The 72089-nt window shown below is 37.7% G+C and overlaps 2 long non-coding RNA genes across 2 annotated transcripts; both read left to right on the top strand.

Moving 5' to 3' along the window:
* The first annotated feature begins 15950 nt into the window (after nucleotides 1-15950).
* On the top strand, nucleotides 15951-23704 carry LOC121975079. The gene is made up of 3 exons (XR_006110231.1): nucleotides 15951-16317; nucleotides 21454-21533; nucleotides 23382-23704. It is a non-coding gene; the product is annotated as an uncharacterized LOC121975079 (long non-coding RNA).
* Nucleotides 23705-70884: 47180 nt separating this feature from the next.
* Nucleotides 70885-71285, top strand: LOC121977555. The gene is made up of 3 exons (XR_006110924.1): nucleotides 70885-70984; nucleotides 71077-71148; nucleotides 71222-71285. It is a non-coding gene; the product is annotated as an uncharacterized LOC121977555 (long non-coding RNA).
* The last annotated feature ends 804 nt before the right edge of the window (nucleotides 71286-72089 follow it).

Here is a 72089-nt window from a genome sequence, read left to right as displayed (position 1 = left end):
CAAGGTGGTTGTAGCTAAGACTGAGATATTTCTAGAAAGAGATTTTGTTTCTAGAAAGACTAGTGGGAGTACGTTTGATCTTGAAGAAGTTCAAGATGCGAACAATAGCACTGAAGCCTTGATGGTAGTTGAACTGGAACCACAAAGTGTTGTGGATGATGTTGTTCCACAAGGAGTTGAGGAACAACAACCAGTTCAAGTAGACATACCTCTTCGCAGGTCTGATAGGGTATGTCGTCAGCCTGAGAGATACTCATTTCTCTTGTCTGACCATGATGACATTGTGCTCATAGAGGATGAGCCCACCTCCTATCAGGAAGCTGTGATGAGACCAGATTCCGAGAAATGGCTAGAGGCCATGAGATCCGAGATGGAATCCATGTACACTAACCAAATATGGACTTTGGTTGATCCACCTGTTGGAGTGTATACTGAAAGCCTAAGCTTTGTAAACATTCATTATGAATAAAGAATCACATTTGGTCTAATTATCTACATTTGTTTGTAGTTGTTCATTTAATTTATATTGTAGATAACATAGTATGTGGTGTCACATACAGAAGATGATGTTATCAGTACCTTATAAATTATAAACAGTAGCTCACAACCAGAATGGAAAGGAACAAACCATTAGAATGTCGTAGTGTAATTAAGTATTAGTTTATCTTGACTATATAATTACACTAGTACACTCAGAGTGTATTGAGTAGGACCATTTGAGGTCGTTCCTTTTATACTGACTTTATAAAGGAACAAAGACCTCAGTTATTATGGAAGTGTGTGCTCTTAATCCTAATATAATAACAAGCACATATGTTTGATATTTATTTCTTTAATTTATCAATGGGTGAGATTTAGTTCGATGAATCAATAAACCCGATAAATTGGGAAATGGTATCACTCATAGTGTGTGTTGTTGATTATAGAAGGAAACTGTGTCCTAGTGATACTAGGTTGATAATGTCCTCAAGAGGAGCTCATAAAGATTGTCATGTTAAACCCTGCAGGTGGACTTAGTCCGACATGATAATAAGGTTGAGTGGTACTACTCTTGGACTTAGATATTAATTAAATGAGTTGTCAGTAACTCACTTAATTAGTGGACATTCGATATCTTAAACATAGGGAGACTAACACACTCATAATAAGAAGGAGCCCAAAAATGTAATTTGGGATTGGTGCGATAGTTCAATGATAGTTCTCTAGTGGAATGAATTATCATTGATAAAATTAAGTTGTGTGTTCGGGGCGAACATGGGATGCTTAATTTTATCGGGAGACCAAAACCAATTCCTCCTCTCGGTCCCTATCGTAGCCTCTTATTTATAGAGTACTATACCCACATATACCCACCTTCTATACCCACCTAAAGGGGGCCAGCCAAGCTAGCTTGGGAACCAAGCTAGGGCCGGCCTAAGCTTGGGTTTAAGGAGGTCGGCCCTAGCTTGAACCCAAGCTAGTAGGGCCGGCCATAATTAATTAAAAAGAAAATTTAATTTTAATGTTTATTATTATGTGGAAGATTTAATTTAAAAGAGAATTAAAATTAAAATATCTCTCTTGTAAAAGATTTACAAAAGATTAAAGAAAGAGATTAGATCTCTTTCCTTATTTGTAGATTGGAGAGATGTTTTATTTTCTCTTTAAAATTATTCACATGTTAATAAAATTAAAATTATAGATATTTCCTTTTATTAACCATGAAGAGATTTTAAAGAGAAATTTTATTTTTTAAAATTTCCGGAAACAAATAAGGAAAGTTTTAATTGTTGATTGAAACTTGTCCAATTTGCTTCCTATTGATTTGGCCGGCCATCATTGTTTAATTGGGGAAATATTATTTTATTTTTCTCAATTAAATCATGTCAAGGAAATTAAGGAAAATTTATTGTAATTAAATTTCCTAATTTACCTAGGCCAAGGAATATAAAAGAAGGGGTGAGGGTGCCTTCACAAGACACAACATCTATTATTCCTCTCCTTCTTTTGTTCCTTGGTGTGGCTGGCCATCATCTCCTTCTCTTCCTCTTGTGGTGGCCGAACCTCTCCCTCTCCCTTGGAGTTCTTGTGGTGGCCGGATACTACTCGGAGAAGAAGAAGAAGAAGGAGAGAAAGCTAGCATCTCTTGGAGCTTGGTTAGTATTTTGGTTTTTCTCCTTGGTGAAGCTTTTCTTTTGTGGCCGAACCTTGCTTGGAGGAGAAGAAGGTGGTTTGTGGTTTCTCATCTTGGAAGATCGTTGCCCACACAACGTCCGAGGTTAGAAGAGGAATACGGTAGAAGATCAAGAGGTTTTTTCTACAAGGTATAACTAGTAATTTCTATTTCCGCATCATGCTAGTTATTTATGGAAATAATACCAAATACAAGAGGCTTACGTTCTAGTATTTCGAATATGTTTTTCGAAGTTGTGTTCTTTGTTTCTTTCTTTTCCTTGTGATTTGATTGTTCTCTTTGGTTAACCTAAAGTTATTTTAGGAAATTAAATATTAGCTTTCTATTAAAGGTTTTGTCTAGTCGGTGGTGGTTGCTCCCATATCCAAGAAGGTCATGTGCCTCGCCACGCCGATTGGGAACCTTTTATGGAAATTAATATTTAATGGAATTAATAACTTAAGGAGACTTGGGTCGAACGTGTTAAGTTCCGCAGAGATCCAAGTCAAAACCTAAAAGAACAAATAGATTAAGTTTTGGATCAAACGTGTTAAGTTCCGCAGAGATCCAAAATTTAATTTAAAAGAACACATGGTAGCTAGGAAAAGGTTCAGATCTTTGTACAAAATTTTTGTGCAGTGGAACCTATAGGCTTTCCGAGTAGCAACCAACAATTGGTATCGAGCTAGGGTTTTGCCTTTGGTATTTAGTTTAATTATGCACATGTCATACATAATTTAGGCAGGTTAATAGTAGGATGTGCTAACTCTATGGATGCAGGATCCAACTATTATGGCTTTTAGTTATTATGTGTGTGATTGGACCCTTGGACATGTCAAGGGCAATTTATATGTGTGTTCATGATTGTATTAAAATACAGCAGGAGCTGTATTTAGTTTTATTAGGATTTTATTTTTGATCTAGATACATGTACATTCCTTTTATGGAATATAGGATCAAAAATGTAAAATTCTATTTATGTCGCGGATCGAATCTTGCAAAGCGTGGAACCTTCTAAGGACCAGAGGCGCAGCGGAACTAGAAGCAAGATGGATGCGACAGTTAGACCCGGTGGCGGTGGCCAAATATGGAAGCAGCTTCGGATGACAACAAACGGAGGACAATTAAAGATAAAAGCCATAATAGTTGAAAATTAGATTTTCTATTTATTGCTTTTATATTGTGCTGTGTGTGCATGTTAGTTTACAAGTTTAGTAGGCTAGCATAGTTAAAATTCCTCATTTATAAATAACTATGGGAGAGGGATTTTAAGTAAATCCCATGGTCTCCATTACTGGTTTGTAAGTGATGCAAACAAGCTTGCGTTGGCTCGAGTGCCTTCCTCCATAACGGATGAGCTTGTTAGCGGATCACTAGAACAGACTTCCATTTTGGATGACTATAGGAAGTTAATTAAGAGCGTGTGATCTTCCCCAACAAAGGGCATAATCTTATTAATGGACTTAGTGTCAAGTAATGGTGTACACTTAGACACATCTAATAGTATCCTCCCCAACGGAGTCACTGCTATTATTTGTGTGACCAAATAATACCAACTATTAATTTTATTTGTCAAAAAGTTAGGTTGACAAGATAATAAAATTAATGGGTTAAAATCCTCCTTTTACAAATGTTGAATTTGTATACGTCCACACTAACGTGGCATACAAAATTCACGGTGTTTTAAGGTGTTGGTTAATTTAAAATAGTATTGTTTGAGGAATCAATATTATTCTAAATTTAGAGTTCTGACCAAAAGTTATTTGTGATTCTTAGGATGTCTTTCAACCCACTGTCCATCATACTTCAACAAAATAGACTTACTGGACCTAACTACATAGATTGGAAAAGAAACCTGGACATTGTTCTTACTGCTGAAAGCTATAAATTTGTACTGACTGAGCATTGCCCTGATGCACCTACTGGTGAATCTACCCAAGAGGAGATTGAATATCATAGGAAATGGGTAAAAGCAGATGAGATGGCGCGGTGTTACATTTTGGCTTCAATGTCAAATGTATTGCAACATCAAGATCAAGATTTACCAATGACTATGATATAATCTCAAGGAACTCTTTGGTCATCAGGATAGGGCTTCTAGGCAAGAAGCCATGAGAAAGATAATGACAGCCACCATGCAAGAGGGTACTCCTGTAAGGGATCATATTCTAAAGATGATGGCTTATCTGAACGAGATACAGATCCTTGGAGGAGAAATTGATGGGGAAACCCAGATCGATATGATCCTCCAAACGCTACCTAGAAGTTTTGAGCATTCCTGAACTATAATATGAATAAAAGGATTTATTCATTAGGGGAACTACTGACTTAAGCAGCAGAAGGGTTATTTCGTCACAATGCTCAAATTCACTATCTGAAAGTTCTACTTCTAAACCGAAAGGAAAGAAGAAGAAGAAACAAGTCGGTTCAAGAAAGAAAGTGAATAAATCTCAGAGTACGGATTTAAAGCTAGAATGAAGAAGCCAAGGGCAAGTGCTTCATCTGCAAGCAGGCAGGACATTGGAAGGCGGACTGTCCTCGTAAGAACCAAAACAAAGGTATATCTCATACTCTAGTTGTTGAAACATGTTTAGCGGTGTTATCTACCAACACCTGGTGTGTAGATACGGAGCCACTGATCATGTCTGCAATTCCTTTCCAGGAAACCCAACGACTATCTGAAGGGAGATTACCGTCTACATGGGCAATGCTACTAAGGTGGCAGTTGTTGCAGTGGGAGACGTCTACTTATCTTTTAGTAGAAATAGAAATTTGGTTTTAAGAAATTATCTTTATGTACCCGTTTTAGAAAGAATTTAATTTTAGTTTCTAAACTGCTTTTAGATGGATATTCAGTTTCTTTCAGTAACGATGTAGTTATTAAAAGAAATAAAGTGATTATCTGTTCTGGTGCATTAGTTGGCAATTTGTATATTTTAAATCCAAATTCTTCCACAAAGCAAAACATGGAAATTTATAATTCATCTTCTAATTCTAATAAGAGAAAAGAACCTTCGAAATGAACCAAGCATATCTTTGGCATCTAAGGCTTGGTCATATTAACTTAAGTAGGATTCAGAGGCTTATAGCCGATGGACTTTTAAGTTCATTAGAGTTGGAAAATTTTCCAACTTGTGAATCTTGCTTAGAAGGTAAAATGACCAAGAGGCCGTTCAAGGCCAAGGGGTATAGAGCCAAAGAAGTGTTAGAGTTGGTTCACTCTGATTTGTGTGGTCCTATGTCTGTCCAGGCAAGAGGAGGTTTTGAATATTTTGTCTCTTTCATAGACGATTATTCAAGATATGGATACATTTACCTAATGCGCCACAAGTCCGAATGCTTTGATAAGTTCAAAGAATACAAGGCTGATGTGGAGAAACGACTAGGTAAAAGTATCAAGACACTACGGTCAGATCGTGGTGGCGAATACCTCTTAGGAGAGTTTAGGAATTACTTATCAGAGGCCGGGATTTAATCCCAATTGTCTGCACCTGGAACACCCCAACAGAATGGTGTAGCAGAACGAAGGAATAGGACTCTTATGGAGATGGTTAGATCGATGATGAGTTATTCAGAATTACCAAATTCGTTTTGGGGATATGCTCTGGAAACAACAATATACGTTCTGAACTTAGTACCTTCTAAATCAGTTTCTTCTACTCCCACAGAATTGTGGAATGGGCGAAAACCCAGTCTAAGACATATTCGGATTTGCGGTAGTCCAGCACATGTGCTGAAACCAAATGCTGATAAGTTAGAATCTCGTACAGAAGTTCGAGTGTTTGTGGGATATCCCAAAGGAACGAAAGGAGGTTTATTTTATAGTCCTAAAGACCAGAAGGTCATTGTTAGCACCAATGCCCAGTTTTTAGAAGAAGACTATATAATGGATCACAAGCCCAGTAGTAAAGTCGTTTTAGAAGAACTTAGAGAGGACATGTCTACTTCAGTACCAACAAGACAAGATGAAGTACCACAAGAGACCCAACACGTGTCACACATGATACACAACCACGGAGTGCCTCGTCGTAGTGGGAGGGTTGTGAGGCACAGAAGATTCATGTTTTGGGAGAGTCTTGGACTTGATCCTGTAAACATGAACCCGATCCCGGTCATATGACTAAGCACTCCAAGATATAGATGCAAGATCTTGGCAAAAGGCAATGAATTCGAAATAGAGTCCATGTACTCTAATAAGGTCCGGAGCTTGTAGAACCACCGATGGTGTAAAAGCCGTTGGATGCAAGTGGATCTACAAAAGGAAAAGAGGGATGACGGAAGGTAGAGACTTTCAAAGCTAGGCTTGTTGCGAAAGGGTACACTCAGAAAGAGGGAATCGATTATGAGGAAACCTTTTCACCGGTAGTCATGCTTAAGTCTATCCGGATACTCTTATCCATTGCTGCTCATATGGATTATGAGATTTGGCAAATGGATGTCAAGACAGCTTTCCTTAATGGAAGTCTTGAAGAGAACATCCATATGAAGCAACCGAAGGATTTATTGAAAAAGGCAAAGAGCATCTAGTTTGCAAGCTCAATCGGTCCATTTATGGACTGAAGCAAGCTTCAAGGTCTTGGAACATCCGGTTTAATGAAGTAATCCAGTCGTATGGATTTATTCAGTGTCCGGATGAGTCTTGTGTATACAAGAAGTGTAACGGAAACGTGGTGGTATTTCTTGTACTATACGTAGATGATATTTTGTTAATTGGCAACAATGTCAAGGTATTATCAGACGTAAGGGTATGGTTGTCCAAACAATTTGATATGAAGGACTTAGGAGAATGTGCACACATTCTTGGGATCAAAGTTATAAGGGATCGCAAGAAAAGAATGTTGTGTCTATCCCAAGCTTCATATATAGATACAATCCTTGCTCGTTTTAGCATGCAAGACTCCAAGAAAGGTTTCTTACCTTTTAGACATGGAGTAGCTCTATCTAAAGAGATATCTCCAAAGACATCAAAAGAAATAGAGGACATGAAAGCAGTTCCTTATGCTTCGGCTGTAGGAAGCCTAATGTATGCAATGCTATGTACGAGACCTGATATTTGTTTTGCCGTAGGCATGGTCAGCAGATATCAGAGTAACCCTGGACAAGGACAATGGACTGCGGTAAAGCATATATTAAAGTACCTGAGAAGGACTAGGGATTATATGCTAGTTTACCAAGCAGATGATTTGCTCCCTGTGGGTTACACGGATTCAGATTTTCAATCAGATAGGAACAATAATAAGTCTACATCAGGCTATGTGTTTACTTTAGGAGGTGGAGTCATTTCATGGAGGAGTGTTAAGCAGAAATGCGTTTTGGACTCAACCATGGAAGCTGAGTATGTAGCAGCCTCTGAGGCAGCTAAAGAAGCAGTATGGCTCAGGAACTTTCTAATGGACTTAGATGTGATTCCTGGTTTGCCCAAGATCATCACAATTTATTGTGATAATAGCGGTGCAGTTGCAAACTCGAAGGAACCACGAGCTCATAAGGCGAGTAAACATATAGAGCGCAAGTACCACCTGATACGAGATATCGTGAAGCGAGGAGAAGTTGTCATCGCCAAGATTGCATCAGCGGATAACCTGGCAGATCCTTTCACTAAGGCCCTTCCGACAAAATTTGATCGGCATGTGGAGGAATGGGAATCAGATGTATGGTAGAAGATATGGCGACTTAGTCATTAGTATAAGTGGGAGATTGTTGGAGTGTATACGAAAGCCTAAGCTTTGTAAACATTCATTATGAATAAAGAATCACATTTGGTCTAATTATCTACATTTGTTTGTAGTTGTTCATTTAATTTATATTGTAGATAACATAGTATGTGGTGTCACATACGTAAGATGATGTTATCAGTACCTTATAAATTATAAATGGTAGCTCACGACCGGAATGGAAAGGAACAAACCATTAGAATGTCGAGTGTAATTAGGTACTAGTTTATCTTGACTATATAATTACACTAGTACACTCGAGAGTGTATCGAGTAGGACCATTTGAGGTCGCCTTTTATACCGACTTTATAAAGGAATAAAGACCTCCGTTATTATGGAAGTGTGTGCTCTTAATCCTAATATAATAACAAGCACATATGTTTGATATTTATTTCTTTAATTTATCAATGGGTGAGATTTAGTTCGATGAATCAATAAACCCGATAAATTGGGAAATGGTATCACCCATAGTGTGTGTTGTTGATTATAGAAGGAAACCGTGTCCTAGTGATACTAGGTTGATAATGTCCTCAAGAGGAGCTCATAAAGATTGTCATGTTAAACCCTGCGCAGTGGACTTAGTCCGACATGATAATAAGGTTGAGTGGTACTACTCTTGGACTTAGATATTAATTAAATGAGTTGTCAAGAACTCACTTAATTAGTGGACATTCGATATCTTAAACATAGGAGACTAACACACTCATAATAAGAAGGAGCCCAAAATGTAATTTGGGATTGGTGCGGTAGTTCAATGATAGTTCTCTAGTGGAATGAATTATCATTGATAAAATTAAGTTGTGTGTTCGGGCAACATGGGATGCTTAATTTTATCGGAGACCAAAACCAATTCCTCCTCTCGGTCCCTATCGTAGCCTCTTATTTATAGAGTACTATACCCACATATACCCACCTTCTATACCCACCTAAAGGGGGCCAGCCAAGCTAGCTTGGGAACCAAGCTAGGGCCGACCTTGGTTTAGGAGGTCGGCCCTAGCTTGAACCCAAGCTAGTAGGGCCGGCCATAATTAATTAAAAAGAAAATTTAATTTTAATGTTTATTATTATGTGAAAGATTTAATTTAAAAGAGAATTAAAATTAAAATATCTCTCTTGTAAAAGATTTACAAAGATTAAAGAAAGAGATTAGATCTCTTTCCTTATTTGTAGATTGAGAGATGTTTTATTTTCTCTTTAAAATTATTCACATGTTAATAAAATTAAAATTATAGATATTTCCTTTTATTAACCATGAAGAGATTTTAAAGAGAAATTTTATTTTTAAAATTTCCGAAACAAATAAGGAAAGTTTTAATTGTTGATTGAAACTTGTCCAATTTGCTTCCTATTGATTTGGCCGGCCATCATTGTTTAATTGGGAAATATTATTTTATTTTTCTCAATTAAATCATGTCAAGGAAATTAAGGAAAATTTATTGTAATTAAATTTCCTAATTTACCTAGGCCAAGGAATATAAAAGAAGGGGTGAGGGTGCCTTCACAAGACACAACATCTATTATTCCTCTCCTTCTTTTGTTCCTTGGTGTGGCCGGTCATCATCTCCTTCTCTTCCTCTTGTGGTGGCCGAACCTCTCTCTCCCTTGGAGTTCTTGTGGTGGCCGGATACTACTCGGAGAAGAAGAAGAAGAAGGAGAGAAAGCTAGCATCTCTTGGAGCTTGGTTAGTATTTTGGTTTTTCTCCTTGGTGAAGCTTTTCTTTGTGGCCGAACCTTGCTTGGAGGAGAAGAAGGTGGTTTGTGGTTTCTCATCTTGGAAGATCGTTGCCCACACAACGTCCGAGGTTAGAAGAGGAATACGGTAGAAGATCAAGAGGTTTTTCTACAAGGTATAACTAGTAATTTCTATTTCCGCATCATGCTAGTTATTTATGGAAATAATACCAAATACAAGAGGCTTACGCTCTAGTATTTCGAATATGTTTTTCGAAGTTGTGTTCTTTGTTTCTTTCTTTTCCTTGTGATTTGATTGTTCTCTTTGGTTAACCTAAAGTTATTTTAGGAAATTAAATATTAGCTTTCTATTAAAGGTTTTGTCTAGTCGGTGGTGGTTGCTCCCATATCCAAGAAGGCCATGTGCCTCGCCACGTCAGTACTGGGAACCTTTTATGGAAATTAATATTTAATGGAATTAATAACTTAAGGAGACTTGGGTCGAACGTGTTAAGTTCCGCATGAGATCCAAGTCAAAACCTAAAAGAACAAATAGATTAAGTTTTGGATCAAACGTGTTAAGTTCCGCAGGAGATCCAAAATTTAATTTAAAAGAACACATGGTAGCTAGGAAAAGGTTCAGATCTTTGTACAAAATTTTTGTACAGTGGAACCTATAGGCTTTCCGAGTAGCAACCAACACCACCTGAGGGCGTAAAACCCATAGGGTGTAAGTGAGTCTTTAAGAGAAAGACTGACATAGATGGACTTATCTATAAGGGTCACTTGGTAGCTAAAGGTTTCAAGCAAATTCATGGTATTGACTATGATGAAACCTTTTCTCCAGTAGCGATGTTTAAGTCCATTCGGATCATGCTTGCCATTGCAACATACCATGACTATGAGATAAGACAGATGGATGTCAAAACTGCGGTTCTGAATGGAAACCTGCTCGAGGATGTGTACATGACACAACCTGAGGGTTTTGTAGATCCACAATATACTAGTAGAGTATGCAAGCTACATAGGTCCATTTATGGACTAAAGCAAGCTTCTCGGAACTGGAATATTTGATTCGATGATGCAATCAAACATTTTGGTTTCATCAAGAATGAAGATAAACCTTGTGTCTACAAGAAGGTTGTTGAGAGTACAATTGTCTTCCTTATATTGTATGTGGATGACATACTACTCATTGGGAAAGACATCCCTTTGCTACAATCTGTTAAGACTTGGCTAGGGACTTGTTTCTCAATGAAGGACTTAGGTGAAGCATCCCGCATTCTAGGCATACAGATCTATAGAGATAGATCTAAGAGATTGCTTGGCCTAAGTCAGAGTACATATATTGACAAGGTACTCCTACGGTTTGCCATGCAGAACTCCAAGAAGGGATTTCTGCCGATGTCACATGGCGTGAGTCTTTCGAAGACTCAAGGTCCCTCTTCTAGAGAGGAGGGAGACCGCATGGATCAGATCCCTTATGCCTCAGTCATAGGATCTATCATGTACGCCATGTTATGTACTCGTCCTAATGTCTCGTATGCTTTGAGCATGACGAGCAGATACCAGTCAGATCCAGGTGAAAGTCACTGGATAGCGGTCAAGAATATTCTTAAGTACTTAAGAAGGACTAAAGAATATTTCTTGATATATGGAGGCGATGACGAGCTAGCTGTAAAGGGTTACAGTAATGCCAGCTTCCAGACCGACCAGGATGATTATCGATCACAGTCAGGGTTCGTGTTTTGCATAAATGGTGGTGCTGTGAGCTGGAAGAGTTCGAAGCAGGACACAGTTTCTGATTCTACAACAGAGGCCGAGTATATTGCTGCATCAGAAGCAGCAAAGGAGGCAGTTTGGATCCGCAAGTTCATTACTGAGCTTGGGGTGGTTCCTAGCATAGCTGATCCCATAGAGCTCTATTGTGACAACAATGGAGCAATAGCACAAGTTAAGGAACCTCGCTCACACCAGCTGACCAAACACATACTACGGCGCTTCCATCTCATTCGAGAGATCATCGATAGAGAAGATGTGAAGATTTGCAGAGTACCGACAAAGGCTAACATCGCAGATCCCTTGACCAAGGCTTTGGCAGAGAGAAAGCATGATGGTCAAACTAGGTCATTAGGCCTTTGAGCCTACACTGATTGGCACTAGTGCTGGTGGGAGATTGTTAGTTAGAACCCTAGAGCCAATCATTTGATGATTGTTGTATGAACTCATTGTATCATATTCTTGTATATAAATAAAGACATTTGTTTTGGTTACTATACTTACTTGTATTGGTGCCAAATAACTAAGTATAATAGCGTCCTTGAGTAGAGGGTTCTTACCTATATCAATCGGTTAGTTGAACCGATAGTGAGATGATATAGGGAACACTACTTTTAATCATTCCTAGTCGAGTATTAACATTCAGGGACAATGTTAATGCGACGAGACTAGCATATAGGTCAACTAGATGACTTGATCTCGCAAGTCATGGGTATAGAGATATCAAGTTGACACATGGGTATGCATTGGAGAATGTATACTGAATGACCCACCATGAGAAAGTATCATGGATCGTTATATGAGTGTCATATACTTTCTCATGTGGTTATTAGTATGACTACTAGTCCTTGGACCTGAAGTCACCATGGTTCCCTACATAAGGAGTTACATACTTTGGCTTCGTCAAACGTCACCTGTAACTAGGTGGACTATAAAGGCGATTACTGGGTATGTAACAAATTATACGGAGGGATGTGAGTGATGTAGATGGGATCTATCCCTCCTATATGACGGGAGAGACATCGATATTCTTGATAGAGTGAGACCACTAAGTGCATGGCCATGCCCAAATAAGTCAATATAAGATATTGAGCTCATTTGATCGAGTGAGTCTACTTGGAGTTCAAGATTTAGATTGATTAGAGGATGACACGGTCTATGCCTCATATTGATCAATCTAGATGTCTAGGATAGAAGGACAATGCCATATATTGTGAAGAGTCACAATTAGTAGCCACAAGGTAATGTTGGATCTCAACATTCTTGTAACTTGGGTTGTAATGATGTGTTGCTAGATACCGCTCATTACTTATGCTCCTAAATGAGTTTAGGAGCATTGCCAACATTACAAGAACCTATATGGTCACACACAAAGAACAATTAGATGGAAATTAGGTTCATTTGATGAACCTAAAGGATTAGGTTCATATGATGAACCTAATTGAGTTAAGAGTAATCCAAATTAGGCTAATTGAGTTGGACTCAATTTGGTTCATGTATTAAATGAGTCTAATTTGGACTTAGACTCATTGAATCAATTTAATTCAATGAATAGGGATTCAGTAAATTAAAATTGACTTGAACCAATGGTTAGATTTGATCAACCATGGGAGAGAAGTGGTCAAGTTTGACTTGACTTGAGTGGAAGATGAAGAGTCAAGTTTGACTTGACCATTTGTCACCTCATTGGTGAGTTGGAAAGAAGTGGACCAATGATGATGCTCCACATCATCATGGTTGCTTAAGTGAGATGCCACCTCATGGGAGTTACCAAGAGTTGTGACTCTTGGCATCCCATGGAGGTTACAATCTCTCTTAAAGTGGCCGACCACTTTAGATGAGTGAGTTAGTGCATTTGTGTGCTTGGTGAGTAACTCCTTCTTCTTCCTCAAGCTCTCATCTTCTTCTCCCTCTCCTCCACCTCCTTGGCCGAAACTTCTAAGGGTGCTAGCACACCTTTTAGTTGTTTTCTCCATCATTTGTTCATGTGGATACACATAGAAAAGTATCTACTTTGATACTTTCGAGATCCGGCGAACCTTGGACGAGCAGGATTATGCGAAGGGCTTCGCATCAAGGGTAAACTCTTCTCCTTGTAGATCTATTGCAGATCTAGGTTAGAAAACTCATATTCGAAGTTTTATGAAATTTTATTCTTCGCACGGATCCGGTGGCGAGGGTTTCGGGATTTCCACAACGCAAAAAGCGGTTTTTGCGGTCCGAAAAACCCAACAAACTAATTGTTTTTAATTAAAAGTAATTATTTAATTAGCTGGGTATAATTAGAATGGAGTTTAACTTAAGTGACCAATTTTAATTATGTTAATCAAATAGAATATAGTATATTCGAACTTAAATAAATTGCATGACCTAAATATGCATAAAAGTTATAAAAAAAAAGGGTACTTGGTGATGTAAATTATAAATTTTGTACGACTTGGATGAGTATAAAATAAATACATAAGGTTATTAGATATCGAAAATATGGATAAAGGTGTAAATAATTAAAATCTAATCTAATTAGATTATTTTTTGGAAAAATAAATATGTTTTCATGGATGATTTATCAGGAATTAAGTTGATATGAATTTATGGAGTTTATTAAAAATTTTATAAATTTTTAGTGAATTATTTTAAGTTTTAAGGGCTAGAATTGGATAGGAGAAAGTCTGTTTAAAAATACCCAGGAGTTGATTTAGCTTAATTACCTAAGACTAGGATTTAATTGACCTAGCTTTATATACCTAGACTTGCCCGATTCTCACACACTCTCTCTCAAATTCGCCGACTCCACCTGCTTCGCACGGCGATTTGCGATGAAACTCTCCACCGAGTTCTGGGGTTTGGCCGATCAACGTCCCCACGCCGGCAAGCTACAGAAGACATGGCAACTGGGCACAGAGACCTTCGCATGCTCCTTGTTGGCGTGATCTCATGGGCTAGGGATTCCGGCAGCGACAAAAGATGGGAAAGGCAAGTTCACATCCCCGTGTTTTCGTGAAATCCATGAGGTAAGGGAGCGTAACTTAGAAGGTGTGAAAGGTTCATCGAAATGGTTTGCAAATGGGATCTATCCCATAGAGTTCATTTTGATTGAGGTTTCGTTGAAGTATTTTCTTGATTCACATGGTTTATGGACTTTGGGTCATTGCATTCTATCGTTGATGGAGACTGATTTCCGGTGGACTGTTCTTCTTGTGAATCTCGGGATTTTCACTTGACTGTGAATGGTTTGGACTTGGTTTTCCATAAAGGTGTTGATGATTCGAGTTGCTGGATGATCTCTGTTTGTTATAATGCCAGATTGGAATGTGATTGTCGGATTGAAACGTGAATTGAGTTTTCCACGGTAATCTTGTTCGACTAAATGTCTATATGGGATGCCGAATGGAAATCAGTTTGTGATTTGATTCTAGAAGGATTTAGCTTTACTCTGAAGACTTTCCGGAGTTCCGTTGAGGATTTGTGGCTTTGGGGAAAATCTTTGAGATCATTTATTGTTTTGGTATTGCTCAAATGTAGGTTACGGATTTGTTTTGTTGTCTGGATTACATTTTTGTTGTGATGTTGTGGTTGTTCTGCTTCCTTGCTTAACGGTGGATTTTGTGAGTATTCGAGTTTGATGGTCAATGTGTTGCTTAAATACATTTCTGCCTATGAAGGACTCACTCATATTTCGTTGGTTTAATTTGGTCTGATTGCCGATGTTTCTCTTTGCTCCATATACGTTTTGAAAGTGGATATAAGTGAATGTTTTTTTAGCACTCGGTTCTTCCATTCTACTATAATCAGTTTTCTCTGAATCTATGGTTACATGATTTCAAGTTAGGGCAAGTTTTGTGAATTGCCAATATGATGTTATGCATGATCCTGATTTAGGTTCTTTAGCTTGGTTCTTAAGTAAAAGCATGCTTTAGTTGTACACATCCAAAATAGGAACGTTTACCAAATATATGGTCTGCTATTGAATTGTGTACAGAATATAGATATGGATTGGTTTATTGAATTGTGTACGGAATATAGTCATGGACTGTTTTATTGAATTGTGTATAGAATATAGTCATGGACTGGTTACAGGACAGAACTGAAGAATGATAATTAATTGGAATGCTAGTTATTTACCTATAGATTGAAGAACGGTTAGTTTGTTGTTGTTAGTAAATCCAATATGCATCTCTAAATTTGTAGCTCTATCTATATACTGTATTGTGCAGCATGTTATAAATAAAGTATGTATTTCTTATATGGCTAGTTGGGATGAATATGAGCATATGTGGTGACAGTACGGGGTGGGTGACCCAGGATAAGCTCCAGGGAGGGCCCATCCAAACTTGACTGATAATTTATTGTTAGCTTCGGCTATATGACTGACTACATGTTCTCTAGGAGGTACCTCTAGGTTCATGGGACTGTTGACTGGCTCTAATTGTGGTTACTGGATATGTGACATATTCACTCTATTAGTCATGTAGAATAACTTGTACATGTTTTATCTTTTACTTATATAGAAATTAGGATGCATTCTGCTTCTCTATTTGACTTCTAGTTGCTATTCCTTCTACTTTATGGAAGTATTGTTATACATATTAGATTGCACTTGCTGGGCCGTAGACTCATGATGTTTACATTATAGGTGAGGAAGGTTCTCGAGATATAGAAGGCCCTCAGACGGAGTAGACGAGGAAGCGGGATGGACGCACGGTACTGTCCGGTGTCCGGGAGTACAGAGCATACTAGATTTATCGCGAGATATTTTTGTTTCTTTATCATTCGGGTGGGGAATGTTGAGGAGTTATTGTTCTTATTGGAAAGCATTTGTTGATACAGTCTTGTCTATTGGTTATGATAGTTTCTATGATGGTACTACAGTATGCCCATTCAAATAGTAGTTGATGAAAAAAAAAACTTGGAATGTTTCAGTTGGTATCAGAGCCACACTCCTAAGGGACAGCATGCGCCAACCATCTCGTCAGGAACTCGGCTACTTCTGCCTTCAAGTCTGTAAGAATTAAATTTATAGTCATAAATGTAGCCATGTTTATGTATATACTTGAGATAATAGAGTAGATTAAAGTTATATGGATGCAATTATAGTAAGAGGACCACTGTATTAAAATTAAAGATATACACAAACTAATTTAAAATTATATACAAACTAGTTTTTAGGATATACTGAGTTGGGCAAGTAATCTTTCCTTTTGTAGGAACAGGTAGGGCTCTTAGGTGGATGATTGTTGGATTTGAGAACATTGAGTGTGTTCTTGTTTTGCTCAGTGTGTTTTTCTTGGATTTAGGATTTGTGATGCATTCTTGTGAGTTTTTTGTTTTTGTGGTCAACGGTGATCACCTTCCTTCTTGAGCTTGGTTAATTGGTTCAATTGCCTCGGATTTAAACGAAAGTAAGCGGTTCTGCGATTTGATGTGTTTTCTTGTGATTTCTGCAGTTGCGAGCAACGGATTTCCTTTAGGGTTCAGTCAAAGTTGCCCTATTTTCCTTAGATTCAACTATGGTATGTGGATCTAGTGATTTGGGGATTTTCCGGTGTGTTCTTGGACAGTTTTTTTTGAGGAAAATGAGGTTGGATCGATAAACAATGGGATTCCTACCTCTCTTGTTAGCCCTATTTCAGTTGTTCAACTCTTTCAATTTTGATGACGGATTTCATTCGATTATGTGGAAGCTGCAGATTTAACCATGTTTTGGTTGTCGCTTAATTGCTTCGATTCAATGATAGAAGTAGTTTGTGCGATTTGGGTGCATACCATTGTGGTTTGTGTTTGCCGAGTTCGTCATGGCTATTCTGATTTATACTTCACGGGAGTCCACAAGTTTAAGATTTGACTCTAATTCTTATGGTTATTGAATCCTTCAAGGTGGTAGTTCTTTAATGTCAGGGTGTGATTGGTTGCAAAATGACTTGTGAATCTGCGGCATTTCTGAACATTATAAGATCAAAATTTATGTGTTATTTCACCTTAGCTATGTTTTCTTGCTAGATTGGAGTATTGGGTGCTGGTGTTATCTTTAAGTTTATAAGTTAGAGGTTGCGACCATGTCATTATGAATTCTTTGTTCTAGGTATGCATAGCTTAAGTTCTTGAATGCTCCTTTACATATTTCACCTCAAGCTCTAAATGACTCTATACAAGTTTAGTTTTAATTCATATGGTTTATGCATTCGCTTTATACTTACCTGCACAACTACTGGATTTAAATTATTACTACCCATGCTTGTTTGCTGATTTTAAAAGTGGCTGGACAAGTTATGTTTTATGTGAGGATGCTTTGGTCATAGTAAAGCTTAGTGGGTCTCTGTACACCTGGTAACCGAATCACCATGCTTAGACACCTATTTGGTTAGAGGTTAACTCTGCATATACCTAGTTGTGGGAAATAGTTGATACCATGTTTAAGGTAACGTTTCAATCATTTGGTGCTTAAGGGTTTGATGAAAATTAAATTATGCCTCTTCGTAACTTCCTGTACAGATTATCATGCTTGAGCTGTGCTAAATTGTAATTGTTCTAAATGCTATGATGAAAATCTTGTTACTATACCTCAATGTATATAAGGCTAAAAGTGATAGGATTGAATGGTGGAAAAAAAATGTAATAGATTTATAAAAGCAGTAACACTATGTACAGATTTTGTATGTTGAAAGTGTAAGAACAACTTGTGTGTGCGCTGAAATTTCTAGTCTATTGGTAGTGTTATGGAATTTCAGTTGGGGATTAATATAGGTTGTGTTTTAAATTTGTTGTGCTCGTGATTAGAGATAGGTGATGAATGCATAAGTTAGAGATGTTCTTTTGGACCAGCATTATAATGTTTTGTTTAAGCTTAGATTAATTTGGTTGATGTATAAGAATATGGTTCATTTGTACAAATGATATGTATGAGTAATTATTGATATGTTATGGTTAATTTATGCTTCAGTTTATGTACAAGAATATGGTTCAACAGTACAAAAGATATGTATGAGTAATTATTGATATGTTATGGTTAATTCATGCTTCAGTTTATGTATAAGGATATGGTTCAACTGTACAACAGATATGTATGTGTAATCAAAGATATGTTATGGTTAATTCATGTTTTGGTTTAAGTAAAAGAGTAATTAGAATATAATAGGATGATTGAGTTGTGCTTCAAATCTTGGTTAATTCATGTAGATAGCAATACTGAGTTTAGAGGAACAGATCGGCTAATCAAAGCATGTTACTTTTCTTGTATTTGCTGAAGATTTATGATAGATTTGTGTAAGCAGAATATTAATAAGAAAGACACTTGCATTTATATTTGTTGAAAACTTGTAACGAATTTATAAAAGCAGTAATACTATGCACAGATTATGTATGTTGAATGTGTAAGAACAATTTGCGTGTGCTAAAATTTCTGGTTTATTGATAGTGCTGGAATTTCAATATGGTACTTTGTGTTTAACATGGATCCATTTCCTTATTCAGTATTAGGCAGTGTGTTAAGCACTATGATAAGAGTGTGGGCTTTGAAATTTAGTTCCTCTGTTTAGTAATACTATACTTTGTGTAAGCATTGAATAAAGAGGCTTAGGAATGAATGAGAACAAGTTGTGTATAACGAAACCATCAAGATTAGTTGAAGATGCTGGAATTTCAGCAGGGGTTAGATGGGTGCTATTTTCTTTAACCAGTAAAGAGTAGTTGTGCTTAGGTTTTGGTTCTTATGTAAAATATTGAAAATTAGCGAATAATGATAAGGGATTTTTCCGGAATTTTTGAAAATTTTTCGGGGATTTTTCGGAGCTCGTATGACTAAGTTTACGGGGATAAAATGGGGTCCGGGAAAGTCTGTTTAGGCTATCCTGTTTTAATGAGGAAAAGTTTTAATTTCTTTTTCCTTATTTCTTTTTCTTTTTCTGTTTTTATTTCTTTTCTTCATTTTCCTTTTCCCCATCCCACACGAGCCGAACTCTTCTCCCCTGCAGAGACCATGCGCCGACGCCGAAATTCCTCTCTCGATCTTCTGCCCTAACCGCCGCGAGGGCACCGCCGGCTCCTCCTCTCGGCCAATCTATCCTCGCCGGCCGACGAGAGCCGAGGATAAAGCCCTGTCGCCGGCCACACACCGAGCCCTAGGTCTTTCTCTCTCGGCGTCGGTTGCTTCTTCCTCCGGTACCGGAGCCGTGGCCGAGGGATGTGCTTCTCCTCCCTTGCCGGTGCTCTCGGTTTTTCCTCTGCTCATCGCCTCCTCGCCACAGAGGTGGCTTCATCCCACAGGAACCCTAGCGCCGACCTTCTCCACGCTGGGCCTTTTACCGATGCCGACTTCTTCCTCTGCTGCCTCTCTGCGCAGATGCATTTCCGACTCCACTGCAGCCACGCATGCCCTAGGGTGGAGCTTTCTTTGGGCATCTCTGCCTGACGTCTCCATCTAGACCGGTGGTCCTTGCGAGCAGCACTGAGGCATCAGAATTTGGGTAAGTTTCGTGTTGAGTTGTTATTGATCTAAATATTGAATTAGGTCTGAGGTAGAGTTAAGGTGGATTATATTAACAGAAAATGATTATCAAGTGTTGGATGGATTTTTGGAAGAAAAGGATGAGATCGTTAGATTGGATTTATTGAGGTTTTGGCTTGCATTATCCGATCTGTGATGACCCTAAGTGATTGATTGTATATTTATTTCAGGGTTCTGATTTGAGACAAGAGCTCTGATTAGAGGACACACGATCTACATTTGAGGCGGGTACCTCTTGACTTATCTTTTATGATATTGTCATTGGATATGCATAGTATTTTATAACTACAAGCAATGAACATGTTTGCCTTTGGTATGTCACTGTTTGATATCCATAACATGTTAGATTTGTCGCCTATGATGTATCCGTGCTTATATCTCGTGATTTGTTGCCATAAGTATCTTATTGCCATGAGTATCTTAGTTTCTAGAGTGACATACCATGTTTTACTGAGGTTAGGACTAGGTTCTGGACTTTTGGTTTCAGTCATGTGTATCGAGACTGTCTGATACTTAGGTTTTATGCCATGACTGACTTGTGTACCTCTATTTGTATATCATATATGATTCGTGTACCTAGACCTTGATTCTTGATATGTGCATATTGTTGGTACATATGTTATGGAAGGAGATATGTTTAGGATCTAGGTTGCTATACCATAGAGGACCTGTATGCCCTAGATCCGTGGATTTGACCTACTGATATTGTGGTACCCATATTATGTATATATGGATTTTTCTATGCTGATCAGGATATTCCATACTTATTATGTTCAGGACATAGGTTTTTGATATTCTATCTGACCTGTGTACTATAGATTTCGTATGTGACCATCGCTTTTATAGTACCCATTTTGTATATATGGATATGGTTATGTTGATCGGTTTTTGTTATGCATAGTGACACGCATCACGATTGCATCTTTGTCGATCGTCGGCCCACTATGGTTGAGCCCATCGCCAGTTACATGTTCGCACACACCCACACTCATGGTTTAGTGGTATATCAGGCTGGTTGGTTCCGTTGGTCATATGACCCAGTGGTAGCCGTGATCCCGCCTGCTTTGCTCACGGCATTTAGTGTAGCAGTGGTAGCCGTGACGGTGGATTCTGCTCCGTTGGTCGTGACTCGGTGGCTTGGCAGAGATGTCCTCCCGCCATCTTGCACGGAGATGAGCATCGAGCTCCCCATTTATGATTGGGGTCACAGGACAGAGTACTCGACAAAGATTCCGTCCCACTCGGTCCACCATCGAGCAGATTGACGAGTGCACGGTTGTCATAGCTCTACCCACTCGGTCTCATCGGTGAGATGACTGACGTCGGGGTGACCGAGACGCATCATTAGCATCATACGCATTGATGTATTTATATTCTTACGATTGTATTTCACGTTTGGTTCGCATTTGGTTGATGCATACTTTGACCGCATACAGGATTATCGACACTTTTTGACGACCCTTTTGTCGGATAGAGTTCTGTGAGTATGACTTCCTCGCCACCTTTCGCCATATTCTCTATATATGATTAGGAAGCTGTATTCCATGTTTTGTTGCTGTTAGATATATCTTACTACTCATGTCCATTGGTATTCGTTGAGTTGTTGAACTCACCCCCGTTGACACTATCTTTTTCAGGTACCAGGTTATTTATGGTGTCGCTTGGAGCATCCTGTCTGCTGGTCCCCACGTCACATCAGAAGACTTATCGGTCTCACGTATGTTTTATTTGTTTTATGTATCAGTTTGTTTAGCTCTGTACTCTGGTTTTATTTTTGGAGTGTTGATGTTGTTATGTGGTATTTTGTATTTGTTATTGGTTGTATAAGCCTAGCCGGCTAGCAGTTTTGTGTTTTGGTTTTGGTACAGCCGAGTGGGTTGCTTTTTTTTTTTTTTACTGCGTGGTTGTGTCAGCCAGAGGCTGAATTTGATATTAACTGCGTGGTGTTTGTTTTCTTTTATTGTTATTATTCCAGCCGCATGTGGCTGAGGTATATAGTGCTTGTAGAAAAGTTTCAGATTGTCCGTTGTACAGGGGAGATGTTGTCGAAATTTTTTCGGACAGAGACTCCTCCGGGGCGTGACATCTTAATCGGCAAATATATATATATATATATATAAAATAAAATAAAATAACCAGTGGTATATGTTGGATGTAAGTTGTTAATTGGTTTTCCATAGAGGTGTTGATGATTCGAGTTGCAGGATGATCTCTATTTGTTGTAATGCCGAATTGGAATGTGATTGTCGGATTGAAACGTGAATTGAGTTTTCTGCAGTAATCTTGTTCGACTAAATGTCTATATGGGATGCCGAATGGAAATCAGTTTGTGATTCGATTCTAGAAGGATTTATCTTTACTCTGAAGACTTTCCGGAGTTTCGTTGAGGATTTGTGGCTTTGGGGGAAATCTTCGAGATCGTTTGTTGTTTTGGTATTGCTCAAATGTAGGTTACGGATTTGTTTTGTTGTCTGGATTACATTTTTGTTGTGATGCTATGGTTGTTTTGCTTCCTTGCTTAACGATGGATTTTGTGAGTATTCGGGTTTGATGGTCAATGTGTTGCTTAAATACATTTCTGCCTATGAAGGACTCACTCATATTTCGTTGGTTTAATTTGGTCTGATTGTCGATGTCTCTCTTTGCTCCATATACGTTTTGAAAGCGGATATAAGTGAATGTTTTTTTAGCACTCGGTTCTTCCATTCTACTATAATAAGTTTTCTCTGAATCTATGGTTACATGATTTCAAGTTAGGGCAAGTTTTGTGAATTGCCAGTATGATGTTATGCATGATCCTGATTTAGGTTCTTTAGCTTGGTTCTTAAGTAAAAGCATGCTTTAGTTGTACCCATCCAAAATAGGAACATTTACAAAATATATGGTCTGCTATTGAATTGTGTGCAGAATATAGATATGAATTGGTTTATTGAATTGTGTACGGAATATAGTCATGGATTGTTTTATTGAATTGTGTACAGAATATAGTCATGGACTGGTTACAGGATAGAACTGAAGAATGATGATTAATTGGAATGCTAGTTATTTACCTATAGATTGAAGAACGGTTAGTTGTTGTTGTTAGTAAATCCACTATGCATCTCTAAATTTATAGCTCTATCTATATACTATATTGTGCAACATGTTATAAATAAAGTATGTATTTCTTATATGGCTAGTTGGGATGAATATGAGCATATGTGGTGACAGTACGGGGAGGGTGACCCAGGATGAGCTCCGGGGAGGGCCCATCCAAACTTGACTGATAATTTATTGTTAGCTTCGGTTCGGTTATATGACTGACTGCATATTCTCTAGGAGGTACCTCTAGGTTCATGGGACTGTTGACTGGCTCTAATTGTGGTTATTGGATATGTGGCATATTCACTCTATTAGTCATGTAGTATTACTTGTACATGTTTTATCTTTTACTTATATCGAAATTAGGATACATTCTGCTTCTCTATTTGACTTCTAGTTGCTATTCCTTCTACTTTATGGAAGTCTTGTTATACATATTGGATTGCACTTGTTGGGTTGTAGACTCATGATGTCTACATTACAGGTGAGGAAGGTTCTCGAGATATGGAAGGTCCTCAGACGGAGTAGACGAGGAGGCGGGATGAACGCATGGTACTGTCCGGTGTCCGGGAGTGCAAAGCGTACTGGATTTACCGCGAGAGATTTTTGTTTCTTTATCATTTAGGTGGGGAATGTTGAGGAGTTATTGCTTTTATTGGAAAATATTTGTTGATACAGTCTTGTCTATTGGTTATGATAGTTTCTATGATGGTACTACAGTATGCTCATTCAAATAGTAGTTGATGAAAAAAAAACACTTGGGATGTTTCATAGGAAGTTCAAGATTTCTTAATTATTTTTCTTAAAGGGTGAGTGACATTAATTTTTCTTATATGTTTTCTCAAAGTAATAGTATTCTTTTTTAAGATTTCAAATCAAAGTATTTTTAAAAAAGGAAGTTCATTTTTTTTTGGCTTAACTATTTTTGAAAAACAACTTTAAAACTTTATTTAAAAAAGGAAGTTTAAAAATTTCTAGCTGAAAAACTAAGTTTTTGAAAAAGTCTTTTAACTTAGTTTTTATGTACTTAACTAAGTGTTTTAAAAATCTTTTCAAAACGCAAAATATTTGATATAGTGTTATTAACTTAGCTAATTATTTTTTAAAGAAATTATTTTCTTAGCTAAGTATTATTACAAGGAAGTCTTCTCAAAACTTAAATTTAGCTAAGTTTTTTTTAATTAAGTTTTATCAAAATCTTTTTAAACTAAGTACTTAACTAAGTTTTTATCAATTTTTTTTTAAAAGCTAAGTACTTAACTAAGTTTTTGTTAAAATTCTTTTAAAAACTAATTATTGAGCTAAGTTTTTTTTAAAGAAAATCTTCTAAAAGCTAAGTATTGACCTAAGTTTTTTTTAAAGATAAGTATTAAGCTAAGTTTTTTTAAGAAAATCTTTTCAAAGCTAAGTATTGAGTTAAGTATTTTTCAAATACATCCTTTTTGAAGCTAGGTATTAAGCTATTTTGAAAAGATAAATGATTTTTAAGCTAAGTGCTACTTTTCAGGGAGAGTTTAAAAGATTGAAAAAAAAATTAGCCTTTCAGATTTAAAAATTCTTTTTCTCTTTAACATACTACCCTTTTTTGATATTTGGCAAAAGGAGAGAGAAAAGTTAAAGTAAGAGTTTAATATAAAATATGAGCATAAGTGATGGAGTCAAAGAAAGAGAGCAACAAGCTAACGATATGGATCATGGTCAACCCACTCTAGTTGTTAATGATGATCCATTATGCATCAATGGAGACCCAATTACAAGGGTTAAGGCTAGAAAGATGAAGGAAGCACTTAATGTACTAATTGAAGATGTGAAGACCAAAGCTACCATTGAAGAAGGTTTGACCAAGAGTAAGTCATTCGGCATAGTCAACCTAATTCAAGCCTTAGATGAGCTTAATTAGCACTTAAGTCTCATGTCTATATAGTAGGGATATGTAGGCTTAATTTAGACTCAATTTCTACTTTTATTTGGGTTGTAATAAAGTCATAAGCTTAAAATGGCTAAGTAGTCTATATAGGCCTTTACTAAATGAGCTTTCTTTTGGCCTTTTAGGATGTTTTGGTCATCTTATAGCTATAAATAAAGAGAGTGACGGTCACACATGTATCTTTGACATATTTTTCAATCTAAAGCATGGTGAGGCTCTCACTTGTTGGTTCTTCATTGAATTAGAACTTATCAAGACATTTCCTTGTAGCGTTTGAAGAATTATCAACCTCCATCCTAAGGTTGTGGTGTCTACCATCTTCTATACCAAGGTTCATGTTTTCCTAAGCATTGAGTCGAAGTTCTTTTCATCAATCTTATCGATTTAGTTTCGTCACGCCCTGAAATGAGTCCCTATCGAAAAATTTCGATAGCATCTCCCTTATTCCGGTGGCAATATGAAGCATACATACATACAACATACATCAGCCACATACGGCTAGAATATATATACAACCACGCAGTTTATATTCAGCCCACTCGGCTGGAACATAATAAAGCACAACCACGCAGTTATATATATACAATAAACAACCCACTCGGTTGTATAAAAAACTAACACAGCGGAAAAATGATAAGGAAAAGCCCAATACAAAACAAACCAACACACTGCTAGCCGACTAGGCTTTATACAACAACCACAACAACAAATACAACAACAAATACAACAACACACCAAATACAACAAACACCAAATACAAATAAAACATATACAAAACCCAAAACGGTCTTCGAATGTGACGTAGGACCCAACAAATAGGATACTCTGAGCAACACTCCAACCATCTACCTGAAAACATAAAGATATATATATGCGGTGGTGAGTACAGGTAACTCAGCGGGTAATAGACAAGATAGTGCATGGTCTATAAATAAACATGGAGATCAAAGTATACAGTCTCAGTAGAGAATAAAGAACATGATCATACTAACATATCCAATAAATACAATTACCAGTACCAGTCTATCTCACATGGTATAATGATCATAACTGACATACAAAAACTGCACATACTACAATAGACAAAATGATAAATACATACCAAATCTGGAAATGACACATGGTACAATGATCAGTAAACTCACTGGATCTGCAACAAACTCACTCATGCCACCTGTGCAATATAAATACAACTGCATATACATGTAAAATAAATGATATGTATGCAGCATGACAACCATATGCAACAAGCATATCTGAAACAAGTGCAACAACCACAATCACATGCATCTAGTATCTACTAGGCATGTATGCAAATATATCTCCAAAGATGCATCGCGCATCATATGCAAATATGCGTATGCATGCTCCATGGTCACCCCCGCCACCTCTCTAAACACTACGACCCCTGTATGACCGAGAGACTTGGATCTATGACAAACCGTACTAGCCTCCAGTACATGCACCTGTTGACTCTCTGCAAGTGTATGGAAATGTCATAAGTAATAATAAAAGATATCGTATCCACAGGGACTGGAATAACCACTAAAGATTTCTCAAGGCGAATTAGCTAAACAACTAATCAATTGATTTTCAAAAGCTAAGAGCAACTATGAAAGGTGAACAAAGAAATGAAAGAATAAGAAACAAGAATAAGGGAAATGATAAAGGTATGTTCTAGGACTTTTGGTTTCTTTGTAATGTTATTCAATGTAATAATCTACCAAAATCTTATTCCTCAATTGTACATCATTTGTAGAATGTTGTCGGTTCCCTCTTGCAATAGACAACTGACCTAGGATTGAAATATATCTAAATGCGATCAATTAGGAATGAAACAAATGTTGTCCTTACATGGGCTTGCCTGTCACGTGCGCCCCTCGGATAATCAACATAAGAGTTCATCACTTCTCAACCTCATTAAGATATAAAGATTAATGCATACAATCTATCCTACCCTCTTGAATAACCTAATTTCCCCTTCAAGATTACCCTCAAACGTCCTTACACGGGCTTGTTCCTGTCACGAACGTCCCTCGAAAAATTGAATGAGAAACAATCTCTACAAGATCCACAAGATATTCAAACATTCAACCAAGCATGGTAATTAGGTCCAAACACAACAATCCACACAAGATCAAATGGATACAAACAGGGCAAAATCACAGAAATAGGAATTTGGTAAATCCACAAGAGTTTTACATCAAATCTCCATTACAAATACTCCCTCCATCCTAGAATAAGAGATCTAATCCATAGAACAAGGAAAGAAACCCAAAGATAAAGAGAATATAAGAATCTTGATCCCAAATCCATAGAACAGGCTCTGAACCAAGTAAAAGAAATTATGTTAGCATTGCTTTTGTTTTATTTGTTCTTTATTCTGCTGCATTTATTCTGTGTTTTTCGAAATGAGTTAAAAGCCCACAAGTACTATTCAACTCCCCTCCTCTAGCACGTCATCGATCCTATAACTAGGACTTTCCTTTGCCTAAGATCACTTAAGACTTTCCTGCACTTAGTCACATTTGTTAGATCAAAAGATAACTTAACTTTAAATCCCTATATCATTATTAAAATACAGGTTCGATCGTCTGGTGCTCCCTGCACCAACAATAATAACTCATATCCTCTACTTAATTTTTCTTGTCAATAGGATTCAAAGATTAGGAGGAGCATGGCTACCCGATGGAGAAGTTAATGACTTGAGTGTTTGTACGCATCATTTGGTACTTCTCTTATTTCATACGTCCTCTATTTTACATTTCTAGTTTTCATTGAGACAATGAAAAGTTTAAGTCATGGGGAGGTTGTACATATGCACAGTTGCAATTTATTTTTGCATTTTACTTTCTTAGTGTAGTTACACTTTATTTTGAGGCATTTTGAGTTACACTATCCATACTATTACTGCTAACTTGTCCGAGAATAAACTTCTAGCATGATCACTATCTAGAGGTCATGAGTTACACTTTTCAGTGCTAGTATATTTAGTGATCTATTTTATTCTATCTCTAGTGAATAAAAATGAGCATATCATTTGTTTGATAGAAAAAAAAATTTACACGTTTATCGTTTAGATTCATATTGTTAGGTTATAAGTTCTAGTATATTTGGTGATCTAGTTTTCTCTATCTTCAATAGAAGGACATGAGTATTGTATTTCATTGAAAGGATTTAATTCTAGTCTAGCTTGAGGATCTCTTTTCACTTTAACTCATTTTTATAGTTGAAGGTTCTGAAAATAGTCATGATTCATTAGACTTGATGAATACTTGAATTCCTATAGTGATTTATTAACTACATCTTGGATTGATGCTCCAAACATTAAAGCTCATTTGAAAAATGAAATCCCACTAATTGCATCATTACAAATGTGCAATTGTTAAAAAAAAGTTTATGAAATAAGGGATTGAAAAAAAAATTGCTATCATGAGTGGAAACTAGTTGTTTGTCCCTTTGACATTGAGTTAGGTTACTGGAGAAACAACCACTAGATTTCTCTTGATATCAAATACATTCTTTAGACATTGGGTAGATTTAAGATAGATGAACTAAGCAGTGTTTACTGTTGGTAATAAAAGAAAAGATGGTTTAATGACAACTTGACTAAGATTGAAATTGTTACTTGAGAAATTTAGGCCACGATTTACACTTAGCACGGAGAACTCATTCTTGGGCTAAGTCAAATCGATTTATGATCATGCTCATTATTGAAATTATTTGATAGAATTAAATTGATTCACCAAGGATTATGATGCACTTACTCCTACACATGTTTCTAGACTGTAGAATTTTATTTGATAACAATCAAATGTTTTCTTATAGATCATTCTTGATTATGCTCATTAGTTTCACTAGTTTGATAGAACTGAATATAATCACTAGGGATGCACATTATTAGCTCATGAATCTAGATTACAAAGTTTGCTTGAGGAAAAGCAAAAGTTTAAGTTTGGGCATGTGATGTGCGTAGATTATATATGTGATTTTGTATTATTTAACACACATCTATGCTTTTGCACCCTTTATAATGTTAATTTTAGCATAATTATTATTTTACATACAGAGATTTGCTCGATGATTATATGTTAAAGGATTCAAAATACACAAAAGAAGACAACTTGGACAAGACTATGAGCTAGCCTTATCTTTCTTGTGGCGAGGAAAGTGAAGGATTGGAGTACCCAAGTCATGGGGCGCAGGCAATAACCACTTCTAGAGTCAAATTGGATCTAGCCATGACTTGAGGCATAACTAGGAGAAGCTCTAGAAGGTCGCCGTGTCAAAAGGCATGACCAAGGAACTAGTGAAGACACTGGTCCAAGCTGTGCCAAATACCATGGCCAAGAGCCAATCCATGCAAATTTCTAGAGTAGAAATGAACTTGGTCGTGCCTCCAAAAGTCAAAAAAAATAATAGAATTGAAGATCAAGCAATGCCAAATAACATGACCTAGAAGGCTAAATAGAGTAAGCTTTGCTATGGTCGTGCCATTTGGCACGGCCAGAAGCCAAAGATAGCTATGGGCATGCCAAATAGCAAGGCCAGGTGCTCAGAACCAAAACCAACCTGGCTTTGGCCATGCTAAATAGTAAGGCTAGACAGCCAGAGAATGGCTTGGCCATGCCAAAAGGCACGGCCACCCCATGCCCTCACATCTATATAAGGGGCACTTCATCCCCTTTGCTACGAGGGAGTTTGAAGGCAGGAGGAGACCCTCTAGGTCAAATCTTTATACATGGAGTCATCATCTAGACAATTCGAGGTTGTTCTACTACTCCATCCTCATCGACACTCTAAGATCTACATCAAAGGGCTTCACTCAACATCAAAGAATAAGCTTCATCTCCCCTTCTTTTGGATTTTCAAAGTTTCTATCATTTTGAGTTCTTAGATTATTTATCTTTCAATTATGGAGTAGATCTATAATATTCTAGAATATAGAGAGTAATTGTAATGTGTAGATGATGTAAAACTTTATGGAATTGCTAATTTCCTTGTTTGATGAAGCTTACATGACACTTGTTCTGTTTGATAAAATGTTTGCAAGAAGGCTTTCTTTATGGACATGAATTTATCTATCTAGATTACATTTCTATATGCGTAGATCTCATTTCTGTACTAGATATATTGTTGTGTATCTAAATTTGAGTGTGAACCTGAAGTTTTATTAAATGGATGAATAGATTATTACCTCTTTTGAGTGTATGTTCCGATATAGCTCGGCATGACTTTAGAATGCATGTTTAATGTTGAGTATTTAAGGTAACTATTCTTTTATATAGATCATAACCTCCTAAGGGAGAACAATTCTATGTATAGATGAGTCTTTCACTTGACCTAATGGGTTTTCCCTAATCATACGTTACACAAGTGACCTACATAATCTAGAGACGTAAACCTGGGAGAGGCCTTGTGATAGGAGGTACTCTACTGAGAATCCGGACTATCTAAGTTACTTCTTCACTTGATGGCATACTTGGTTACTGGCAAGGAAGGTACTCCAATACACCATTGCGGGGTGGTAATTAGTAGTAGTTTAGACTGTTGGTGCGGGAATCATCTGACGATCGAACCAGTGTTTTGATAATGGCAAAGGATTCAAAGTTAAGATTATGTTGTGATCTAACAGTTTGAATGAGCTTACAGGAAAGTCCTAAGTATACTTAGGCAAAAGTCCTAACTGAGGTTAGGCAGGTAGAAAACCCCTAGGGGGTTGTAACGCCCGCCCTCCCTGCTACTCAAAGGGGCGGGGCTACTTACTTAACTATTCCAAGATACATACATATTCAAAAATTCTTTCTTATAACATAAAGAAGCGGAAATGTCATAGAGTTATACTGGAATGTAACGTAAATACAATGGTTCATGTCAAACATAATAAAACATTATAGCAGGTCTTATTGGTCTCAGCCGAGCCACTGCCACACACACCTCCTTGCCTCCCCTGCAGCTCCCTTAGGTCATCCATCCCTTGCCTTTATCTATGGTACAAGGAAGTAAGCTATGAGCACACGAGCTCAGTAAGATTCTTTCCTACTCACAAAAATCCGTATCTCAAGCAAAATCATACAAGCATATCATCAATGAAAACATAATCATCAATATGTGAGCATAGTTTCTTATCATAACATATCCTTATAAAACATGTTTCTAACATATCATAAACAAAGGAATCATATGAAGTAGATCATGAGAAGCATATCATATCATGGAACATAGAAAGAGACATATCATATATGAATGGGTGCATTATGCAAAAATATCTTTTTTTTTAAAACATACGCCATGTCGAGTGCAAGATGTCTTTATACATATATTTTAATATTTGAACATAATATCATCATCATGAGGGCCCGACTTGTACCACATACATACATAAATGCGCGCAATCCCTTGGACAGGGTAGCTAGCCCCGAACCTACTAGGGATCTAGACCCATTCATAGTCCGTCGGTCTAGGGGCGTACTAAGGAGCCCATCCCTTTTTACTAGACCCGTTCATAGTCCGTCGGTCTAGGGGCGCTTATGGAGCCCACCCTTGGTACAAGTCATACAAAGTAAAGTACATGCCATGCATATCATATCATTATAATCGTCATATCATATCATCATAAGGTCATGCTCTTGTCTTAACATGAAGAGTGCTCTTAATCCCAACTTAAGGGAAGCAACTCTTTGCCATTTTCTTATCATATCATAAGGCATGCATTCTTGGCACATGGCCATCATATGAAATCATTATCATGCTTGGTTCCTAAGCTTACATAGATGAGCATACAACATATTGAAATCATACATGCTTGTGTACATAATCATCATAAGGATCACATCATGCATATTTCGTACATACATAATCAACATGTTACTGATCTTATCATAAAGCATGCATACTTAAATCTAAACATATCATAAGGAAAATTCATGGCTTGCTAAGTTTAAGTTTAAAACTTTCTTGAATTCTAAGTCATAGTCATGGCCGAAAGTTCATAACAAAGAATACTCCTAAACAACATACAACATGAATACTTAGCAAATCTCATAACATATCATAAGAAGTCTATGAACATACTAAATTAGGTTTCGAGTTTCATGAACCCTAACACTTTATCATAGCCGAAACATCATATAACAAGGAGTAAAACTTCCAAGCAACATATGAACATAAATACTTAGTCAAATTGATAACATATCATAAGGAAGTCTATGAGCATGCTAGCTTAGGTTTTGAACTTCATGAACCCTAAAATCTGATCATGGTCGAACCTTCATAAGCCAAGAATATAAACTTCTAAACAACATGTAACATGAACACCTAGCTAATTCCATCATATATCATAGAGAAATCTATGAACATACTAAATTAAGTTTGGAGCTTCATGAACCCTAAGGATTAATCATGGCCGAAACTTCATCATGTAAGAAATGAATTTCTAAGCAACGTATAAGTATAAGTTTCTATCCCATTTTATAGCATATCATCAAGAAGCCTATGAGCATACTAACTTAGGTTTTGTGCTTCATGAACCCTAAAAGTTATCATAGCCGAAACATCATGCAACAAGAAGTAGACTTCTAAGAAATCTTTTAACATGAATACCTAGAAAATTTGATAACATATCACAAGGAAGCCTATGGACATGCTAAATTAGATTTGGAGCTTTAAGAAACCCTAAATCACTATCATGGCCGAAACTTCACAACTAAGAAATAAAATTATGAGCAACATGTAAACATAAATCTCTTAGTTAATTTCATTACATATCACATGGAGGTCTATGAGCATACTAATTTAGGTTTTGAGTTTCATGAACCCTAATATTTCCATCATGGCCGAAACTTCCTCAAGCAAAAACATAATTTCTGGACGAAACTTACAAAAGCAAGAACACAACTTCTAAACAACATATGAGCATGAATCTCTAACAAATTTCATAACACATCATAAATAAATCTATAAGCATGTTAGATTAGGTTTTAAGCCTCATGAACTCTATACTTTTATCATGGCCGAAACTTTCTCAAGTAAGAACACAACTTCTAAACAACATTTGAACATGAATCTCTAACAAATTTCATAACACATCATAAATAAATCTATAAGCATGTTAGATTAAGGTTTAAGCCTCATAAACTCTATATCTTTATCATGGTCGAAACTTACAAAAGCAAGAACACAACTTCTAAACAACATATGAACATGAATCTCTAACAAATTTCATAACACATCATAAATAAATCTATAAGCATGTTAGATTAGGTTTTAAGCCTCATGAACTCTATACTTTTTATCATGGCCGAACCTTATAAAAGAAAAGAAGGTCAATAAACATCTTAATAAGAAGATCAATTTAACATCACACACATAATTTCTTTTCTAACTAAATTCATATCATAACCTACTAAAGTACATAATCATGGTTTCTTCTCTTCATTTTATTTCTAATTCTAAGAGTTCAAATCTTTCGAGAATACCGTAAGCAACTTGTACCACAGGTGACAGAATACTTACCTCCTTATTTGCTTAAGGAAAAGGAATCTTTCTTGTGGAGCCTTCCTAGAGAGGGGTCTTCTTTGTTTTTTTTTATTTCGGCAAGGAGAGGTGGGGGAAGGTCTTGGTCACGGTGAGGAGGAGGAGGGAGGAGGAAGAGGAGCAAATGAGTTTTCCTCTTTAATTTTCCCTTTTATTCATCATGAGAGGAGGAAGGGAAAATGTACTTTTCCTTCTCCTTTCTTTTACTTCTCCTTAATGAGAAGAGGAAGCAAGAATCCTCTTTTCTTTTGAGAGGGGGAAGGCAACTCTAACTTCTCCTTCTCAATGAAAAATCTCTTTTCTTACCCTTAACTATATTGTCACTTCTTTCTTTAACAATAATTTCTCTTGGTTTATTGGTTAACACATGCATATATCTAGTAAGAGATCCAAGGTTCAAGCCTTGGTCATCTCTCTTTTTGGTTCTATTTTATTTTTATTCTGTTTGAAATTTCCACATAAGGCCTATTTTTATTCATGATAAAAATATCTAAAATCTTGCTAAGTACTCTATGGGTGTTACAAGGGTGGTAACCCTAGGTCATAGGGGTTGGTAACCCTATGCGGAAAGTCTTGGTGGGTCGAGGGCTTCAGGCAAAAGTCGTAGGGGGTGGTAACCCTAGGTGGAAAGTCTTGGTGTCGCGAACCAGGTGAAAGACTAAACGGGTTGGGGAGCGGGCGTCCAGCAGAAAGTCCGGAAGCATCGAGCACTGAGCAAAAGTCCAGCCGATCTGGAGGATCGCACTTGCAACAGGTAACTCTCCTGAGAGGAGTAGGTGAGGACGCGTTCCCCACAGAGGGAATAGTAGGCGTCGGGTCGACCTAGGGTTTCCGGTTGGAAATCCGAAGTTAGACCCGGACAGTCCAGAGATTGTCAAATACCTTTCTTATCATATTTATGTGTGCTAATCTTGTCTTGCAGGGTATATATGTATTTTGTGGACTAACACATTGTGCAGGGACAGAAGAGCACACTTCACCTCTGATGAACAGTGTCCGAGGCGCCTCCATGGAGCTTGGAGGCGCCTAGGGTGCAAGCCGAAGCTAGTTGTGGAGAGGAGCTGGAGCCACCTTCATGGGGACAGAAGGTGCCTTGGACCGCGGCTTGGAGTGGCGTTGAAGGCGCCTTCAGGTGGATAAAGAGTAGCGGTCAAAGCCTGATCGACAGCGGCTGAGTCAGGATAAAACCTTGGGTTGGAGACGCCTTGGAGCTTAATGGAGGCGCCTTGAACACCCTTTATAAGGGGGTTTCGACCAGCAGCTCAATACATCTTCTTTCAAGTGATCTTTATGCTACAAGTTGCTAACAAGACGATCCCGAAGTGCTGCAATGAGATCCCAACGACCCGAAGCTTCGAAATTGCTCATTCTTGTTGTCGGTATATTCTTTCAGTTCAATAGATTTTAATAATTCTGTAACCGTTATTCGATCTTATAGGTGTTGCCCGATCGCGGGCCTTGGAGTAGGAGTCGCCACAAGCTCCGAACCAAGTAAACAACCTGTGTTTAAATGTATTGTGTTTTCTTTTATTTTCCGCTACGTATTTACTCGACACGTTTTAAATCGAACGAAATAGCCACGAGCGCTATTCACCCCCCCTCTAGCGCTTCTCGATCTAACAATTGGTATCAGAGCGGGGTCGCTTCGATTTGTTGCAACCACCAATCAAGAAATTTTTCGTGGTATTTTCAGTTTTTTTTTGGAGTCAACCAGAATTAGTATAATTACTATATTCCGATCTATTTCTCGCTCGAATCGATTTTTTCTCGAAGTTGGTGCAACACCACTTGAGTTTGTTTTTTTTCGTTTATACATCCCGCACTATTAATCCAAGACCCAGTCTTGGAACAGATTTTTTTTGTGTGTGCAGGTTTTAAAATGGTACTTTAAGAAAGTTATAGCACCGCTTGACCACTGCTCTTCAACGGAGACGATTTCGGGTACTGGAAGGGCCGGATGGAGGCGTACTTGTAAACCCAGTTCGAAGTCTGGATGATCACCAAGACAGGCCTTGAACTCCCACTTGACGGGTCAGGCAAATTAGTATCATACCTGAACTATGACGCATCCTTAATAAAGAAAGTAGAGGCAAATGCAAAGGCAACCTGCATACTCCAGTGTGGTCTGGCCAAGGAGGAGCTCAACAGAGTGTTAGGATGTATACTAAAAGCCTAGCTTTTGGTATAAACATTTATCTAGAAATAAAGAATCACATTGGTCAAATGTCTACATTTATGATAAATGTAGTTGTTCAATTAATTTATATTGTAGATAACATGGTGTGTGGTGTCACACATAGAGGATCATGTTATCAGTACCTTATAAATTATAAACAGTAGCTCACGACCAAGATGGAAAGGAACAAACCATTGGAAGGTTGTAGTGTAATTAGGTATTAGTTTATCTTAACTATATAGTTACACTAGTACACTTAGAGTGTATTGAGTAGGACCATTAGAGGTCGTTTCTTTTATACTGATTTTATAAAGGAATAAAGACCTCAGTTATTATGGAAGTATGTGCTCTTAATCCAAATATAATAACAAGCACATATATTTGATATTTATTTCTTTAATTTATCAATGGGTGAGATTTAGTTCGATAAATCAATAAGCCCGATAAAGTTAGGAAATGATATCACTTATAGTGTGTGTTGTTGATTATAGAAGGAAACTGTGTCCTAGTGATCTAGGTTGAGAATGTCCCCAAGAGGAGCTCATAAGGATTATCATGTTAAACCCTGCAGGTGGACTTAGTCCGACATGATGATAAGGTTGAGTGGTACTACTCTTGGACTAAGATATTAATTAAATGAGTTGTCAGTAACTCACTTAATTAGTGGGCATTCGACATCTTAAACACAGGGAGACTAACACACTCATAATAAGAAGGAGCCCAAAATGTAATTTGGGATTGGTGCGGTAGTTCAATAATAGTTCTTTAGTGGAATGAATTATTATTGATGAAATTAAGTTGTGTGTTCGGGGCGAACACGGGAAGCTTAATTTCATCGGGAGACCAAAACCAATTCCTCCTCTCGGTCCCTATCGTAGCCTCTTGTATATAGAGATTTATACCCACCACATACCCACCTTCTTATCCATCTAATGGGGCCGGCCAAGCTAGCTTGGAACCCAAGCTAGGGCCGGCCAAGACCAAGTGGATGAGCCAAGTTGGTGGCCGGCCAAAGCTTGGGTCTCAAGCTTAGGTGGCCGGCCACTAGAATATTAAAAAGGATTTTTATTAAAATTATTTCTTATGTGGATATCATGGTTTTAAAAGAGAGTTTAAAAAATTTAAAATTTTCTTTTATAGCTTTCTACAAACAATTAAGAGAAGAGATTAATCTCTTTCCTTATTTGTAGATTAAAAGGATGGTTTTAATTTTTGGTAAAAACTTTCCTTATTTGCAAATCATCCACATGTTTAAAAGAGAGTTTAAAATTTGAAATATTTCCTTATTTGTTGATTAAAAGGTGAATTTTAAATTTTAAGAAAACTTTCCTATTTAACCATGTTCATGATTTAAAAGAGAGTTTAAAAATTAAATATTCTCTTTTATAAGTTTCTACAAAAGATTAAGAAAAGATTTGATATCTTTCCTTATTTGTAGATTAAAAGAGATTTTAATTTTTAGAGATAATTTTCTTTTTATCCACATGTTTAAAAGAAAGATTTTAATTTATAAAATTTCCTTTTTACTAACCATGAAGGGATTAAAATTATTGGAGAAATTTTTATAAATTTATGGAGACAAATTAGGAAGTTTTAATTAATTAAAACTCTCCTTGTTTATAGCTTGTGGTGGCCGGCCATATGAATTGAGAAAATAAAATTGATTTTTAATTAATTAAATTTTCCTTTTCATGGCAAAAGAATTAAAGAAGTTTTTATTAAAATTTCCTTATTTGCCAAGAACAAGGATTATAAAAGAGGGGGTAGAGGTGCCTTCATGGAAGAACGACTCTATTCTATTTTCTCCCTCTTTTCTTCCTTGGTGTAGCCGACCCTTCTCCTTTTCTCTCTTCCTCTTGTGTGGCTGAAATCCTTTATCTCTTGGAGCTTGGAGGAGGTGGCCGGATCTAGCTTGAGGAAGAAGGAGAGAAAGCTTGCATCCCTTGGAGCTTGGTTGGTGAAAAAAATTCTTCATCCTTTAGAAGTTATGCTTGGCCAAAACTTGAAGGAAGGTAGAAGAAGGTGCCTTGGTGGTTCTCATCTCGGAAGATCATTGCCCACACAATGTACGAGGTTAGAAGAGGAATACGGTAGAAGACCTAGAGGTTTTTGTTTGCAAAAGAAAAGGTACACTAGTATTTAATTTCCGCATCATACTAGTTTTATTTCTTTGTAAAAATACCAAATACAAGAGGCATGCGATTCTAGTATTTTGAATTAGTTTTCGATGTTGTGTTCTTTTGTTTTCTTTTCGAACTTGTGCTTCGATTGTTCTTTTTGGTTAACCTAGAGTTATTTAAGGAAATTAAATATTAGTTTTCCTTAAAAGGCTTTGTCTAGGTGGTGCTGGTTGCTCCCATATCCAAGAAGGTAATGTGCCTCGCCATGCAGTCCTGAAAGCCAATTTTAGAAATTAATATTTAATGGAATTAATAACCTAGGTGATTTGGATCAAACGTGTTAAGTTCCGCAGGAGATCGAAGTCTAAACCTAAAAGAACAAATAAGTTAAACTTAGGATCAAACGTGTAAAGTTCCGCAGGCGATCCAAGTTTAATTTAAAAGAACACATGGTAGTTAGGAAAAGTTTTAGACCTTTGTACAAAATTTTTGTACAGTGGAACCGTTAAACTTTCCGAATAGCAACCAACACAGAGTTGGATCGTTCTCCAGCGCAAAAGAGCTATGGGAGAAGCTGATCGAACTCCACGAGGGCACCTCCGACACCAAGGTGAGTAAAAGAGATTTACTATTTAATAAACTATACAATCTCAAGATACAGGAAGGAGAGACAGCGAGTCAACTCCACGCACGCATACAAGATATTCTCAACTCTCTCCATGCAATCGGGCAGAAAGTCAAGAATCCTGACGTCATAAGGTACACACTCAACTCTTTTCCGAGGAACACATTGTGGGCATCAATGGTAGATGCCTACAAAGTTTCCAAGGATTTATCTTGTATAAAATTAGATGAATTATTTTCTGAGTTTAAATTACATGAGGAGACTAATGCGCAGCCAATCGAGAAAGGTGTAGCTTTGCTTGTAGGTACCAGTAGAACTCGTGAACCGAGATCATGACAAAGAACCGAACCGGAATCTGAAGAAGAACCCGACTCAGAAGATAAAGACGACGAACTAACAATAGAACTTGTGAACCTTGTGAAGAAACTGTACAACAAAAAGAAGGGCTTCAACAAGAGAGACCTAAAGAAGGCAGTACAATCCAAGGAGAGTCAACCAAGCTCAAAAGTCAAGTTTGAGGTAATCTGCTATGGGTGCAATCAGAAGGGGCACATCAAGGCCAACTACCCAAATCAAAAGGAAGCGAAGAAGCAGAGAAAGAAGAAGGTGCTGAAAGCAACTTTTGAGGAATCTTCAAAAGAAGATATCGACGACGAGCTCAACCAGACGAGCCTCCTCGCGCTGATGACCCGGGATCAAATCAACGTGTCCGAGAGCGAGAGCGAATCGGAAGCTGAATCGAAAAGAAGCCACGGATCCGTATCCGTTTCCGAAGGGCCCGACCCCTCTGTAAGTATTCCTCGATTAAATAATTTAGTGAATTATTTATTACGTAAATTAGCAAAATCAAACATTAGGGGCAAATCACTTCTAAAGGAAATAACGATCCTTAAAGAAGTGACTAACTCCAAAACCTTGCCTGAACCAGTTCAGACTGGAAATTCAACTCAAGTCCAAAAGCTCGAGGAAGAAAACTCTAGTCTGAAAACTCAAGTCAAGGATTTGGAGAAGACCCTAGAACGGTTTTCTTTGGGGTCCAAGAACCTTGACCTAATTCTTGGGACTCAAAGAGTAGTTTACAATAGAACTGGACTAAGTTTTAAATCTAAAAGGAAATATCGATCTTATCTATCCTTAGTCAACAAACCAAATAGTAAACTAGTCCGAGCATGGGTACCCAAGTCTAACTTGGTCAATCAAGTTGTACTTGGTCAATATTGGATCCCCAAGGATCAAGTACATTACCTTGATAAACCTTTCGAGGCTATGATCCAAGGGGAGCAAAAATAAAAATTATTTTAATTAATAAATAAATAAAAATTATCTTAACAAATAAATAATTAATTAAATTCATCTTAATAAATAAAAATTATCTTAATAAATAAAAGGAAAATCAATAATGGAGGCTCCAGAATAGCTGGCATCTCCAAAAGGAATCTACTTGACAGGGTAACCAAACGCACCCTACCTGGCAGGGTAATTAGGGCTAGAATAAAAAGAGCTAAGTTTAACTTGACCCACGGTACTGGTGAAATATTGGATGATAGTACATTAGGGAAGTTTGGTCTATGCATGTCTAGGAAGATATGACTTTGACCTGGTGCATTTGGCTAAGTGGAACTGACCGAAGCTACCCGTTATGGATCCTAACTAGTTAGACCAAGGTTTTGTACTAAGTTTAGTGGATAGGACTATTTGAAAAATCTCGAAGGCATGGTTACTTTAATGATGTCCAAGTGACTCACCATAGACCAGAAGTTTATCCAAAGAATATCTATTTGTTGAGCCCAAAGCTAAACCTGAATCTAACACAAAGTTAAACCAAATCCTATAATAAAACCAATTCATCTCACAAAACTATAAGATCCTTTGATTGAAAAATCTAGATCGGGTGAGATGACTAAGGACAAAATTCAAATAAAATAAAATTAAATTAAGTTGAAATTAAATTTAAATTAAATTAAATCAAATTTAATTAAATTAATTTTTTTTCCAAATTTAATTAACTTAATATTTTTTATAATTTAATTAACTTAATATTTTTCATAATTTAATTAACTTAATATTTTTCAAAATTTAATTAACTTAATATTGTTCAAAATTTAATTAACTTAATATTTTTCAAAATTTAATTAACATAATATTTTTTTCAAATTTAATTAACTTAATATTTTTCAAATTTAATTAACTTAATATTTTTTTCAAATTTAATTAACTTAAATATTTTTCAAAATTTAATTAACTTAATATTTTTCAAAATTTAATTAACTTAAATATTTTTCAAACTTAATTAACTTAAATATTTTTCAAATTTAATTAACTTAATATTTTTTCAAAATTTAATTAACTTAATATTTTTCAAAATTTAATTAACTTAATTTATATTTTTCAAAATTAAGTAACCTAAAATTCTTTCAAAATAAATTAACCAAAAAGTTCATCATTAAAAAAAAAAAAAATTAAGGCCTATCTGAGGCGCCTTCCACACTAGGGACGTGCCCTCGACAGCGGCGGGAAAACTCCCGCTAACTCCGTTTAAGGCGCCTTAACACAGCATATAAGGCGCCTCTAAGAGCCTGTTTAAGGCGCCTTAAAACGCATCCAAGGCGCCTTAAACCCGAAGTTTTCTCCACAAACAGAAGTCTTTCTGTTCATTTTTGCCGAAGTTCTCCACGAGTTTTCTGTGTCGATTTCGCCTCTAATCCATCAACCAAGGCGCCTTCAACCCAACTCTGTAACGACCACCCTCCTTACTACTACTCTGAGGGTGACCGCTACTGATTCTACTATCTACACAAAACTGGTACTACCTACTTTTAACACTAGAAATGCTTTAATCCATTTGTATAAAACATATCACATATCTAATAGAACTTTAAACTGCTCTGATATTTTAGTTTCCTTTTTTTTTTTTTTTTTTATTTAAACATGCAAATAAGTGAAGCATCAAGTAAGTATAACACATAGACAAATGAAACTTAAGTATCTCTACTTCTTGTACTTCCTTAATTATCTTGCATTCATTTCATTCTATATTTTAACAGGAATGAAAAGGAATTAATCAACCCTACTGCTCATTCCTTTCAACAAGAACCGAACAGCACACATTGAATCATCTTCACTACAGCAGAAATAAATACTGGATAGCAAAAGTTAATACTACAGCAGAATATTGCTAATGGCAGATTTCCATTTAAGCTAAACTCATATCGAATACTAATTTGCACATAAAAATACTAAGCTTATATCCACCGAATCATCCCATGCCAATTTCCTCCATAGAGCAAAACTCATATAGCATACCAGCATTCACATAAGACTACTGAGCAGACAAAACCGAATTTTCATATGCATTTTCTTCCATAAAACAACTCATATAAAAATTCCAGCATGCATAAAAACTTCTGAGCATTTAACCAAGCATTTAACCATCCGAATAAATCCAGCAACTTAACATTCCAGCAGATTTATAAGGAACTACTGAGCATAAGAATATTTCTAGCATTTCACAGCAGATTAAAATTTCCAACAGTAACAAAAGGAAAACTAAGCATAGGAATTCGCTAGCTACTCATATATCCTACTCATTGCAATTGAAAACAAATTTCACTACAGCAGAAGTAAATCATGTGACAGTTCCATTAAAGCAAACTTATATAGCATACTAGTATCTAACAATTTTTAACATAGCAATATAGTTCTACTATGGAAAAAATCAAACGAGCACTAGCAAGTAACATCTCCAAACTCTTCTAGCAAGATCCCATACTTCCATAACAGCCACCACACACACACCATCAACGACTCCTTGTCGCCTTCTTCTACACCACTTTAGCTTTTCCTTTATTTTTATCTATATCTGCAGTAGGAGGAAAAAGTAGTATCTATAAGCTAAAAGCTTAGTAAGTGCTTTCTACTCACAAAATCCGATAAGGAATGCATAAGCATTAAAGAAAGCAAGGAGTACATGCTCAACATGAAAATAGCAACTAAAACTAAATCATGCATCTCTAAAAGGAAACAACAGATTCAACTTTCTGAAATTTATAACTTGGATAAAAGAACTTGTTCCCCAACTTATACTTTTATACTTTAAAATAATATTCAACTTTTCTTGGGCCCGGCATTGTACCACTTTGCGCGCATTCTTAATGAGAATCGAGGTAGCTAATCCCGAAACCATTAAGATACTTCTAGACCTTGTGCTTAGGGGCAACTTGGAGCCCATCCCTTGGACTTTGTGTCTGGTACATGCCCTTTAAAAGTAAAATACTTGTTTTTTCTTTAAATACTTCTTATAATAAAATGCCTTGGCATTTATTTAAGCACTTAGTGTGCTTTGATTCTAAATTCTGGAATTCAGGATCAACTTGTGACTTTAGTCTTGCTTGCTTGTACTTCTCACATATATACATTATACAAGAGATTCTAAAACCATATTCCACTGATATATAAAAGTATATATTCAAACAAAACTCAACAGCAATTAAAAACTACTTGGTCATAGGAAATAAATTTGGTCAAGCCCACGGCAGCAACAAAATTCTGAACAGCAAGTTTGTAAAACCAACTTATTTCTGAACCTTAACAATCCTTTAATCATGTTGTGACTTGAAGGAAATATGACTACTTAGACATGCTTGAAATGTAAGGTAAATACACTTAAATTCACATGCTGTAACAATCAAGGAAGACCCTTAAACATTCTGTCCGTGTTCTAAAAATATCAAAAGAACATGAACCAAATCTTAAACCAAATTGCATTCTGTCCGTGCTCTAAAAATATCAAAAGAACATGAACCAAATCTTAAGCCAAATTGCATTCTGTCCGTGCTCTAAAAATATCAAAAGAACATGAACCAAATTGTTAGAGCAAGGCTTGAAACCAAAACCATATGCTAGAATGAAAAGCTGCTCTTGTTCATTACACAACAACAAAAACGCAAACGAAAACCCCGAAAGCTACTCCTACCGCAGGTGAGAAGCACTTACAATGGGTTCTTGGACTTACAACCGAAGGGAAATGCTTTAGGGTTTCGGTGGAGCTTCGATTCTACCGGTTCCTTGTATTTCCCGAGTTCTCCTTGTCGGAATGGTCACCCACGGGTGGAAACCGGCTGGAAAACCCTTCGCCGACGCCGGAGGAAGGAAACCCTAGCCTTGGCTGCGGTTTTCGCCCGAGAGAAGAATCGCACCGTCGGGAGAGGAAAAAAGAGAGGAAAAACTTAGGTTTAGGTCACGGGAAAAACACTTAACCCTTTATAACTTAGTTTTAATTCGATTCCAACTATGCTTAAATCTATTTCTCTCCATACTAGGTTAGTAAAACCGTGTAGCTCAGCTGGTTGGCTAGGTTCGGCTGAGATTCGGCTCAGGTCAAGGTCTCGGGTTCGAGTCTCCCCTTCAACGTTTTTTTTTAAAAAACTTTCTCCACTCGGTAAAAATACCAAACGGACTCCAAAAATTGCATAAAAATACTCTAAAAATTCCTAAAAATCTCTAGAATATTTCAAAAGCATTTTTAAATATTTTTAAAGATATTCAGAACTCAAAATAGGGAAAATTGGGTCGTTACAATTCCCCATACCTTATAAAAAGTTCATCCTCGAACTTAGAATAGTTCTGGATATTTCTGTCTCATACTGTCCTCCCGCTCCCAAGTGACTTCCTCGTGTTCCTGGTTCTGCCAGACGACCTTCACTAGTGGTACTTCTTTGCTTCTTAGTCTCTTGACTGCTCTGTCCACTATCTGTGTGGGTCTACTCTCAAAACTAAGATCCGCTTGGATCTGCACTGACTGAGGCTCAATCACTTGGCTAGGGTCATGGAGGCACTTCTTTAACATGGAGACATGAAACACATTGTGTATGGCTGACATGTCTTGTGGTAATTCTAGCTTGTAAGCTACCTTCCCAATCCTGTCCGTAATCAGGTAAGGTCCTACATAACGAGGACTTAATTTGCCCTTCTTGCCAAATCTCATCACTCCCTTCATAGGAGCAACTTTAAGAAAAACTGAATCTCCTACTTGAAATTCCAGTGGCCTACGGCGTGTGTCAGCATAGCTTTTCTGTCTACTCTGGACAGTCTCAATCCTCTGTCTGATTTTCTGAATAGTCTGAGTGGTTTCTTCTATCAGTTCTGTCTGAATGCCCAGCTCTACTTCTATTTCCTTTCTTTCACCTGCTTCTTGCCAGCATATAGGTGATCTGCACTTTCTGCCATACAACGCCTCATATGGTGCCATCCTGATGGTGGCTTGGTAGCTGTTGTTGTAGGCAAACTCAGCTAAGCACAGGTACTTGCACCAACTTCCCTTGAAATCTAGTGCACAAGCTCTGAGCATATCTTCTAGAATCTGGTTTACTCGCTCTGTCTGTCCATCAGTTTGAGGATGGAAAGCTGTGCTGAACTTGAGTTTGGTGCCTAGTGCAGTCTGAATACATTCCCAGAAGTGAGAGGTGAAGCGCCCATCTCTATCAGAAATAATAGATTTGGGAACTCCGTGAAGTCTGATCACCTCTTTAACATACAGCTGTGCCAACTGCTCTATAGAGTGAGACACCTTGATGGCTAGAAAATGGGCAGACTTGGTCAATCTATCCACTATTACCCATATTGCATCATATCCATTCGTAGTTCTTGGGAAACCTGTTATGAAGTCCATAGAGATGTCTTCCCACTTCCACTCTGGTATAGAAAGAGGTTGTAGCATCCCTCCTGGTCTCTGGTGTTCTGCTTTGACCCTCTGGCATGTCAGGCAGGTACTGACATATTTAGCTACATCTCTTTTGAGTCCAGACCACCAGAACCTCTGTTTCAGATCTTGATACATCTTGGTGGATCCAGGATGCATAGAGTACGGTGTACTGTGAGCTTCTTCTAAAATTTTCTTTCTCATCTCTTCATCATTGGGAACACAAAGACGACTTCCCTGATAAAGAATTCCACTGTCTGATACTCGAAATTCAGAATTTTCTACTTCTCGTATCCCCTGCTTGATCTTTTGGATATCTGAATCTTCACTTTGCTTCTTCTGTATATCCTCAAGAAGGGTTGACTCTAGAGTCAATGCAGAGAGTTGCCCATAAATAATCTCAAGTCCGAAACCTAACAACTCCTTCTGCAGTGGCAGGGCTAATGATGATAAGGACATCAAGGATGCACTGGACTTTCTGCTTAGTGCATCTGCCACTTTATTAGCTTTACCTGGGTGGTAGAGGATTTCACAGTCATAATCTTTGACCAACTCTAGCCACCTGCGCTGTCTCATGTTTAAGTCCTTCTGAGTGAAGAAGTACTTAAGACTCTGATGGTCTGTGAAGATTCTGCACTGGACTCCATACAAGTAGTGTCGCCAGAGTTTCAATGCAAAGACTATAGCTGCCAGCTCTAGATCATGAGTGGGATAGTTCTTCTCATAGTCTTTGAGTTGTCTGGAAGCATAAGCTATAACTTTTCCTTCCTGCATGAGTACAGCTCCTAAGCCCATCTTGGAAGCATCACTGTAGATGTCAAAACTCTTGTCGCTCTCTGGAACAGTCAGTATAGGAGCACTGGTCAGTCTCTTCTTGAGTTCTTGAAAACTCTGCTCACATTTCTCTGACCATTCAAACTTCTTGTCCTTCCTGGTGAGGGCTGTAAGTGGAGAGGCTATCCTGGAAAAGTCCTCCACAAATTTCCTGTAGTACCCAGCTAAACCAAGGAAGCTTCTGATCTCCCTGGCATTCTTGGGTCTTTTCCAGTTGCTGACCGCTTCTATTTTGGGCGAATCCACTTGAATGCCTTCTTTTGAAACAATATGACCTAGAAATGCCACCTGCTCCAACCAGAACTCGCACTTTGAGAATTTAGCATAGAGCTGCCTTTGCTGAAGGGTCTGTAGGACTATTCTCAAATGCGTGTCATGCTCTCCTGGGGTTCTGGAATAGATTAGAATGTCGTCGATGAACACAATGACAAATTTGTCAAGGTATTCACTGAACACTCTATTCATCAAGTCCATGAAGACTGCAGGTGCATTAGTCACACCAAAAGGCATAACCACGAATTCATAGTGTCCATATATGGTCCTGAAAGCAGTTCTGGGTATATCACTCTCCTTTACTTTTAACTGATGGTACCCAGAGCGCAGATCTATCTTAGAGAACACTGTTGCCCCTTTCAATTGATCAAATAAATCATCGATCCTGGGCAGTGGATACCTATTCTTGATGGTCACTTGATTCAGAGCTCTATAATCTATGCACATTCGCATAGATCCATCCTTCTTCTTGACAAACAACACAGGAGCTCCCCATGGTGAATGACTAGGGCGGATGAAGCCTTTGTCAAGCAGCTCCTGAAGTTGTTCTTGTAACTCTTTCAACTCCGCTGGGGACATGCGGTATGGAGCTTTTGAAATTGGACCGGTACCAGGAACCAGTTCAATCTCAAACTCTACTTCTCTATTGGGAGGTAGTCCAGGTAGCTCTTCTGGGAATACCTCTGGATACTCACAGACTACCCGAACTTCCTCCTGCTTAGGTCTTTCTTCTTCCTTGGTACTCACAATGCATGCAAGAAAACCAGCACACCCTTTAGCTAGCATCTGGTGAGCTGTGAGGGAAGAGAGAAATTTCTGAGTCTTCCTCTTTGGCACTCCTGTAAATTCAAAGGATGGTTCACCTTCTGGACTAAAGATCACTTTTCTTCTGCGGCAGTCCACTGAAGCACTGTACTTGCTGAGGAAATCCATACCCAAAATGATATCAAAATCCTGCATAGCGAGGACTACCAGATTAACACATAGCTCTCGGTCTGAAATTCTGACTGGTACAGACCGAAGCCACTGACTAGATTCCATGACTTCCCCAGAAGGTAGGGTTGTCAGGAACTTGGAATTCATGTTTTCTATAGGTACCTGTAATTCTTTGGCAAAAGGTATGGATACAAAAGAATGGGTCGCCCCAGTATCAAATAGTGCAGTAGCTATATGCTGAAAAATAACTACTTGACCTGTTACGACCGTGGAGGCACTGGCAGCTTCCTCTTTAGTAAGGGAGAATACTCTGGCATTGGCTGGAACTGGTGGAGCTTCCAACCTTCCTTGACTGATCTGAGGTCCTTCCAGAGTTGCAGGCATGTAATGTAACTGAGGCTTGCCTCCATATTGTATTGGCTGTGGCTGAGGTGCTTTGAACTTGTTAGGACACTGTTTAGCCATGTGTCCTTCCTGACCACAAGAATAGCATCCAGTCTTACCCAAGAGGCAGGCTCCTGGATGTGTTCTCCCACATTTGGGGCAGGGAAAGAGCTTAGTCTGTTTGGTTTCTCGTCCTCCCTTCTGATTACTTCCTGAATCCCACTGCTTCCTTTTAGTACCCTTGCCTTTCCAGTTCTGATTATTTAACTGGGGTTTCTAATTTCCCCCAGTCTTGGTCTCCATCTTGATTGGCTTGTGCTGCTCTATTTGTGCCTTCATGCTGTTCAGATAGTGCACAGCTACTAAGGCTCTACTGACCAACTCTTCTCCAGTCAGGGGTTGGTGAGTTCCACTACTCACATTAAGTGCTATCACTGGCTTCAGCATCCTGAGCATCAGTCTGACTCGTTCCTTCTCTGTACTTACTAGTTCTGGGCAGAGACGAGCTAGCCTGTTGAATCTCTTAACTGCTTCCTCCACTGTCAGATCCCCCTGTCTGAACTCCATAAACTCCTCGTAGTGCTTGTTGGTGATCTTTTGGCGAAAGAACTCGTCGTAGAATTCTGTCTCAAAATCAATCCATCTCATCTGATTGATTGCCCTCTTGCTCTTTACTCTCTCCCACCACATGCGTGCGTCTCCAGTCAGGCAGAAGGAGGCACACTTGACTTTCTCGGCTTCTGGCCAGTCAAGAAGCTCCATGGTGCTCTCTAGTGTTTTGAACCAAGCCTGGGCATCCCAGGGCTCAGTCGTGCCTGAGAAGCTCTCTGGTTTCAGTTTCAGCCACTGAATGAGGTAGGATTCTTGTCTCTGGGGTGCTGTGACGACTCCTTGGGCAGCTGGTGGAACCTCAGTTACCACTGGAGTCTCCACAGTTACTGTTTGAGGAGTAGGAGGGACTGGTTGTTGATTTTCCATCAGATTGGCAATTACTTGCTGCTGCTCAGCTACTTGTTTCTGAAGTTGGGCAACAACTTTAGAAAGATTGGGCTCCGTTGAGCCTGGCACCTCTTTCTCCTGTACTTGGTCCTCAATACGAGCGGTACGGGGACGTCCTCTTCTCGACATCTAGTTAAACAAATAAGAAAATTTGATGATTTCTCTACCCTTTCTAAACATACCCATTTATATATTAAGAAAGGAAATAACTAAAAAAATAAAACTCTTATCTTACTCATTCACTTATAACTATCAATCCATACTGCAAATAATAATGTAAATAAAGGAAAGCAATAAAGAAAGAACTTAAATACTTTCTTACTTGAAGACGGCAAGGATGATGCTGATGTGTGTGTGTTGCTGGAAAATGAACCTCGCTCTGATACCAACTGTAACGACCACCCTGCTTACTACTACTCTGAGGGTGACCGCTACTGATTCTACTATCTACACATAACTGGTACTACCTACTTTTAACACTAGAAATGCTTTAATCCATTTGTATAAAACATATCACATATCTAATAGAACTTTAAACTGCTCTGATATTTTAATTTCCTTTTTTTTTTTTAAATTTAAACATGCAAATAAGTGAAGCATCAAGCAAGTATAACATATAGACAAATGAAACTTAAGTATCTCTACATCTTGTACTTCCTTAATTATCTTGCATTAATTTCATTCTATATTTTAACAGGAATAAAAAGGAATTAATCAACCCTACTGCTCATTCCTTTCAACAAGAACCGAACAGCACACATTGAATCATCTTCACTACAGCAGAAATAAATACTGGATAGCAAAAGTTAATACTACAGCAGAATATTGCTAATGGCAGATTTCCATTTAAGCTAAACTCATATCGAATACTAATTTGCACATAAAAATACTAAGCTTATATCCACCGAATCATCCCATGCCAATTTCCTCCATAGAGCAAAACTCATATAGCATACCAGCATTCACATAAGACTACTGAGCAGACAAAACCGAATTTTCATATGCATTTTCTTCCATAAAACAACTCATATAAAAATTCCAGCATGCATAAAAACTTCTGAGCATTTAACCATCCGAATAAATCCAGCAACTTAACATTCCAGCAGATTTATAAGGAAGTACTGAGCATAAGAATATTTCTAGCATTTCACAGCAGATTAAAATTTCCAGCAGTAACAAAAGGAAAACTAAGCATAGGAATTCGCTAGCTACTCATATATCCTACTCATTGCAATTGAAAACAAATTTCACTGCAGCAGAAGTAAATCATGTGACAGTTCCATTAAAGCAAACTTATATAGCATACTAGTATCTAACAATTTTTAACATAGCAATATAGTTCTACTATGGCAAAAATCAAACGAGCACTAGCAAGTAACATCTCCAAACTCTTCTAGCAAGATCCCATACTTCCATAACAGCCACCACACACACACCATCAACGACTCCTTGTCGCCTTCTTCTACACCACTTTAGCTTTTCCTTTATTTTTATCTATATCTGCAGTAGGAGGAAAAAGTAGTATCTATAAACTAAAAGCTTAGTAAGTGCTTTCTACTCACAAAATCCGATAAGGAATGCATAAGCATTAAAGAAAGCAAGGAGTACATGCTCAACATGAAAATAGCAACTAAAACTAAATCATGCATCTCTAAAAGGAAACAACAGATTCAACTTTCTGAAATTTATAACTTGGATAAAAGAACTTGTTCCCCAACTTATACTTTTATACTTTAAAATAATATTCAACTTTTCTTGGGCCCGACATTGTACCACTTTGCGCGCATTCTTAATGAGAATCGAGGTAGCTAATCCCGAAACCATTAAGATACTTCTAGACCTTGTGCCTAGGGGCAACTTGGAGCCCATCCCTTGGACTTTGTGTCCGGTACATGTCCTTTAAAAGTAAAATACTTGTTTTTTCTTTAAATACTTCTTATAATAAAATGCCTTGGCATTTATTTAAGCACTTAGTGTGCTTTGATTCTAAATTCTGGAATTCAGGATCAACTTGTGACTTTAGTCTTGCTTGCTTGTACTTCTCACATATATACATTATACAAGAGATTCTAAAACCATATTCCACTGATATATAAAAGTATATATTCAAACAAAACTCAACAGCAATTAAAAACTACTTGGTCATAGGAAATAAATTTAGTCAAGCCCACGGCAGCAACAAAATTCTGAACAGCAAGTTTGTAAAACCAACTTATTTCTGAACCTTAACAATCCTTTAATCATGTTGTGACTTGAAGGAAATATGACTACTTAGACCTGCTTGAAATGTAAGGTAAATACACTTAAATTCACATGCTGTAACAATCAAGGAAGACCCTTAAACATTCTGTCCGTGTTCTAAAAATATCAAAAGAACATGAACCAAATCTTAAACCAAATTGCATTCTGTCCGTGCTCTAAAAATATCAAAAGAACATGAACCAATCTTAAACCAAATTGCATTCTGTCCGTGCTCTAAAAATATCAAAAGAACATGAACCAAGAACATGAACCAAATTGTTAGAGCAAGGCTTGAAACCAAAACCATATGCTAGAATGAAAAGCTGCTCTTGTTCATTACACAACAACAAAAACGCAAACGAAAACCCCGAAAGCTACTCCTACCGCAGGTGAGAAGCACTTACAATGGGTTCTTGGACTTACAACCGAAGGGAAATGCTTTAGGGTTTCGGTGGAGCTTCGATTCTACCGGTTCCTTGTATTTCCCGAGTTCTCCTTGTCGGAATGGTCACCCACGGGGGGAAACCGGCTGGAAAACCCTTCGCCGACGCCGGAGGAAGGAAACCCTAGCCTTGGCTGCGGTTTTCGCCCGAGAGAAGAATCGCACCGTCGGGAGAGGAAAAAAGAGAGGAAAAACTTAGGTTTAGGTCACGGGAAAAACACTTAACCCTTTATAACTTAGTTTTAATTCGATTCCAACTATGCTTAAATCTATTTCTCTCCATACTAGGTTAGTAAAACCGTGTAGCTCAGCTGGTTGGCTAGGTTCGGCTGAGATTCGGCTCAGGTCAAGGTCTCGGGTTCGATTCTCCCCTTCAACGTTTTTTTTAAAAAACTTTCTCCACTCGGTAAAAATACCAAACGGACTCCAAAAATTGCATAAAAATACTCTAAAAATTCCTAAAAATCTCTAGAATATTTCAAAAGCATTTTTAAATATTTTTAAAGATATTCAGAACTCAAAATAGGGAAAATTGTGTCTTTACAAACTCTTCCTTTTCTACACCTAGCAATGCCTCCTAGGTATACTCTAAACTACTCTTAATCATCTCCTACATGATTTTAGTGCTAGTTTTACTATTTTTCTTGTATATTGTCAAAAATAGGAAACGTCGCAATGATAGAGTAACATAGGATTAACTTTGCTAGATACACATTTGAAACCATCAAACCTTGGTATCTACGAAGGTCATTTTTTGATCAGTTTTGTCACCCATCAGTCCAAATGATAGAGTACTACCAACTAGGTAGACTGGTTTACTGCAGTAATGCAGTAAATCATGATTTATGTGCACAGTTCTATCACAACCTCGAGAGGGTTGATGATAGTACCTATTCTACCAGAGTTGGTGGGACAAACATCCAGTAGGGATCTGCCATTTGGCAATCCCTACTCCCATATTACATTAGATACCATCTATATGTACTTTTTTGGGGAGGAGAGACCACTTGGCTTGACTGAGTTCAAGTCAATCTCTCTTAGGGTTCAGGACTATGTAATGTATAGAGTCCTGACAGCCTGTTTCTTGCCGATTTCATCTCGGGACGTCCCGAAGATGCGACCCTGGCATTCATTCCTTTTGTATGCCTTGAGTCACCGTTTAGACATAGACATAACATTACATATGTTCCAGAACATTATTTATGCATCTAGTACAGTCACATCCCATGTAGTCCATATGCCCTACTGTCATGTTTTGACCTACATCTTTTCGACCCTTAGGATAGACACGACCAGAGGGGCAGTTATCCCTCTTACCCTATATGACGAGTTTGGGCAGCGCAATCTTAAATTAGCATGTGTTCACATCACTGCTGAAGGGATTCTAGCCTGGAGGGGTCGACCACAGCCAGTCGTTGCTCCGATTGATCCAAAGGCCGAGGATGCACCTCCCGACATTGTCCCGGGCGAGGGAGAGGGTGGCCCGACTTCTTAGCCGAGGAGTTATTCAGAGATCCATTACCTTCCACCTCCGTCGGGCCTTCCACGTCAGCATGGCCTTCGACTTCGGCACCACTCTCCGTCGAGGACAGACTCGCTCGTCTCGAGGTTCAGTCCATTCAGACGTGACAGGCTGTTCTAGATAGCCATCGTTCCCTCCGATCCCTCCGATCCAAGATAGCTGTCGGATTTACCTCTCTCCGGGATGAGATACATCGACAGGGACAGCCTACACCCGAGCAGCCCCTTGCACCACCTCCAGCTGACGACCCTCCAGCTGATGATCCTACTCTTTGACGCTATCGTTTCATGCATTATACCTTGGATTTTGGACACACACTTTTATTTCCTAGTCTAGTTGAACTTTGCTTAGTAGAATTCAGTTACTCTACTTATTTCTGCTTACCAGTTTTTTATGTTTTTCACTTTTTCTTTGCTTAATTATGCACACATAGGAATGTGTTGGATAAAATAGATCCTGATTTTCAAACCAACTTCTCACATCTAATTTTTTTAAAAAATTTGGTGTTCAAAATTGCATAATCTTAAATTTATCTTTTAAAATTCTAGGAAAAATAATGTTTTCAAAATCCCAATCTTATTAGATTTTCAAAATTGGACTTAGCCTAGGCACTTACCTTTAGATATTATGCTCCCCTAGATTTTAGCCAGAGCATCTTACAAACACACTAGGCATAACTTGTTTGTGTTTGAAAGAAACTTAGAACGGCGTGAGATTCATAGCGTACAGCCTGGACTCCAGAATGCTTATTTCTGTGCATCATAGTGAGTCTGGGCGTTAAAAACTAACTTTACATTAATATGGTTAAGTGATCCAACCCTAGTCAAATCTAACTGGATTACTAACTTAACTTGACTAACCAAGTTAAAACTGTTGCCCTCTAGGCACTCAGCCAATAGCTAAAGGTTAGACAGTTGGCTAAGAATATTAAAATGTCAAGTTGACTCATGCTTGCACCTTAGGGCTCTGATACCTCACTAAAGGAAATTGGTTAATTTGAAATCCATTTAACTTAACTCATGCTTGGACATTAGGTTCTTAAATTATTCCTCCTCCTTTGCCTTTAATTTAAAATTCCTTATTCATCTAAATATTTTATGACTTCTATAGACATCTTTAAAATTTTCAAAACTTGCCTCTCGAAATTTTTTTCAAAACTTGCCTCTCGAAAATCAGTTGTTTTATTTATTTTTTTTGAAAATTTAACCGCAATTTGCACAAATTTTGGATAATTAAAAGAAGTTGATCAAAACTAAAAGAAATTTCAATTTAGCAATCTTTCGGTTCAAAGAAAAATCTTTTTAGCTAAATTACTAAACTTCTGCTTTAATTTCTTCTGCTTGTTTACTTCAAAGACAAGCTTGTACTTAGCAAATTTCACTTATAAGTTATTTTAAAATGTTGTTTTAAAAGTGTAATTTTTTTTGAAAACTTTATTTATTGGTTTTAAAAACTTAGTCCTTTCATCTTGTCTTTTCCCTACAAATTTTTTTGATATATGGCAAAGGGGGAGAGTAGGGACAAATTCAAATTAAGGTTAAGAAAAGGAGAGCTCTTATTAAGGAGGAGCCTTATGTTAGTGAGAGACCTAGCGCCGATCATTTGATGATTGTTGTATGGACTTAATGTATCATATTCCTATATATATTTATAAAGGTATTTCTTTATGGTTATTATACTTACTTGTATTGATGCCAAATAACTGAGTATAATAGCGTCCTTGAGTAGAAGGTTCTTATCTATATCAATCGATTGGTTGAATTGACAATAAGATGATATAGAGAACACTACTCTTAATCATTCATAGTCAAGTATTAACATTCAGGGACAATGTTAATGCGATGAGACTAACATGTAGGTCAACTCGATGACTTGATCTCACAAGTCATGGATATTAGATATCAAGTTGACACATGAGTATACATTGGAGAATGTATACTGAATGACCCGCCATGAGAAAGTATCATGGATCATTATATGAGTGTTATATGTTAGGATCTTCGGATGGCTAGAGAGGGGGGGGTGTGAATAGCCGACCCCAAATTTTCGTTTCTTCCTACAATTTAGGTTAGCGCAGCGGAAATAAAGAGTAGAAACGAAAGTGGAGAAGATCAAACCTCAAACACGATGATGTAACGAGGTTCGGAGATGATACTCCTGTAGGATCGAAAAGAATTTAGATATCTCCACAATGACATGATATTGTCCACTTTGGGCCTAAGCCCTCATGGTTTTGCTCTTGGGCTCTACCCAAAAGGCCTCATTCCAATGGAGATATCTTTTTCTCTTATAAACCCATGATCTTTCCCATGTGTTTCCAATATGGGACTATATTTGCAACCTTGCAACCCCAACAATCCCCCCCTCAAACAAAGGACCATAGGCTTCCCACGTCCGATCCTCGACCCACCAGGTCTTCCTGCCCCTCGGTCTACCCGACCTACTAGGACTTCCTGCCCCTCGGTCCACCCGACCTACTAGGACTTTCCTTGCCTAGCCGCAACTAGGACTTCCTGCCTGGTGTCTGGTCCTCTTGATCCGAACATAGGAGCCCCCACTTTCTTTGTTCGAGGTCAATATTGTACTCACATGGTTCAATCAGACCATAGCTCTTGTGCACAGTCGGTGGTTAAACCTTCTGGCAGTCCGGGCTCTGATACCACTTGTAGGATCGAAAAGAATTTAGATATCTCCACAATGACATGATATTGTCCACTTTGGGCCTAAGCCCTCATGGTTTTGCTCTTGGGCTCTACCCAAAAGGCCTCATTCCAATGGAGATATCTTTTTCTCTTATAAACCCATGATCTTTCCCATGTGTTTCCAATATGGGACTATATTTGCAACCTTGCAACCCCAACAACTCCTACTCCTCGGCGTGTCCGTAAGGTGGACGAAGCCTATCAATCCGTCGGTGGATGAGACCCCGGAAAACCGGCTAATAGAAACTCCTTCTGGGTGGAGAAACCTCGCCACAAACTTCTTGCAATAGCAAGATAGGAGTACAAAGATGCAACACAATACAAAGGCAGTAAGAATGTAAAAACACAGCTTGTCTTCTCGTCGACTGGATGAAGCAGCAACTTCATGAAACACCTACAACAGTAGGAACCAGCCGAAGGAAGCTTCCACGAAGCTTCAGGAAAATGAGAGCTCAGCAAAGCTCTGATTGCAGTAAGATCAGAAAGAAAAGAGAGGCCATTCTTCACTGTAGAGGCACTCGACCCCTTTATATCCCTGAACCTGCGAACCTGTGAAGAGGGCATAAGACACAGCAGAAATCTAGCCGTTGTGACTCAACGGCTAGAGCTGGACCGATCAGGCTCCACCCTGATCGGTCTAGACCTTCTCTGATCGGTTTGGGGACCGATCATGACCTATGATGATCGGTCCGCAGACCGATCAGCACGCTTCACAGAGAGTTGCCCAACTCTCTGATCGGTCTGTGGACCGATCAGGACTCAGGTGGATCGGTCCACAGACCGATCCCCCTCTTTCTTCTCCCGATCTTCTTCGCTTCTGTATGATTACTGATCGGTCACCAGACCGATCAGGTAATTCACAGAAACACACTGTTTGGTTACTGATTGGTCACCAGACCGATCAGTCAACCAGCGTATCACTGGATCGGTCACCAGACCGATCCAGGTTTAGAGCTCCCAGCCCTAAACCCTACCTGGTCTTGAGAACGAGCTACCGAGCCCTCTCTGACCTAGTCCGGAGAACGAGCTACCGAGCCCTCTCCGACTCCATCCGGTCCAGAGAACGAGCTACCGAGCCCTCTCTGACCACAGTTCGGAGAACGAGCTCCCAAACCCTCTCCAACTTCCCATGCCAAGTTTCTATACTTGGACTTTTCCCGTGCCAATCTCCCTGCTTGGACTTTTCTGTGCCAAGTCTCCATACTTGGACTTTTCTCGTGCCAAGCTCCCTGCTTGGACTTTTCACCAGATGTCTGGTCAACCTTGACCTATCTGGATTTCCCTTGCCTGGCTTCACTCACCAGAACTTTCCAACTGCCTGGCTTCACTCACCAGGACTTTCCCTTGCCTGGCTTCACTCACCAGAACTTTCCAACTGCCTGGCTTCACTCACCAGGACTTTCCCTTGCCTGACTTCACTCACCAGGACTTTCACCTGGCTTCACTCACCAGGATTTTCTGAATCAGGTCGACTCACCTCGGGACAACCAGGTCAACCTTGACCAAAGATTGCACCCACAAACTCTCAAGTTTGTATTCTGTCAAACATCAGAATACAACTTTTCTACTCTCGTCAAACATCAGAATAGAACTTTTCTATTCTCGTCAAACATCAAAATACAACTCGAGTCAGGTCAACTCGAGTCAGGTCAACCAGGTCAACCTTGACCTAAGGTTGCACCAACATTATATACTTTCTCATGTGACTATTAGTATGACTATCAGTCCTTGGACCTGAAGTCACCATGATTCTTACATAAGGAGTTGCATACATTGGATTCGTCAAACGTCACCCGTAAATGGGTGGACTATAAAGGCGATTACTGAGTATGTAACAAATTATGCGAAGGGATGTAAGTGATGTAGATGACATCTATCCCTCCTATATGACGGGAGTGGCATCATGATTCTTGATAGAGTGAGACCACTAAGTGCATGGCCATGCCCAAATAAGTCAATATGAGATATTGAGCTCATTTGATTAGAGTGATTCTACTTGGAGTTCAAGACATAGATTGCTTAGAGGATGACACGGTCTATGCCTCAATTGATCAATTTAGATGTCAATGATAGAAGGACATTGTCACATATTGTGAGAGCCACAATTAGTAGTCACAATGGTGATGTTGGATCTCAACATTCTTGTAACTTGGGTAATAATGATGTGTTGCTAGATACCGCTCATTGCTTATATTTCTAAATGGGTTTAGGAGCATTGCCAATGTTACAAGAACTTATAGGGTCACACACAAAGGGCAGTTAGATGGAGATTAGGTTCATATGATGGACCAAGAGGATTAGGTTCATGTGATGAACCAAATTGGATTAAGAGTAAACCAAATTAGACTAATTGAGTTGAACTCAATTTGATTCATGTGTCGAATGAGTCTAATTTAGACTATGATTGATTGAGTCAAATTTAAACTAATGAATTGAGATTCATTAAATTAAATTGATTTGAATCAGAGGGTAGATTTGATCAACAATGGGAGATAAGAGGTCAAGTTTGACTTGACTTGAGAGTGAAGATAAAGGGTTAAGTTTGACATGACCAAATGCCACTTCATTGTGACTTGGCATGGGTCGGCCAATGATGATGTTCCACATCATCAAGGCTACATCATTGTATGCCACCTCATGAGGAAGACCAAGAGCCATGACTCTTGGTATTACATGAAGGTATTAAATCCTCTATTAAGTGGCCGGCCACACACATGAAGAGTGTTGTGTGCTCATTCAAGGTATCTTCTTCTTCCCCTCTTCTTTTTCTCTCCTTCTCCTCCATTGCCGAGACCTCTAAGAGTGCTAGCAAACTCTAAGTGGCTTTCTCCACCTTTTGTCCGTGTGGATACGTGTAGAGGAGTGTACACTTGACACTCTACGAGATCGTGCAACCATTTGGACGAGCGGGATAAGTGAAGGGCATCGCTACAAGGGTAATACTTCTTTTTCATGTAGATCTAAGGTAGATCTAGTGTAGACAAACATGTACATGAATATTTTTATTTATCTTCGCAGGGATTTGTGGCTACCTTCAAGGTTTCCGCAATACAAAAAAAATGGTTTTTGCGGCTCGAAAGTCTAACAGTGGTATCAGAGCCACGTGCGAAGCTTGTACATGTTTGTATTCGTTATTATGAAAAGGTTTCAGATATGTAAGTTTCTGTAATTTTTTTGCTTTTATGGATTTTGTGAGTATTTTTCTTGTAGAGGCGAAGCAACAAGTGCTTGGACACTTGTAGGCTTCAAATATCGAGAAAAACCTTCCGAAACGGCAAGGTCTCTCCCAAACAAAATTATTTTTTTTGGGACAGCGACTTAAGGCGCTATTAGATCAGTTTGGGACACTCGTGATATTCATTTCGTGAGAAGGGGCACTCGTGTAATGTACAAAATGAAGCGGTGGAAGGTCTACTCAAGAAGGAGTTACGAAGAGGGTGCTATCAACACATGGCGGTCAAAAGGAGGTGCTTGAAGAAGCCGTTAGCCCTAGGTTGACCGCCCGATCTTTTCATTGGCTTGAGAAGATCTTAGTAGGGCCATGACCTCATCACAAATTAATTAATCAATATATATGTATATATATATATACATATATATATCATTGCTTGTGTGTATGTGATGCATGCTAATGTAGGGTAATTAGTGCCTTAATGCGTATATGATACACATTCATGATTAGATTAGATCTTAATCAAGTCAACTCGAAATGCCTACCAAGTTTTGATACACATCACTACCTCGATCATTTGTTGTTGTTGAATTTGCCAAAGCAGAGCAATGCATAATATCTTGGTAGGGTGCGGAGGGACAATCTTGGTCCCACCTATCAAAGCTTGGGTGAGAGAAAACTCAATTAGATTGAGTATAGCTAGTTAACTCAATTGGATCGGGTAAAACTATAGGCATTTTCTAACGGTTGGGAAGATAGGCTAAAGATCAAATTTATCTTGATCCTATAAACAAGAGTTGCATAAAGATGTAATTGATAATTAGTTATCTACCAATCATACTAAGTCTTGGGCGATTTAGCCAAAGCTAACTCAAGGCGTAGTATGATGTGGATATTGTCCCGCGAGAATTATAGCTAATTGGTATGAATCTAGTAGTGTGGTTTGACCATATCCATGACTTGATTCTACAAAAGTCCTATAATTCAGTGGGAGCATCATTTAGTTAAAGGCCTAATTAAATGATAAGTGGAATATGATATTTACTTTATGCTTTATTTATGTTGTAGATTGCCATGTCGACGAACACGAACATTTTCTCCCTGCATTCTGTCCTTGACAAGGACAAGCTCAATGGAGCTAAATTCCTGGACTGGTACAGGAATCTGAGAATCGTTCTCACACAAGAAAGAAAACTGTACGTCCTGGAGTAGCTCATTCCGGAGGCACCTCCTACCACTGCCACGCGAGCCGACCGAGATGCTTATAAGACACATCATGATGATGCATTAGATGTGTCATGCCTCATGCTCGCAACTATGAACTCTGAGCTTCAGAAGCAACACGAGTTGATGACTACTTATGATATGGTTGAACATCTTCATCAACTATATCAAGGACAAGCAAGGCACGAGAGATTTGAGATATCTAAGGCACTGTTTCAGTGCAAGATGCAATATGGGACTCCCGTAGGTTCATATTGTTGGATCGAGATGCGCTAGAGGGGGGGGGGGGGTGAATAGCGCTCGTGGCTATTTTGTTTGATTCGTAAAACACTCGAGTAAAAATGTCACGCCCTAGGTAGTCCCTGTCCGAATAAATTTCGGCAGCATCTCCCCTGTACGGCGGACAATATGAAGCTCAGTATACATATATCTCTATACCTCGGCCACACACGGCCGGAATAATACAATACAATTAAGAAACAAACCACGCAGTTTATATCAACATTCCACACAGATATAATATATGATCAATCCACGCAATTTAATAAGGAAAGACGATATAAAACCTCGAAGATATATGTAAACAGCCTACTCCACTACAACGAAGAAAACAAATCCACGAAGTAATGAAAATACAACCGCAGCGGAAAACAAAAGTAGCAAACCCGAATGTTCAATGTAAAGTCCACAATATAAACCCACAATACAAGTATATAAGATGCAAAAGCAAAATATAATCCGACAAGGAAAATCCTCGCGATAATGGGGCTAGCGACTGGAATCTCTCCTGACGGCCTCAACCTGAAAAATAGTAACAACGGGGTGAGTTCAAAGAACTCATCAGGTAATCCAATAGATATGTACAGCAACATATAACTACCAGTAATATCCTAAGGTACAGTCTCCTAAACCATAGGACCTACAGTACAGTCTCCTAACAATATAACAGGTATGCATAGCTGAATAAACTGTAATGAGTAACCAGAAGCATGTAATACAGTTTACAGCAAGAATAATAAGAAATGCATAACTGAAATAAACTGTACTCACCTGCGAGGCTTGGGCGAATGACTGTGGACATACACAGATAAAGATAGTCAGAACAAATACGCATGTATCCTGTATGCATGTCAATCATATGCAGTCACCCAAGTGCATCATCCAATATGCAACAATCACAATAAATGCAATCTGTGCATATGATGCAATATGACATGGTCACCCCTGACGCCAGTCAGTATCTCACACACAATGGTGAGACCGCGTGGGTAGGGTTGTGACACCGTGCACTCTGCCGTCACTACCCCTGAAGAGTGACCGAGTGGACGGGATGCTGTCGGAGTACACCTATCCTCCTACCTCAAACATATTGAGGGAGCGCAATGCTCTCAACTCCCGGTATGCGATGACGGGGAGGGATCCCTGTCTGAGCACCCCAGCGGTGCACCACCGAGCAACCTACCATACACACCCTGAGTGCTGTGCCACCACCCATGCAGTGGACACGTTGTGTGCATGCCCTCATGTAGCCGGCCGACGAGCTCAACAATAATGGAGTCGTCAATCGCCCAGCATGCAATCATGCGATATGGTGCATGCAGCTACAGAATGTCATACCTGAATATATCCTCCTTCATATGCGTAGGTGCCAAAAAGGTAAACGCATATATATAACAGAGATATAAACAACATGAATCCAACAATATATAACAAGTATCTCCAGCAACTAATCATGGGTAGATAAGCACTATAAGTAACCATAACCACGAACACATATACACATGGCAAGAGATAAAAGTAAACCAGACTAATGTAAAGCATCTAACAGTAGAAGCATGTGATAGGTATCAACTAAGCTAAGACCAGGGAAGAAATAAATCTACCATCTATCACTAGTAACTATATATAACCTATACATATCATAAGACAGTATCAAAAGATAAGTCAAAGGGTACCCGCCTGCAGATATCGAATAAACTATAACCGGGGAAGTGATAAATCTACCAATCACTAGTAAGTATATATAAACTGCACATATCATAAGACACTATCAAGAGATAAGTCAAAGGGTACCCGCCTCAAATAGAAGGTACAATCCAAATCCGAAGTCGAGACGCCTATCTCGAATCAGAGTCCTGTGTCAAACAATATATATATTTTATTTAGCTAAATCCAAATGAATAGCTAAATAAAATCTCCAAAACTAAATTAGGGCAAAACCCTAATCACCATTTAGATTAGAAATCTAAACTTAGATTAAATCCAATAGTTGACTAGGGTTAATTGTCTTAACCCTAATCATTCCATTAGTTTAATCTAAGCAACCAAATCTAATCACAATCAACCACTACTTACAACCTCTAGTAATCATGTAATCCAAATCATACCTAAATCTACACATAACCAACTAAATATAACCCTAATTCATATCATTAAAACAAGGTAACAATTGACCTCCAAAAACTTACCCAAATCCAAGGTGATCACCAGTAGATCACCACACAAGATGTTGCTGTCAGTTAGGGTAGTTGCTGTTGGAACCCAAGAAAGTTCACAGCACTCAACCTTGCTGAAATCTTGAGCACACCTCACTGATCAGAACCTATTGGCTGCTGGAATTCTTCTCCACTTCAACCGAGACCTCAATCACAGTGAAGAAGAGAAAGTCCAAGTACTGATCAAGGGATTTACAGCAAACAATTGAATCTGACATCAAGATCACAAAAAAGAAAAGAGAGTAAGAATCAACAATGCATTACCTCGATCGGTTGCCTCCAGAAAGTGTCACCTAATCCAATCCATAATGCAATGTATTGATTCTACTGACCCTCAACTAACCAGCGTCTGCCAAGACCTAGCTCCGGCAGAGGAATCCAAGATCCACTCAAACAATCCACGACCTGACCTAGGATCGCCGACGATCAAAGAGGAAAAGCAAGAATCGAGGATGAAACTCGAAGCTAGGGCACAAATCAAAGAACAGGAAAGAGGAAGGATCAGTCGCTTACCCGTGGAACCCTAATTTCCCCCTTCATGCCGGCGATCGGCGATGACACGGCTCAATCCAACGGCGCTGTCCGATCCGGCTAGAGAAGACACGGATCGCTCCGGAAATGACTCGTGGAGAAGGAATGAAGGGTCGATACGCTGGGGACAACACAGATTGGGCGCCTGTCGTGCCCTAGCCGCCTCGTCGTCGACACTCGGCCGCCGAATCCACCGAACAGATCTCCCCTCAGCCGAGATAGCACGGCTCCGCTGGTTTCCGTCGTGTTCCAGCAAGCTCCGGTGGCTTCCTCCTCGGGCGATGTCGACGATCGACGAAGGTCCCTCGGCTTGGCTTCGATTCGTTCGCGAGACAAAGAGAGGGAACAGAGGAAGGGAAGAAATGTCGGGGAAGAGGAGAAGCTCGGGTTCGGCAATAGGTTTAGGGAAAAAAGAAATAAAAGAAAAGGAATTATATAAATAACACATTTCCTCACTTAAATGGGTATCCCAAACAGGCATAACCTAAACCCAAAATTGATCCCCTCAAAACCCGTCGTACGAGCTCCGAAAAATTCCCAGAAAATCTCTAAAAATTCCAGAAAAATTTTATAAGGCTATTTCTCAAATAACCCTATTTATTTAAATTTTCCGAGATCTCACAAAAAACGCAGCGGAATAAAAACAAACAGCACAAAGACACAGATTGATTTTACTTCGTTCGGAGCCTAAGGCGACTCCTACTCGAAGGCCCGCGATCCTTGATCGCTTCCGGTGGGCAACAACTATAAGTTAAAGAGTATACAAAAGATGATTTACAAGTAATGCAGTAAGTAATCTTATACCGACAATGGAAAATACTAAATTGAAGCTTCGGGTTGTCGGTGTCGAGTTGCAGCACTTCAGGACGAGTTTGTTAGCAGCTAAATGCAGAAGGAAGACTTGAATCTTGTTATATTGAGCTACTGGTCGAACCCCCTTTATAAACAGTGTTCAAGGTGCCTTAAACAAGCTCCAAGGCGCCTTAAACGAGAATTTTATCCCGATCTGCTCGCTGGGATAATCCTTTGACTGTCGCGACCTGAAGGCGCCTTAAACCCTTTCAAGGCGCCTCTAAGTTGTCTAAGGTGCCTTCAATCCATCAAAGGCGCCTTAAGCCTGCTCTTCGCACCAGCTCAGGATTTTGAACTCGAGGCGCCTCCAAGTCCCATGGAGGTGTCTCGGACACTGTTCATCCGATGCAAATCTTCGTTATTTTGTACCTGCAAGACATGTTAGTCCCAAACAACATCCTGCAACACAAAGTTAGCACAAAATAACAGTATGGATAATAAAGAATGTTTAAGACAGTCTCCGGACTGTCCGGGTCTGACTTCGAATTTCCTACCGGAAACCCTAGGTCGACCCGACGCCTACTGCTCCCTCTACGGGGAACGCGTCCTCACCTACTCCACTCAGGAGATTTACCTACTGCCAGTACGATCCTCCAGATCGACTGGCCTTTTGCTCAGCACTCGACGCTTCCGGACTTTCTGCTGGAAATCCGCTTCCCGGCCAGTCCAGTCTTTCACCTGGTTCGCGACACCAGGGCTTTCCACCTAGGGTTACCACCCCCTAGGACTTTTGCTTGAAGCCATCGACCTGCCAAGACTTTCCCATAGGGTTACCACCTCCTATGACCTAGGGTTACCGCCCCCTAGGGGTTATCCCTTTGCCTAACCGCAACTAGGGCTTTCCTGAAATCCTCAAGTAGACTTGTTAGAATACAAACCACCTTAACTTTGAATTCTTTGTCATTATCAAAACACGAGTTCGATCATCGGATGCTTCCCGCACCAACAATCTCCCCCTTTTTTATTATGGAAACTCAAATTCAAGGTTAAGTGAACAAACGAATAGATAACCATTTAGCACAGGCAAATTTGCTAAACTATATGCTCCCCCTTGACTATTGCTCCCCCTTAACTGATGTTCCCCTTTTATTATTGAATTTTGCTACTCTCCCCCTTTGCCATATATAAAAAATAATAGACTTTTGAATAACTTAGATACTTAACATTCATTCTTATTTATAGTTAAGTGAAAAGATGTATCTTTTTGATAGGTTTTAACGGCTAGGCGAAAAAGTAATCTTTGAGGGTAATAAAAAGAACTCTGTTAGAGTTCAAAGTTAGCTAGGTTCAGCAAGGATTTGATCATTTAGATTGTAACTTAGCTTAGATCTTTAGAAGTAGTAAACTTAAGTTTGAACAATATTTGGTTTAGGTTATTCATTAAAATTCAGTTGGTCCTTAAGTCCAAGCATGAGTTATAATCAGTAGATTTATTTACTAGGTATCAGAGCCCTAAAGATTAAAACATGCTTAAGCAGAAAATTGAGTGTCCTTTTACCAACTGTCTAACCTTTAGCTACTTGCTGACTGCCTATAGGGCAACAACTTTCACATGGTTAGTCAAGTCAAGTTGATTTGGTCCAGTTAGATTTGACGAGAGTTGGAAGACTCAACTTGATTAATGTATATTGCGTATTTAACGCCTAGACTCATATCGATGCACAGATATAAGCATTCTTGAGTCCAGGCTGTACCCTATGCATCTCACGCCGTTCTATGTCTTTCAAACACAATCAAGGTAAACCTAGGTGTTTGTGAGATGCTCTGGCTTAATTCTAGGGGAACATTATTTCTAGGGGAAAGCTTAGGCTAATTCCAGAATTTTGAAAAATCTAGGAAATTGGGAATTTTGAAAATGATTTTTCCTAGAATTTGAAGAACAAGATAACAAAATGAGACACTTACTCTACCCAACACATTCCAATTTACCTTCTAAGTGCACTGAACTCGAGTTCAGGTAAAGGTTTTGTAAAGATGTCAGCTAGGTTTGATTTGGACTCAACGTGGTTGAGTGCAATTTCACCTTTAGCTACATGATCCCTTATAAAGTGGTGTTTTACCTCTATGTGTTTAGTCCTGGAGTGGTGAATAGGATTTTTGGTGAGATTAATGGAGCTGATATTATCAATAAAGATTTGTGTATTTTTATATTCTAGTTGGTAGTCTTTTAACGTATGCATCATCCACAACAGTTGAGATGCACATTTTCCTAGAGCTATGTATTCAGCTTCTGTGGTGGATAGAGCAACACAATGTTGCTTTTTGCTTGACCAACTTACTAGGCACTGACCTAGAATCTGGCAGCTACCACTTGTACTTTTTCTGTCTAAGTTGCACCCAATATAGTCTGAATCAGAATAGCCATAAAGGTCAAAGGTGCAAGTTCTTGGATACCAAAGTCCTACATTTAGAGCTCCTTTAATATACCTAAGTATTCTTTTAACGTATGATAGGTGTGACTCTTTTGCACAGGATTGGTATCTTGTGCACATACCTACTGCAAACAATATGTCGGGTCAACTTGCAGTTAGGTAAAGTAGGCTACCTATGGCACTCCTATAGTATTTTGGGTCAACTGATTTTCCTTCAGGGTTAGAGTCAATGTTTATGTTGGTTGCCATTGGAGTATTTATAATTTTTGAATTTTCCATACAAAATTTTTTAATTAACTCCTTAGTATATTTGGTTTGATAAATGTAGATTCGATCTTTAGTTTGTTTAATTTGTAAGCCTAAGAAGAAATTAAGTTCCCCAACCATACTCATTTCAAATTCACTTTCCATTAATTTGACAAATTCTTTTAAGAATTTTGAATTAGTTGAGCCAAAGATTATGTCGTCAACATAGATTTGGGCTATAAAGATGTCTTTTTCTATAGTTTTCACGAACAAAGTCGGATCAATTTGTCCTTGGTTAAAGTCTTTGGATATTAAGTAATTAGATAATCTTTCATACCATGCTCTAGGGGCTTGTTTTAGTCCATATAATGCCTTTTTTAATTTAAATACATGGTTAGGGTAGTCTATGTCTTCAAACCCTGGAGGTTGGCTTACGTAGACCCCTTCCTTGATAAAACCATTTAAAAAGGCTGACTTAACGTCCATTTAGTACAATTTGAACCTTTTATTTGCTGCATAGGCTAATAACATCCTAATGGACTCGAGTCTAGCTACCGGAGCATAGGTTTCATCATAGTCTAAGCCTTCGACTTGACTAAACCCTTTGGCTACTAACTTAGCTTTGTTTCTTATTATATCACCGTGATCATCCAACTTGTTCCTAAAGACCCATTTGGTGTCTATTATTGATTTATCTATGGGTTTAGGTACAAGGTCCCAGACTTTGTTTCTCTCAAATTGTGCTAATTCTTCCTGCATTGCAATGATCCAGTCTGGATCAGGCAGGGCTTCTTCTATAGTCTTAGGTTCAATTTTAGAAATAAGGGCAATTTGACTAAGGTTTCTATAGGATGATCTAGTTCTGACTCCTAGGTTTGGCTCACCCAAAATTTGGTCAGGTGGGTGAGAGGTACTTACTCTAGTTGGTCTTATCTGTGGGTCAGAAACTGGTTCTTCTGACTCATTAAGATTAGGTTGGATTTCATCATCGTCTATAACTCTTGGATTAATGTCAATATTTTCATTTATATAAGGTAAGTTGTTTTCTTCATCAAATATTACATTAGTTGTTTCTTCAACTTTCAAGGTATTTTGATTATATACTCTAAAGGCCCTACTGGTAGAGGAGTATCCTAAGAATATTCCTTGGTTAGACTTGGGTGTAAATTTTCCTAAGTAATCTTTAGTATTTAAAATATGAACCTTACACCCAAATACTTTTAGATAGTTTAGATTGGGAATTTTATGATAGTAGAGTTCATATGGTGTTTTATTGTGAAATTTGTTAATTAAAATTCTATTTTGAATATAATTTGCAGTATTTATAGCTTCATCCCAAAATTGATGATTTAAGTGATATTCGTTTAACATAGTCCTAGCGGCTTCTTGTAATGTTCTATTTTTACGTTCCACTAGACCATTTTGTTGGGGGGTTCTAGGACATGAAAATTCATGTTGGTATCCATTTATTTTACAAAATTGGGTAAACCTATGATTTTCAAATTCCCCTCCGTGATCACTTCTTATTCTTTTAATTTTAGTATCTTTTTCATTTTCCGTTAAGTTGCAAAAATTACTAAATATTTCATAGGTTTCATCTTTTGTTTTTAGAAATTTTACCCAAGTGTACCTAGAGTAGTCATCAATTATTACTAAGCAATATTGGTTCTTGCTTAGTGATTTGGCTCCATGTGAATCAAATAGATCAAGGTGAAGGAGCTCAAGTATGGTGTTGGATCTTTCTAGGTTGGTTGACTTGTGGGTTGACTTGGTTTGTTTTCCTTTTTGACATGCATCACAGACTGAGTTTTCAATAAATTTTAATTTGGGCAAACCTCTAACTAGACCATTTTGACTCATTTTGAAATGAGTGTGACCCAGCCTTCTGTGCCACAGTTGGGTTTCCTCTTGTTGTGTCAGGAGACACTTTATTGAGGATATTGATAAGTCAATTGTGAGGATGTTATTTTTTCTAAGTCCTTTAAGTTTAATTTCCGGGTTTTCAATATTTTTAACTAGACATCCAGATTTATCAAAATTGACTAGGTATCCGCTGTCACACAATTGACTTATACTTAGTAAATTAAAGTTAAAATTTACAACCAATAAAACATTTCGAATAATGAAATCGGAACTAAGTTCAATATTACCTTTTCCGATTACTTTAAGTTTACCGTCGTTGCCGAATGCAACTGATCCTAGACTCTTGTACTTGAGCTTGGTAAACTTCAACTTATCTCCAGTCATATGTCTGGAGCATCCACTATCCAACATCCATTGATCCAATTCCTACACATGAAGTAGTTGAATTGGTTTCTTTTTAATGGATTTAAAGATAACGTGATTGAAGTAGACTCCTTAGATTTTCTATTTTTATTCTATTGTATTCAAGGTAATTTAGCAAACACTTTAAACCAATGGTTATTAACGTTTAGAAATTTAAGTTTTTAAAATAATTTTGAAAGTTAAAATAATTGGTGAAAATAATTTTGAAAGTTAAAATTTTTAAGATAACTTTTTGAAATTTAGTTTTTAAAATAATTTTAAAATTTAGTTTTTAAAACAATTTTGAAATTTAAGTTTTTAAAACAATTTTGAAATTTAAGTTTTTTTTAAACAATTTTGAAATTTAAGTTTTTTAAAACAATTTTGAAATTTAAGTTTTTAAAGCAATTTTGAAATTTAAGTTTTTAAAATAATTTTGAAATTTAAGTTTTTAAAACAATTTTGAAATTTATGTTTTTAAAACAATTTTGAAATTTTAGTTTTTTAAAACAATTTTGAAATTTAAGTTTTTAAAACAATTTTGAAATTTAAGTTTTTAAAATAATTTTGAAATTTAAGTTTTTAAAATAATTTTGAAATTTAAGATTTTTAAAACAATTTTGAAATTTAAGTTTTTAAAATAATTTTGAAATTTAAGTTTTTAAAATAATTTTGAAATTTAGTTTTTAAAATAATTTTGAAATTTAGTTTTTAAAATAATTTTGAAAAATAATTTTGAAATTTAGTTTTTAAAATAATTTTGAAATTTAGTTTTTAAAACAATTTTGAAATTTAAGTTTTTAAAACAATTTTTGAAATTTAAGTTTTTAAAGCAATTTTGAAATTTAAGTTTTTAAAACAATTTTGAAATTTAAGTTTTTAAAACAATTTTGAAATTTAAGATTTTAAAATAATTTTGAAATTTAAGTTTTTAAAGCAATTTTGAAATTTAAGTTTTTAAAATAATTTTGAAATTTAAGTTTTTAAAACAATTTTGAAATTTAAGTTTTTAAAATAATTTTGAAATTTAAGTTTTTAAAGCAATTTTGAAATTTAAGTTTTTAAAACAATTTTGAAATTTAAGTTTTTAAAACAATTTTGAAATTTAAGTTTTTTAAAACAATTTTGAAATTTAAGTTTTTAAAACACTTTTGAAATTTAAGTTTTTAAAATAATTTTGAAATTTAAGTTTTTAAAACAATTTTGAAATTTAAGTTTTTAAAACAATTTTGAAATTTAAGTTTTTAAAACAATTTTAAAATTTAAGTTTTTAAAATAATTTTAAAATTTAAGTTTTTAAAATAATTTTAAAATTTAAGTTTTTAAAATAATTTTGAAATTTAGTTTTTAAAACAATTTTGAAATTTAAGTTTTTAAAATAATTTTGAAATTTAAGTTTTTTTAAAACAATTTTGAAATTTAAGTTTTTAAAACAATTTTGAAATTTAAGTTTTTAAAACAATTTTGAAATTTAAGTTTTTTAAAACAATTTTGAAATTTAAGTTTTTAAAATAATTTTGAAATTTAAGTTTTTAAAATAATTTTTGAATTTAAGTTTTTAAAATAATTTTGAAATTTAAGTTTTTAAAATAATATTGAAAGTTAAAATAATTGTTGAAAATAATTTTGAAAGTTAAATTTTTAAGATAACCTTTCTTTTTTAAATAAATGTTAATTAATTTAATTTTAATTTCTTAGTCATCTCACCCGATCTAGATTGTCAATCAGGGAATCCTATAATTGTTGTGAGATGAATTATTGTTGAATTTAAGGGTCTGGTTTAACTTTGTGTTAGATTCAGATTTTACCTTTGGGTTCAACAAGTAAGCATTCTTTGGATAAACTTCTGGGCTATGGTGAGTCACTCGGAGCTCATTAAAGTAACTATGCCTTCGAGGTTTTCCAAATAGTCCTACCCATTGAACTTAATACTAATCCTTGGTCTAACTAGTTAGGATCCATTTAAGGGTAGCTTCGGTCAGTTCCACTTGGCCAAATGCACCAGGTTGAAGCCATATCTTCCTAGACATGCGATGCCCAAGTTTCCCTAACGTACTATCATCCAAAAACTTCACCGGTACTGTGGTTCAAGTTAAACTCAGCCTTTTTTAAACTAGCCTTAATTACCCTGCCGGGTGATCTACTCTTGTTTTACCCATTTCGGGTAAATTAGGTTCAGTTACCTTGTCAAGCTAGGGAATGGCTGGAACTAGGTATTTCGGCAATCAGAGGCCCGGCTCGTGCGTGAGGTAAAGCAAGATCCAAGCTAGAGGTTGGTTTCCCCCTTCTTGACTGAGAGTATCTGTGCAAAGGCGATCTAGGGCACGGTAGAATAGGGGTCTTGGATGCCCATTCTCAACGAGCACTCGGCGTCCATGACTCGGAGAGGGAAGATTGATTTGGGTTATTTGTTTTGGAGGACAGTATCTTCCACCTTGCTCCAGCTACGGACTCTAGCAGTGGTTGCTTCAGTTTTGGCTCTTTGATGGCTCTTGGCACTATTGACACCAATCTATGGTAAGTTGTTAATTAAAGATTGTGGATTAAGGATTAAGGTTTTACTTCTATTGGAAAGTATTGTTAATGGTTATTACGTATGTTTGGTTTAGAGCACATGGAAGCATGTAGATGGTTTGGAGGATTAATCAGAGATCAGATTTAGTTGGAGTGATCCTAGTTGGGTTAGGGATTTTATTTAGCTACTTAATCATATGAATTTAGCTAAATAAAATATGTAAATATTGATTTATGCAGGACTTGGATATGGGATGATCATCACGACGTGGGATTTATTCTGGACACGGTCGACAAATTAAGGCGGGTATTTCTTCCTTTACCTCTATGTAGATTTTCTTGTACTTAGTGCATGGTTGTTATTCGATGGATTAGACTGCTTTACCTTATATCATATCTGTTTGTTGACTTCCTGCTAGAGACTTATGCTTGATCTTTGAGGTGTTCCATTTAATTCATATACAGTCTCAACTCTTGATATCTACTCTATGGTGATTACACGTGTAGAGTATGTCCTGTAGGGATTGTTGGGTGGCTGGTATTATCATGCTGATTGGGTATATGATGTGGACTGTACATAGGTGGGTATGTGTAGAGGAGTCATCTGGTTGACCGTGCATTTACATGTGGTGTGTATATCCGTATTTGTTATGTACTTTTGGAGGAGTGTGTTGATTGCACGTCTGTGGTTTATACACGTGTCCGATGTGTTTTTATTGGAGGATACATGTTGATTGTATATGTGGGGTTGTCCATGTATGTCTGATATGTTCATTGGGGATTATTGGTTGATTATGCATGTGTAGTTGTATACATATGTTTGGTGGGATATGTGGAGGTATCATGACGATTATACTCATGTTGGAGGTATTTATGAGGTTTGGGGTTGTTGCATGGATGATGATTATATATATATATCATGTTCATCATTCATTGCATCTGATGACCATTGTCTCTCTTGTGGTGAGAGAGTCATCAGTTGGTTTGGTTTAGCACCGCCCACTTGGCCACTCATGGGTAGTGGTAGTTGGAGCAGTTGCTGCTAGTCCTGTCGTGCCACCCGGTCACGAGGTTTAGTGAGATCCGGCGTTGTGAGCAGTCAGGGACC

This window comes from Zingiber officinale, chromosome 4B (assembly GCF_018446385.1).
Source record: "Zingiber officinale cultivar Zhangliang chromosome 4B, Zo_v1.1, whole genome shotgun sequence".
In the NCBI taxonomy this organism is placed as follows: domain Eukaryota; kingdom Viridiplantae; phylum Streptophyta; class Magnoliopsida; order Zingiberales; family Zingiberaceae; genus Zingiber; species Zingiber officinale.
The sequence above is the reverse complement of the archived record's forward strand: the minus strand, read 5'-3'. Positions and strand labels throughout refer to the sequence as shown.